Source organism: Cryptomeria japonica, chromosome 1 (genome assembly GCF_030272615.1).
Source record: "Cryptomeria japonica chromosome 1, Sugi_1.0, whole genome shotgun sequence".
Lineage (NCBI taxonomy): Eukaryota > Viridiplantae > Streptophyta > Pinopsida > Cupressales > Cupressaceae > Cryptomeria > Cryptomeria japonica.
In genome coordinates this window covers 453,578,730-453,650,818 of record NC_081405.1, presented here as the reverse complement: position 1 = coordinate 453,650,818, position 72,089 = coordinate 453,578,730, and positions in this window count along the sequence as shown.

The following is a 72,089-nucleotide window of genomic DNA, read 5'->3' as shown; positions in this document are numbered from 1 at the left end:
ATAAGGTTATTCTTTTAAGTATATAGATATTAATTCAGACCTTATAAAATATTATTTTAAGATTATCATTGGAAGAAATGTGAGTTATCTAATAAAACTAACAATTTAATGTTATATAATGAAATCATTTATGCAAGGTTGATTGATAGGAAGCTTGTCTTTAGTGACCTTAAGGAGTTGAGCAATAGAAAGTGATTTGGCACTTTTCTTATAAAGGTATTGTAATATTATAAAGGTGATATTTATAGGTACATCGGACGAATCTAGCTAATAACGATATTCTTATATTAAACCATTTTAGAGAAATATAAACACTATATACAACAATTTATTTTATCTCTTACTCTAATATGTGAAGAAATATACCTCTACATGAACTTTAGAGTACTTATTAAATTCATAATTTTAGCCTTAGTGTAGCTATGTGAGTAGTATAATCCTAATACCCTTATATTCCACGTGTTCTTATAAGGTTTAATTGATAATAACCTTGGATAAATTAATGATATTTGAATAAAATAAGATTATTCTTTCAACTATAGAGATATTAATTCAGATGTTTATCATTGGAAGAGATGTGAGTTATCTAAAATAATAACAATTTAATATTATACAATGAAATTATTTAAACAAGGTTGACATATAGGAAGATTGCCTATAGCGATCTTAAAGAGTTGAGCTATAATGGTTTGATTTTTATGCCTAGTCAAATTAGTTATAATATACACATACACACACATATGTATGTATATGTATATATATACATATATACGCACACACACACACATGTATGTATATATATGTATATATGTATTTATGTGTGTATGTGTATATGTTTATGTATATGTATATGTAAATGTAATTTATATGTATACATATATATGTATATTTATATATATACATATGCATGTATATATACCTATATACATATAGAAAGATTGTTTATAGTGATCTTAAGGATTTAAGCTATAATGGATTGATTTTTATGCCTTGTCAAATTAGTTATAATATATACATGCACACACATATGTATGTCTATGTATATATACATATACATATATACATACACACACATGTGTGTGTATGTATGTATTTGTGTATGTGTATATGTATGTGTATGTATGTGTATGTATATGTATATGTATATGTATATGTATATGTATATGTATATGTATATGTATATGTATATATGTATTGTTGAGACATGGACCAGCTAGGACTCGAACCTAGGACCTTCCATACACTACTGGAGTGCTCTACCACTAAGCTATTGGCCCTTGGACCAGTCCATCGTCGGTTCGAGTGTGGCTTTTTTAGAGATAGGTCCAGGCTAGGAGCTCCAAGAACATGAGAGGTATGGCTTAAGGGGGGGTGTTGGTGTTGGAAATAAGCCACACCCGGACCGACGATGGACTGGTCCAAGAGGGGCTAGTAGCTTAGTGGTAAAGCACTCCAGTAGTGTATGGAAGGTCCTAGGTTTGAGTCCTAGCTAGTCCATGTCTCAACATGTATGTGTATACATATATATGTATATACATGTATATACATATATATACATATATACATATACATAGATACACATACATACATACATACATATTGTTGCCAACAACAATGAAGGAAAACTGAGAAGGGGGGTGAATCAGTGTTCACCAGATCTAAAAACTTAATCACACATATAGATCTGATAAACTATAGTAACAAAAAAGATAACAAAATAGATAGCACAACACACAATACCAATATTTTGACGTGGAAAACCCGGTTAAAGGAAAAACCATGGTGGGAACCTACCCACAATAAGATGATACTTTGTAGTAGTATGTGAAAATGATTACACTGGGGAATGCACACGCATTCAGGCACACTACCTAGAGCTCACTACTCATTAGATAATTACCCGGAAGGCAACAACCCTTAGAGAAGTCTCACTAACTTACAACAAGATTCAGACTACAACTTGGAGGAAATGAACTGCAATAATAGCATATGCTAATGCCTGATGACAGTTCCGGTTAAGTACATTTGTCTGGTTTGCAATACCAAGCTCTATTCAATACACCACACCAAAAGATAAATCCTTGTTCACACATACACCACTCTCTGATAATGCAGACACAACCTCGATACCTAAATTACATGACAATGTCACCTATTTATACAATTCATCAACCTTGACAGCAAGGTCAACTAAACTATCAACTCACAATACAAAGATCAACTACTAGACCAATATAATGATATACATGGCATAACATGGACCTAAACCGAATTTCCAAATGTGCAACACCACTAGAAATCTCGCCAAGATTAACCGCAATATGCTACACCACCAAGATAACTGCATAACATGAAGAACATCACTGGTTCAGCAAAATCATCAACAATTAGCACAATAATCAATGCAGATTGACAAAAAAAATAGGACACAATTAGGAAACACCAACAAGCATGTTAGAATCATCGTAACAACTGCACCAACACCACTTATCAAATCTTTATCTGTCAACATTTGAAACTCAAGAACACTTAAACATCAACAATTGTTACGAAGAAAGATAACTTATGGAGCACCAAAACATGAACCATCTGCAATGAAGATACACAAGACCACCCAAATAATATCTCAAAAACTCATCTTAAGATTTGATCACATTGATCAAATCAGAATATATCGAAGGAAATACTGAACTCTATAAAGCACTGATTAGAAAAAAAAACTGCAAAATGGATCATATGATATGATCAATTAGGCTTTTTGGATCACCAAAACCAATATAGAAAGATGTAATGACACTATAAATACTCCATACACCAAACCATGATCACAATAAACCAATCTGCAAGCACCGGAATAGGAATATGTTGACATCAATGACAACAACATATCCTAGTAGCAACAATGTCCAACAATATCCCCCTTTGGCATTGATGGCAACATATGAATGTGAAAACCAATCAATGCAAAGAAAGAGAACATCTCCAACAGACTCCCACTAAGATCAAGCAGATAAAATAGTTTATCACATGCTTCTCTCCCCCTTTGACAATAATGCAAAAGATCTGAAAAATAGAAAACCAAACTTACCCTCCCCTTAGATAAACAAATCATGATTCTCTCCATCATAAACAGATAACCAATCCAACAGACTACTCCACTAGAGGAGCATCACCAACTCATCAATCTGGATAAAGAAATAAGATTGTGAATTCCACTGGATTGATGCAACTCAATGCATCTAGTTCTCATCAGGAGGGTTGGATACCCCTAACTTGTCTCTCAAATAGACAAATGTATCTCCAGGCAAAGGCTTAGTGAAAATATCAACAATATGTTCCTTTGTAGACACATACTCCAACTTTACTTCTTCTTCACTGACTTTTTCTCTTTGATCTCTTTGTATATGTTTGATATTTGATCATTATTTCCCACACTCTCTTCCATATCATGATATCAATTTACATTAGCATCTTGAAATGTAGATATATCATGTTGCACCATATTCCATCACCCTCCTAGTTTTGAGTTGCTATGATTTCTCATGTAAGTCCAGGTATTCTTCATGTTAGGAAAAATTATATGGAAGCATGATTTTCACAATTTCTCAAGTGAAGATTATGATTTAGATGTTCCTATCAAGATTGTCATTGACTTGTACATATAACCATGTGGTCTCTTGTAAAGGAAAAATTTTCCTTATGTTTTACCTAATCGTGACTTTTGGTATCCAAATTTTATGTCAATATGAAATTTCATGTCTCTATTCTTATATACTTGAGCAAGTTTCTTTAAATGCATGTATAATTATATGTAATTTGTGGATCATTTTAATATAATAATAGAGTAGACCATACATCTTGATGCTTATACTTGTTTATAAGTTTCATAACCCATTGTTCTAAATCTAAGATTCATGTAAGAAGAATTTATTGACTCATGGTGTTTAATGCTTTGATTAGTGTTGGTTTTGAGCCTAAGTTGCATATTGACTTATTCCCATCAAGAAAATCATGAGATAAATCATCAATTAATCCAACACACACCTTGCCTTAGAGAGGGTTTTGTTAGTCTTTAGTTATATATAAGTATACATCCTAGTTGAAATGAAAATTTTTATGGGTCAAATAATATTATCTATCTTATTTATAGATATGAGTATTAAATAAGAGAATAATGACATGACAAAACAAGACAATATTGAGCCTTTTTCTTAAAGATTATTATTTTTGTAAATAACACTTATAATTATGTATAATTAAGGATGAGTAATTTTATGTTATTTTCCTATTCTTAGACATGTGGATGTTAACCAACGATTGCTTTTGCTAATCTTTCATAGCTAAGTTTTTAATGTATCAATAAAGAGATACACTATCATATCTCATTACATGATGCCATGTTCCATTTTTATTCTTGATTAGTTGATATAGAAATGTTTTTGCATTACTATGAGTAAAGTAATGTTCAAATCCTAACAAGTAGACATGTGGATATACATAAATGAATGCACTTGTATTCCCTTATGTGCTCACGTATGCTTTTATGTACTCTTGTATGCACTTACGTACTCTTGTATGAATTTGTATGCTCATGTATTCTTTTGAAATCTTTTATGTGCATTTTTGTGTCCAATATGTATTTTTTGTGCATCACATGGGCATCATATATGAAGTAAAGAGATGGGTAAGTTTCTAGAAATGAGCAATTCTCTATTTCAATTTATCTATTGATAGTCATCTCAAAAAGGTGTTTTGGCCAAAAATTATTTGATCTCTTTGTAAATTATTTCTATTTTATCATTATGTTTCACACTCTCTTCCATATCATGATATCATTACATCAGCATATTGGAAAGTAGATATATCATGTTGCACCAGATTCCATCTAGTGTAGGAGCACCTAGTGGACTTTATGTCTCCATGAGGCCATTTTGTAAATAATTTATTTACATGGTGTTTGAGTCATGTCATAACATAATTTATACCATATTTAACATGTTTGAGTCACTCAATAGGTTACTAGGTGATTATGAGTTCATTTTGTCAAAAATTGTCAATTCTTGCAAAATTGTCTTGTTGTAAAAATTAAAAAATTGGGAATATGAAAGGTCATCATTTGAAAACTCGTGTGGGAGTTTTGTAAAGTTATAAATGGTTGGGAATTAGTTTAAATATTCTAAAATACTTCATATAAGGTTGAGAGGAGAAGGGTAGAAGTGGAACGTAAAGTTTTGAGAAGTTATTGAAGAAAATACATTGTGTTTTTCTGCATTTTCCAACATTATGCTCTGCTCCATATCATTGTATGGCCTATGGGTGTTTTTTAATGAATTGGGATTGATTAATATCTAAATCCTCTTTCATTTTATTTTTGTTAAGTATTTCAAAAGTTATGATCATTTTAATGACTGCAACTTCTAGATTTTTGAGTAACAGTCATGTTGTAGCGAATAGTATGGATTTGTACAGATGTTATATGATCTAAAATTGGTATGGTTGGATAGAGGATTGAATAAAATTTCCATTTTTACCAATCTCATCCATTTTTGTTGAGTTTTTATTATTTTAGAGGCATTTTACAAAGACAAGGTTTGAAAGAACCTTGGTGGATGAGCCTAATGCAGATTACCAGTCAATTTTAGGTCCTTTTGTTACAAAAAATCCTACCCTGATTTTGATATGTTTTGTATAAATCATCAATGGGTATCCAAAAATTATCTTGGATCCTCTAGGTTGGGTCTGCATCAAAAGTTATGACCAAAAAACTCAATTTGTTGTACTAATTATGCCTAAGATCATAATTACCAGTCAATATTTGACCCAAGTGTTCTTAAACAAACTATACTAATTTTGACATATGTTTAATAAATCTAAAAAGTTTACTCAAAATATGTTTTTCTTTTGTGAAGATCTCACTTGGACTGAAAGTTATGCCCTGATTTGCAGTTTAGGAATACTACTAGCCTATAGGTCTATTCGATGGGTAAGAATGTCAAATATGTACAACATGACTTCTTGGAAGAACAAATGAGTTTATTCATGTCATTTAAACATAATTTATAGTTTTCCATGATTTTTTTGAAGGGGTTGGAGAGTTTGAGCCATTTGGTGATATGAAATCTTGAGTAGACCTTGTCAAGTTAAGGTGCGAGTTGAAGTGATCTCTAATCGTACTGCATCACCATCACTTACCAATTTCGAGTTTCTATGGTTTCTTATGTAGTGTTGGGTATTATTCATATTAGGAAGAATTCTCTAGAAGCATAGTTTTTTATGATTGGGCAGTAAAGAGCTCCAACCATTTTCTCGCATGTGGTGTGCTCAAGTGGAGTTTATGAGTCATATGTTCTTATTAGGATTGTCATCAACCTGTACATTTAACAATGGGGTCTCTTTTAAAAGAAATTTTTTTCCTATGTTTTGCCTAATCTTGACTTCTGGTATTTTGACTTTATGTCAAAATGATATTCCATGCCTCTATTCTTGTATACTTAAGCAAGTTTCTTTAAATGTATGTATAACTACGTATATTTTGTGGATTAGGTTAATATAATAATAGGGTGGACCTTACATTTTGAATCTTATACTTGTTTATTAGTTTCATAAACTATTGTTCTAAATTTTAGATTCATGTAAGAAGAATTTATTGACTCGTGACTTACCATTATTTGATTAGTGTTGGTGTTGAGCCTAAGTTGCATGTTGATCTATTCCCATCAAGAAAATTGGGAGAGAAATCATCAACTAGTCCAACACACACCTTGCCTACTATACCTGAAATCAATTCCCCTCATGATTATCATGATGAGGATGACCTTGTAATTAAAGTGTCTAACAAACAATTTTAATGCAATCAAGGATAGGGGGTCTAAAATGGGTTGTCCAGCCACATGGTTGAATTCAACACAAGATTGACACATAATGAAATGAAAAATAGAAATATGAAACCTTACTTGTCAAAATATAAATCTTACATTCCTATGGGCTCCTACATGCTACATACATTCATCCCATTGGCCCGACATGTTGGTTCATAGGCTTCCATTGACTTATTACAATGAAAATACAAAAAAGAAGTCTTTTAGATCGTAATCTCCTAATCCCTAACTACCTAAATACAATTCATTTTTTTAGAGATATTTGAAGGTGTTTATATATTATCTCCAATCGCTAGGAGTGATTTGCATTAGCCTCCATTGGATTCCAAGCCCTGCTTCTAGTGTAACGTGTGGATCTACTACAAATAGTCGAAGAGGGCACAAAAAAATTTGATGCGGATGGGTGCAAACCAATTTGAAGATTACCTTTCCTCTTATCAATTATGTGATTATTTGTGCCCATTATGCAAGGCTTGGATAATTTCCCTACACTAAATCTTTAAGGTCCATTCCTAGACTATCTAATATGATAATTTTTTGGTGAATTGATCTCTTGATCAATGTGTTCTTAGTTGTTGCCTCCTTAGTACATTGTAATAGACTTGTCATGATATGTCCAATCCATTTTGTAAAGGAAATTAGCTTGATGTGGTATGTTACAATCCGGTTCTCTAGGATGTTCTTGCATCAAAACCTTGAGGTTATTTGAGAAGTATGCTCCACACGTTGCTAGTTTTGGATGTGATCTAAATTATTAGAATTTATCCTATAAGATCCATGTTGCATCCTCAATAGGCTTTCCCTTCCACTTGGCCAAATATTCCTCATACTCCTTTTTTTGTGTGTTGCGCTTAGTCAGCTATCCAAATTTTGTTCTATTTTCTCTAGCTCTTGTTGTGTTAGTTGATACTCAAGTGGTGCTCCCACATTTTCCACCTTAGTCTGTACTCTATAAAATTGGTACAGATCTATGGTGTTGAAAATTGGTGAGATGTCAGTGACTTTCGATAGTTCCACCTCATAATCATTTCCACAATCAAATTTTCAAAGGATCTTGGAAGGTCCTAAATTCTTCATCTTCAACTTGTTATATGTACCTACCAAAAACCTCTCCTTTTGAAGATGCATCTGAATTCATCTCCAATCAAAAAATCATTATGATTCCTTTTAGTATCTGCCCGCTTTTTGTACTTACAATTCATGACCTCTAGATTATGCTTGACTTCCTTATGCATAGCCTCAATGTGTTTTGCAAACTCTTCTACTTCTACACTTTTCTTGTCTTTTGAGTTGATGTTCCTAAGTTCTATCACTCCCTTAAGATTTATTTTAAGAATGACCTCAAATGGTGTCTTTTTGATACTTTGGTTAATCAAATTATTGTATACAAATTTTGCTTGCCGTATGATTATATCTCAAATTCCAATTTTCTCTCCTACCAAACATTTGAGTAGGTTTCCTAGACTCCTATTCATCACCTTAGCTTGTCCATCGATATGAGATGGAATGAGGAGCTGAACTTTAGATTTGTTTGCATGTTCTTCTATAATTTTCTCCAAAAGTACTCAATCAATTTTGTAAGTTTGAAATAATGCTCTTCAATAACCCATGAAGTCTTACTACTTCTTGGAAGAAAATGTTAATGATATGCATTTCATCGTGAGTCTTTTTTATAGTGAATGAAATGCTTCATCTTAGTAATTAGTCCACCACCATAACTATGGAGTAATGTCCCCTCCAAGTTATTAGAAAACCCAACACAAAATTCATACTAATATCTTCCTAAGTTCTTTCCAAAATTGGAAGAGGTTGATATAACCTAGTATTTTAAATGATTCCCTTAGCCAATTGGTAGGTCCTACACTCTTCAACATACTTCCAAACATCCTTGTAATTTTTAGGCTAAAAGAAACTCTCACTCACCAAGGCTATAGATTTTTCAATGCCAAAAAGTCTTGCTAACCCTCCAAAATGTTTCTCATTGATCCAGTTATCTTGTATTGAACTCCAAGGAATATACAATTGGCTCCCCTTGAACAATATGTTATCTTGGATTATGTATTCCAACCACTTGCCTTCCAAGCCTCTACAAAATCAGTTTCAACTTCATATGAATTCTTCAACTCATCAAATTTCATCATAATCATCCTCATCTGCATCATCAAGTTTCTTCTTCTTATTAGTGCATTCACAACCTAATTTGACTTCCCACTTTTGTGCTTCAAGATAAAATTGTAGCTCTACATGAAATCCATCCACCTTATATGCCCTTGATTTAGTTTGCCTTAACTATTCAGATATCATAGGGCTTGATGCTCAATAAACAACACAAAATCCTCTATTAGCAGGTAGTGCCTCCACTTATTTAGGGATTGAATTATAGCATATAATATACATTGAATACCTTATTTGGGAATCATTAAATTTCTCCTTGAAATAAGCAATTTCTCTTCTCTCTTGACTAAGAATTACAACTTTGACACTACCACTAGTGTCACAATCCACCTAAAAAACTTCACCAAAATTTAATAAGGTCAATACTAGGGTGTGCCATCACCTTTTTCTTTAGAAACTCAAAGGTTATTTGATCATCCACTTAAACTCCTTCTAGTTTCCTCTCATGGTATCCATCATTGGTGTACAAATGGTGCTAAAATTCCCAATTAACTTTTCATAAAAACTTGCCAAACCATGAAAATATCTTACCTCCCCAATGTTTACCAATGTTGGTCATTTCACAATTGTTCTCACTTTCTCTAAATCTATATTCAATCCTTTTGAAGAGATAAAAAAGCCTAAATAAACCAACTCTATCTTCATGAAATTTCAATTCTTGATGTTGATCAACAACTTCTCTTCTCTCAATTGTTGGAGTACTTGTGTAATGTGTCATATATGTTCTTATCTTGTCTTGTCGAAAATCAATATGTCATCTAGATAAACAATAAGGAACTTACCTAAGAAATCCTTCAATATTTTTTTTATCAACTACATGGATGTGCTTGGTGTGTGAGTGAGTCCAAAGGATATTATTAGTCTCTCATACAATTCCGCATTTTTCTTGAAAGTAGTCTTCCATACATCACCTTCTCAAATTCTGATCTAATGGTATTCACTCTTGAGGTCAATCTTGGCGAAGTATCTAGAACCACTCAAAAAGTCCATAATGTCATCCATCCTCGACAAAGGAATATGGTACTTAATTGTTATCTTGTTGATGGCCCTTGAATCCATACATATTCTCCATTCTCCATCTTTCTTTGACACCAAGACAACTGGTACCACACATGGGCTCAGTCTCTCCTAGATCAATCCTTTCTCTACCAACTCTTGCACTTGTTTTCTTAGCCTTGTATTCCATGATGGTGTCATCTAATGTGCTACTTTTTTAGGTAAACTTACTCATAGTATGAGGTCTATGTGATGGTTGATACTTTAGATTGTTTGTAATCCTTCTGGGACATTCTTGAACACAATATCTTGATATTATTTAAGAAATTTTGTAGCCTCCTTATGTGGAGATTCATCTCTTTTCATGGTAGTAGCTATAAAAAATTTATTGTCACATCTTATTAGAATGTGTACAAAAAAATTGTTCTCGTGCTTCAATCCATCTAGGAATTTCCTCCCATCAATGAAACTTATTCTCACATTACCACATATTACCTTCCATTGTTCTTCCTCTAGGGGTATCAAGATGTTCTTCTTCCCATTCATAGTCATCATATGAGTATTCTTTCTTTCATCATGTATGGTTCTTCCATCATATTACCAAGGTCTTCCCAACATAGTATTATAAGCATCCATTAGCATAATATCACACAACACTTCATCTCTATAAGATCCAATATAAAAATCAATAAGGTAATGTTCACTTACTAGGATTTTGTGGTCATCTTGAATCCAAGAAATCCGATATGGTTTTGGTTGTCACACCCTCTTCAAATTCAGCTTCCGAACCATCTCCTCTAAGATCAAATTGTACATACTGCTAATATCAATGATGACATTACAACACTTTCTAGTAGCTTGCATCTTGTCCAGAATAGGCTCTTTCTCTATGATTTTTCATCTTTGACCTTTGTTTGTAGCAGTTCCATCCTCGTGATCATTGATCCTCCTCTCTCTGGTTGACCCCTGGACCCAAATGATATGTTATGTTCATCTTTAACATAGGTAGTTTTGGCTTTGGACTCTCTCTTATTTCTTTCACTTTCTTGGAAACATTAAAAGGTACAATATTATACCTCTCCAAATTTAAAATAGGTTCCCCAAAATGACTCTTGGTTAAATCTTCTCTCATTCCTCCTTTTTTATCCTCACAGTGGTAGTCAACTCTTTCCCTCCAATCATAGTATGAGTCTTCCCTCATTTCTATTTCTTCATTCCAATAAGGGCCCTTTCCTTTGTTTTGCTCAATATACAATTTCTTCTCATTATTTTGTGATCATCCCTCTATAATATTTTAGCTTCTTGCTTCCCACTATTCATTTTTCTCTCTCGTTTATCTTTTCTTCTATTTTCAATGCAAACTAGTAGGATTCTATCATGGTGGTCATCCAAGTTAGTTGTAACTCCTCTTGAATGTTGGTCCTAAGACCATTGATGTACCACATCACCTTCTCACTTTCAACTTCACTGTTTCTAGTCTCAATGATTGTATTATGGAACTCCTTTGTGTACACCTTCAATGTATTCTCTCTTTTTCTCTAGTTTTTAAGTTTCTTTAGTAATTCTAACTCATGGTCAGCAGGTATGAATTGACTCTTCACTTTCACCATCCTCTCATACTTTGTGATTCACTCCTTTTCTCTCCATTTTCTATCTAATCGCACTTTCTTACACCATAAAACAACATGTCCTTTTATCTTGGTTTTGGAAAACCTGACTTGATTTAGATCTTCAACCTCCACATACTTAAATAATTCCTCCATCTTATATATCGAATCAATCAGTTCATCTAGATTCAAACTTATAGTATGACTAAGAATTTTTATCATTGGCCTCTTCCCAATCCCAGCGATAGCCTTCATCATCTCGATCTGATCCAAATCTTCTTTCTCTTGGGTCTCCTTATTCTTTTCCCATATTATCAATTTCTCATCATCACTCTCCTCTCTTAGTCTAGGGTTTATGCTCTTTCTCCTCTCCTCCTCCATTATATCCAATCGGTTCTTCATGTCTCTTAGCATGTCCATCATCTTCTCTAGCATTTCAGTGACAATGGACATTACTAGCATCCTCCTTGATGGAATCTTTCCTAGAAACTAGGTACAAATTCCTCAATTCAATAATCTGGTTTATGGTTACAACAACCTCAATTCGACACACAATTGACAACAACTGCAACCTGCCTTAGGTCAATGATCTTCTCACATTGTGGTCTTCTAAAATGCACTCTCCTAAAGAACTCAAACCTTTCTCTAATGCCAGACAATGTTGTCAAGAATGGAGGGTCTAGAATGAACAACATGACCTTGTAGTCAAATTCAACACAAGCTTGACACATTATGGAATGCAAAATAGAAACAAGAAAATTTATTAAATGGAACAGAATCTTTACATGCCCATAGATTTCTACATGCCATATACATTCAACTTGTTAGCCCTACATGCTAGTGCATAGGATTCCATGGGTTTATAACAATGAAAATATAGACATGACTCCTCAAAACCAAATGAAAGTGCATGGATACACGAATCCTCAAAAACAAATGGAAATATAGGTATCAATACCCATGACAATACATTCACTTCTCCTATTAATCAATATGCTTATGTTACACCATCCTCTACTATCCCCTTTGTTCCTCAAAATGCTTGCATACCATTAACCGAGCCTTTCGATCTATCACCTATCATAATGTCCCACCACTTACCTTTAATATCGCAATGCCTACCATTAATTCCAATCCACCTTCACACTCCAACTTATCACAAACTAATTCACCTGCTGATTCTATCATTAACCAACTATTATAAAATTGTTTTCATTACAACAAAAATTATCCAGCTTAAGCCAAACCAAATCTCAACCAACCCTTCTATCATAATGCACAAGTAGCCCACTTTCATATATACCATTATAAATAGTACCATTCCACAACACATTTAGACACCACATCTTGAGAAATACAAGGGAACGAAGACCCTAAAACTAATGTGACAACTTTTACTACTTGTTGCAATGATTTAATTCTTGAAGATGCTCTTCTTGTAAAATTTGTTCCTAGGTCATTGAAAGAAACAAATGTGGATTGGTTTGTTTTCTTTACTTATCAATTTAATTCACACTTTCTTACAACTTGTTAGTCATTTTTCATAAAATTTTCAAAATAATATTGGACCTCAAGTAACATTCATTGATTTGGTGCATTGTAAACAAGGTGTAAAGGAAAAAATAACTGATTTTACGGGTAGATATCAAACTTTTTATTCTCAATTTTATTACTTTTCCTAGTTTTTATTTGCAAAGAGTTTTTATTAGAAATTTACAATCACAAATTAGAGATAATATTATTTATGAAACTCCCTTCATTTAAATACTTGTGCATAACCCTTCATATTTATCAACTTTCAGTTAGTCAATATGAGGGTTCTTCATCTTCTTCATCCTACCAAGAATTTAAGAAACAAAATAAAATATTAATTAAGATAAGCTCTCTTTATTCTAATAAAATTCAAACACAAGTTGTGGTTGCAACACCTACTATTGCAACCAATCATTCCTCTAGACCAAAGAATCAATAATTTTCCTAGCTTTTTGAGTTCTTACATTCCATTATGGTTCAATTGTTAAATAGCAACTTAATTAGAATTCTTCACATCCATCACATAGACACTTGAAAACACTTACCTCCTTTGTTTAACCTGAAGGCCATTTGTCAATGTCATTGTACTCTTGCGTATTAGGTTTAGAATCCACCCTAAAATTGAAATTGAAATATAATGGACTAGAATTGAAATGTAAAGCATGTGTTTTGAGGGCAGAGACTAGATTTGAATTAGAATCCTAAAATGATACCTTGATGAATCTTGTCTTTAAGTCTTCATGAAAAGGTTGTTGTTTTCTTGTAGGATGTAGGATTTCTTCACAATGTCTTGATCATGGATGTCATATTGAATGCTTGAAATCTAAATTCTCGACCTCTCCTTCAATATCTTGAAAATTCTTGATTTCTTGCTAAATTGAATTGAATTGAATTAAAAATTGAATCATGTGGAGAGCTAATTGAGAGATATTGAAATGAGGGGGACAGTCTTTCTTTTATACCTCATCTCATCAAATGTGAGAAATTTTGAGACAGACCAACATGGGAAGGGAATTCTAACTCAAACCTTTTGACCATTTTTGTGTCCAAAATCGAGCCCCTTTAATTGGGAAAATGGTGCCTAGGACATTTCTATCCAAGGGAAAGGGCATCTGGGATGTCCTTGTTGAGCATATCAGGGTTGAGATTAGGACCACTAAGCCAAATGTACATAAAAATTGATAATTGAAGCCAGTGTGAGCATAATCAAACATGTTCAAAACACAAAAGGGTAGACTTACAAGGTGAGGTCTAAGTAAGGATGAAAATTGTATAGGGATACAATTTAAACCACTACAAAATATATAATGAATGACAAGGGCTTATCGAGTTTATCATCATGTACACATTTTGAGTCTTGACTAATGTTTGTACACAACAATATACTAATTAAGGTTCTCATTATTGTGTACACTCAAATTCAAGCTAGGTTAGTTCCTCTTCTACCCAAAATGGTTGTTTCTATATATTCTTTATGGCTCAAGTACCTCTATCCTTGGATTGAGAGAGACTTTCTAGTACAATCTATTGAGATAGGTGTTACATTCCATGAGATTTATGATTTGTTCCAAGATTATTTTAAATCCTTTTGATATTGACTAGAATCTTACAATTATTAAATATAGTGCTAGATATGTTAGATCTCCAAGAATATGTATCTATTTCCTTCTAGAGGCATTGACAATGAGAATTTTATTTAAGGACCATGCATCATTTTGCTTACTTCACCCATGGTTGTAACAATGAAGATAAAATTATGTCTAACATAGAACATATTTTAGATTATAACTAATATGATATACTTTAAAGATTTTATAATAATGATTCCATTCAATCCTATGACATATTTCAAGGATAATCCATAACCTATCTAAATAATAAAAATAACATAAACAATAATACAATTATATGGTAGCCTAGACGAGTAGCAGAGTTGGCTTGGACCATGGGTTTTCTCCCCATTGGTTTCGGGTTCAACTCTAAGGCTTGGAATCAGGCAATGGATCTGGCTTACGAGTGGCTTGGTTTAATATTCCCCTTAATTTTTATTTTATTTTTCAATAGTAAGATTACAATCACACCAATCACCCATTAGGGTTAGAATAATGAAATCCAAACAATTGAAGGGAACCCTAAGATTTTTTATCACTGAGAGCCTAGATTGGGAGGGTGAGAGCATACGGAACTAGGGGATCGTTAGTAATAATCTGTTGAAGTGTTGAATACAATAACGGGTGGCAAGCCAGCCCCTTCCGCTTATCCAATGGGTGAATCAAGAAGCTTGGCGGTAAACCAACCAAGAGAACAACACTCCCAAAACATGAATCACTCAACCACAATGTTTCAGCGGGAGGACTAAACACACCAAACAAGCTCAACTCAACCGCTTATGCAGTGGGAAGATCATTACAATAAACCATCACTCAACTACTTATGCAATAGGAGGACCATTACAAACAGATATCACTCAACCGCTTATGCATCAAAATGACTAAGTAACAACTATCAAAGTATAGGCGGCAAGCCAACCTCTTCCACTTTCAAGTGGGAATGCTTACAATCTAGAAATGGTTATTAGTACTACTACTTAACCTGGAAATATAAAATAGAGAGATAGAATAGAGAAGTAATGTTGTCCAATGCTGATAAATTTCTTCAAACAGTTACTAACTCCCAAAAGGTCCTTCAACATGAATTTATGAAATCTGAGGATCAATAACACTCAAACCAACAGCTTCAAGAAACTAAGAAATGTTGAAATCTCTCTCCAAAGCCACCCCAAAACACCCCAAATCACTCTCAAATCAACTAACCAACTCACACTACGAAAGGCACACCCAAACACCAATTTCTGAAAAATCTGTAATTTTATGACAACAAGCTGAAATGCACAACCAACAACACCCAGACACACTAAAATGCATAAAACTCACTCACAACTCACACTAACATCCCCAAACAACTCCCAAACTACTAATATATCATTAATGACTAAGTACAACCAACAAAATGACCTCCAAATATCCCATTCAAGTCAACTCACTTCCAAAATGCCCACACAGAGAAAAATGCCAAAGCTGGAAAGTTCGATTTGCAAAATAAAAATGAATACTCAAAGATTAGTGCTGAAAAATTACAAATTCTATTGCCTGGGACATAGAAAAACAAAGAGACAATACCTAGAAGACGCAGGAGGTCACACGAAGACTTATGAATGAAAATATGCTTCAGCCATGTCTTTCCCACTAGCCTGGAAACACACCAAAACTCTAACTACAGTTGAACCAGCAATCCCACACCTCACCAAACTCACAAAGATCACTGAGAGAACATGGAAAATAACTAGGTATTGTCTTGCAAGTATGAAACTACACTTAACTAGGAAGGCTCACTTTGAAGCTCAGATTTCTATTGCCAAACCGACATCATAACGATGCAATTTTTCAAGATATCCAAATGGGAGGCCAAGCACCTGTATTTATAGTTTTTCCTCTAAAATTCAAATGTAAATGCCCCCAAATTCACCTCCAATTTGCATTTCATTTCACTCACACATGGCATCCAAATGACATTTTGTTTCATTTCCCAAGGTGGGTGCCCAGGTTGTATTTTTACCAATAATTTAAACAAGTTCGAACTTGCCTAAGTTTTCAATAATAACATAATACATTCTTCAAATTTCAATGCCTAGCTTAGGAAAATATAACATTGATATTAGATATAAATGTCTTTTCCTAAGTCACCCAATATATCATTAATCAATAATTAAATAATTAAATATTAAACCTTAGGATAAGGAAATAATATTTAATTAAATCACTTATGACTCCAATACTGATTATCAACAAAATCTAGGATGAAGCTGAGCAATGAAGACCACTTAACTGCTACGGGATCAAACCATGTCCAAACTGCTAAAAATAGAATTGCTCAATACTATCATTTACTAAAAAAAGTAAGTCATGAAATACTCCTCTGAAAAACATGATCTTCGCACCTAGAGAAAGAACTTGGAAAGCTCAATAAGACAACATCATCTAAACAACCAAACCCTAACTTACTAAAAATAGTAATTTCTCGCTTCACCAAAGAATCAAAAGCATGTTATGCCACCCTAGAGCTCATAAGAAACCCAGAAGGAAACCATAGATAGAACTGAAGAATTCCCTCCTAGTAAACCCTAAAAAGCTCGAGCAGAACTCCACAAAAGTTGGAAACCCTAATTATCCTTTCCACATAGCCTACAAGTCTCTAGAATAGGCCAATGGACCATCGAATGCACATCACTGAGAAGGAGGTATTACACTTGGTCCATCCCTAGGGACTAGTATCGCCTCAAGCTCACCCCTTCTTGAACCCCAACTTGGTAGTAAGTAAGCCCAAGGTAAGGCGGGTCGGGCGTTGGGCTTGGGTCATGGGGATAATCTAAATTACCAATATATATATATATATATATATATGGTGCATGTAAAAAAATGCAAGACAAGATACGTAAAACATAACATCCATATCACATTTATATTGTGTGACATTAGTATGAATATTGCTTCTATTCAATACGATAATTAGGTGTAATATAAAAATTTATATACCGTGCATATTTTAACACTACATTTATTGTATCTATTGTATCATCCACTCTTGTATAATATTGTTGAACTCTTCTTAGCCCATCTTGTGACATTTTATCTCGTATAAGCACCAAAATTTATGTTTTTTGTGTACTTTTTATTTTTAATATTTTTACATTACTTTTTTCTAATTACATAAAACAAGATAGGACCCAATACCTTTTACATAATAGATATAAGTTAGAAAAGTGGGATCTCACAAGTAGTGAGACTACCAAAAATTAACGACCACAAAGAACAAAAAGACCAACAACTGGACAGAAAAGAAATAGAGACTAGGAGAAGACCATAAAACACAAAGAAATCAACTATTGGTTTCCCAAAACACTTAGACCCTTCATATCCTACCACTCCTTGTTGAGTATATCAAGATTGTCCATAAAAGACAACTCCCTATTTGCAGAGACCTCTTTGGAGGGAATAGAATTTAGAGTAATGTATTAACATTCACTTTTTTGGAAGACCTGGCCAACGAACTAGTAGAAAACTCCACCTTCTCAACTCTCTTGTTCTTAGCATTCTTCCTCTCCAATACCAGCTACAAAACCTTCATAGAGACCACCATTTGGTTTACCATCTCCTTTTTGAACCTTAGAATGTCCTCCATATTTTTCACTATTTAATTTTTCTTTTCCTGGAGGTTATCAATGGTTTTCTCTAGATTATTTATTTTCTCCTTAGAAACTACATTGGCCTGAATGGAATTCACTTATTGCTCCATGATATCTCACTTGTAAAACTTGTCAAACAACTCCTTCACAAAGGCCTAAATTATATTGTCAATAGCCTCCAAAGGCCAATTTGTTGTCTTGGCCTCATCCTCATCCATATAATCAAATTTAGTGATTTTACCCTTCATCTTTGGAGTTCATGTGATTACCATTTTAAGATTCCATTTTGGAGGTTATAGGTAGTGAATAATTTATTTACTTTAGATTTATTTACTTTAGAGCTAAGGTACTCATAAATCTTGTTGGAAGGGGTTTAAATAGGTGAGTGAGTGGATAAATTGTGGAGCTTTGACTTAGGGGATGACCCTGTTGGAATCAAGGAACACTGAGAGGGGGGGTGAGTTAGTGTTCTGCAATCTTTAACTCTATTAAACTTTACTTTCAACCACTTAATGCATATGAACAAAAGAAAGATGTAGGAACATAAAGAAAATAAGCACAACACCAAGGTTTTTGTACATGGAAACTTGGTTAAGGAAAAAACCATGGTGGGTATGAATCCACAATATAAGTATACTCTGCAGAAGTATAGAAATATTACAATTAGGGAATCCACATGCATTCAGGCACATTGCTTAGAGATCACTACTCAAAATATGTGTTGTCTTCAAAATTTGACTCACTTCAACACCCTTATAATAACATGATCAAACTCTATGCAAGAGGGATGTTAAGGGGAAGGAAACTCTTAGGACAACATATGACAAGGTTTGATTCAACCTTCTACACTTTGGAATTATTCAGAGTCCAGGTGGGTATACCTTTGTGAACCGGATTCACACTTTCAAAAGATAAATCCACAGCAAACCAGTCCAGAAAACTAGTGGATCTATTCACCTTGAAACTAACTAAAACAAAGGAATGAAAATTATACTCAAATTCAATATTTCGATCAACAAAACATGCAATAAACAACTTCAATCAATACCAGTACCTTATCCAAGGTCACAGAGTCATCTAAAACTCAGATAATACTCCTCAAACAGAATATCTTTACGATCCCATTGGCTTGGTTTCAATTAATCCTTATACATGCCTAACACTTATAAGAATTTATGCATCCCAAATTAAACTATGATCATCAAGATTCAAAGTTTCTCCCAAAGAATTTACTGGTATGAGTGATCCTCGCATCTTTAATTTCCCTCCTAAAGAGAAAAGCCAGCGAACACATCTATTGAAAATAGCCTTGCTACCCCATTCAAACAAAATAACCTTTGATTATTCAGAATGAAAACAGTAAACAAATTGTAAGCACACTTGAAGATGACACAAAGATTTACTCAAAACTGATCGTCTGTATATTGATATCATATTCAGAAAAATATTACAAGAAGTTTTTGAACATTCCCCATTAGACTCAGAAAAGCTCAGATAAATTTCTGCAGCGTTTTCTTACAATTCCTTTTGTGATCCCTTTTCCTCTAGTCCTAGTATCCATTTATAACAACATGGATGTACAAAGCTTCGGACTTCTCAAGGAGAGTTTGTTACAATCATTTCTTTCAAAACAAAGAAGTTACAAGCTCTTTTCGGCCTCTGCAGTTTCTTCAACAGGCTGTTCGGTTGTAACTTCTTCTACCTTTTCAAAGGCACTCTCCAACTGTTCCGGATCATGGGTGGCATACTTTTTTGTCCACTCATTATACACATCATCGGTCGGCCATGAGAAATTAATCACTTTAGTCTTAGCTTTGGTCAACCTTTTCCAAGAGTTTCTCATTTTGTTGACTTCTGAATTGAGAAAACTATAATGTGCCTTAATTTTCTCTATCTCCTGTATTGTTACAACAAAGAAAGAAGCGTCATCTAGATCAACAATTCCCTTAATTCTTGCTAACAGTTTGGCTTCTATCTCCTTAAACCACATTTGTTTGTCCTTCAGTTGATCTGGGCTAGCAAAAACTCCTAGGAGCAACTCAAAAACTTGATCAGCATATTCCTTTTTGCACAAATTAACTTTCCTATCAACATTATCCACCCCTGCTGCTAATTGTACTAAATCTTTAGTGATGTCAAAAGTGGATCTAATGATAGGATTGGCCTTTGCTTCATCACAAGATACACACATAAACTCCAAATCTTGCTCCCTAGGCCTCCATTTGTCAAAAATAGGTGTCAATATGGCCTTGTCTCCCCTGAGCTCATTCCATATATCCAAAATTTTACCTACATTATTGTATAGAAATGAGGCATTCACGGTATCTACAAAACTAGTAACAGTGGCCTTCACTCTATCCTCATATTTCTTTGCATACATGGCTTGGGCCTGTTTTAGATTTTCTAATTCTTGAGGAGTAATCTCAATCATCTGGGAACTAGAAGGTGCTAGAGATGGTGGGAACTCAATAATAGGGCTGGTAGGTGGAGGTCTAATAGGAGAAGAGGAAATCATCAGTGTTGAGGATTCACCATGATGATGTTGTCCTGCTAGTTGCTTCTGCAATTTAGCAATGATGCTATCTCTGTTCCTTACCTCTCTTCTTGAGCATTAGTGTAAGCCTTTACAACTGTCTCCAATTTAACCTGGAGATCTGCCTTTTCCTTAGCTTCCTTTTCTGCTACTGCAACACTAAACTTAGCAGTTTCTAATACAGTGCTAGTAGCTTCCACTACTCTAGTAGTCTGCACCCTCTTCACCATCATCCCCCCAAGGTAACTTGACATTGAGGTGTCCTTTTTCTTCTTATTTTCATCTCTTTTCAGAGACCACATAACTAATGCGGCATTGTCCTTATTGAAAGTGACTCCCTCCATAGGTTTAGTCTCCTTTCTTACTGCTTCCAGGACTAGAGCATCTGCTATATCCCATTCAGGGAGGATAAGTACCCCAGCCTTTGCCACCATGTCTCTTCCTTGCTGAGGAGTGATGGTCTTAAATTCTTCAACCATTTCTTGCTTTATTTCTTCCTCAACTGTAGCTGGGTCTTTATGAGGCTTCTCACCCTTCCTTTTCTTGCACCTTGCATTGTATTTATCAATGCTCTACTTCCACACAAATTGCATGAATGCTTCTGATGTGATGAACTTGTCATCAGCCAAGAAATCTTCACTAGCTCGCTTGATCTCAGGGTCCCATTCTTGGCCTTTGAATTCACTAGTGGTGATATTCATTTCAGCAGCTAAAGGCTCTTCTGGCATTCCTTCCTCTACTTCATCATAGGTGTAGGCAATTTCCCCTAGACTGCCTAATTGCAATAGTTGCTCAGCTGCTACCTGTTCATCTCTGTTGGATTTTGCCAAGATCAAGAGCTCAATGAAATGTACAAAATAGAGACACAATATGGGACAAGAATAAACTGTATTCTCATCAATAGAAATGATCAACAATAATGATTCAATAGTTCAATACAATGAATAGAGGCCTGCTTATATAGGCAAGGCCATATTGATGTATGAGCACACAAATATGACATGTGGCTCAATGAGAAACAAGGGTAGGTAGGAAATAGGTGTGGGTAGGTAGGAGAAATAATATAATATTCCACATGAGGTGGATCACCCACCGAAGGTGGAATTATCACTCCACTATAAGTGGATATGATAGTGTAATAACAAGATCAACACCATAAAAGGTGGAATTTCTCCTACACACACTATCCCAATGTGGCACAAACACCCAAGTGTCTCATATCCAAACTACTATGAAATGCATTATCCTAAGTAAACTTAAGTAAGTGTAATAATATCCATGATGAATAATTATTTACACCAACAATCTCCTATATGGATAGGTGATTGTGATGGGGAATACATAGGTTTTTCAGGTTGTATCTCTTTTCCCACTCTTTGTTTCTTTGGGCTACTAGGGATGTCAATGACATCGTGTATCTTCCTTTTACCTTTAGAGGCAGAGGGCTCGTCTGAAGCAGGCATAAGTACACTATAATTAGACTTCTTATGTAGCATATAATTACCCGGAGGGATCGGCCTAGCAGATGTAGACCTATTCAAAATCAATCTTGCTTTCTCAGGGTTATTCTTGATTACAACCTCTCTCTTTTCCTTTAGTGTTTGCATCACCTCCTCAAAACTAAGAATCAAAAACTTCATCTTCTCTGCAAAGGGGTAAAAGCTAGACAAAGAGTCATAGCTTATGTCAAGTTGGTGCACCAAGTCTAAGGCCTTCTTATAGGCTATCCACTTTTCCTTTCTTAGCTCTTGTTCATCCAAATCAAATTCATTCCTGATGAGGTCCTCAAGGAACTGAAATTGATGGGGTTTGGCCTTGCATACAACCCTCTTCCTAAACATACAATTGAAGAAATCTTCGGGGTCAGCACACCGAGAGACTGTAGTTGATAAATGATATGGTTGGAGGAATTCTCCAAAACATTTCCAACCTCCTTTGGTTATTACAAATTGGTGTGCCATGGTAATTGTAGGGAAAATTGTCCCTTTGCCTCTACCTGTCAACTCTGCCTCTTGCATAGCACCAATTTGCCTGAGTATCTCTACAATTCCCACTTTAAGAGGGACCTGATAAGGTAACAAAAATGGGGTACCTGTGAAACCATATATTCTGAAAACTGTCGAAACAGGGTATAGGTAGATATCACCCCAATTGTGAACAATTTTTATGTCCTTTGCAAACTCTTGTGGCCTAATGAATTCCAAAAGCACCTTAGGGACTCTTGGGTTTTCCAAATAGATAAGGGTCCTAATTTTTGATGCAAAATATTTATCAAACCTTAAGAAGCTTGCATCCTCTCTGTCCCATGACAGAACAGTGCTCCATAATTGCACTGGCATCTTTTCCCCATCCTTTTCTTTTACAAGGTCCATCCCATGTGCAAAATAGTCACCACCCTTGAATAAAAACAAATGCATAATAAGGGAGTACCACCCGAAGGGCCTATCTACTTCCTCATTCCTAATCCCTATTAATCCATTATGGATAGCATCAGTTATGAAAGAAGCATAATCAAAAGTTATTGCCATAGAAGGATTCAAAATCTGAGCAACCATCAACATGTAATGAGTGGGCATACTTGCTTCGACATCTTCCCCTAGGATTTGGCAGAGTGACCAGTATAATCCTTTAGCCCTAAGGGTAAACAAATTTAGAGAGAAGGGCTCTTCGGTATTAGGTCCCACAACAGCTAACCCACCTATCTTCAAAAAGAATTCTTTGAGAGGCCCATTTCTCAGGTGATTTCTTTGCACATTATACACCTGAGCTAGTGATTTAAAATCAATAGGCTCCAGAAAATTAGTGTATTCACTTAACCCAAAGGCATTCCTGAATTCTTCATTAGTAATTTCAATGAGGGTCTTCCCGCTGATATCCTTTACACTTCTTGAAGTTGGGTCGTAGCTATGTGCAATCTGAGTCAAAAGATCTGCATCAAAGAAAACCCCTGGAACCACCAGCTTTCCAACATCTAATTCCCATATACTGTTCTGAGGGGCTGGAGAATTTCTCATACTAAACCCAACCTTGAATAATCCTAACCCAGACATCCCTACTTGAGGGTCTCTTAACCAATTCCCTTTATCATATAAACCCTCTCCTATTTTCAGGCGAGAAGCTCTTCGTACCAATTCTTTCATTTTGGAAGCCACATTAGTTGACAACATCAATTGCTCAAGGAAATCATCACAAATTACCCTCTCGTGATAATTGACTTTTCCTGAGAACTCCCTTTTAGGTTCCATCTCTTTTAGAGAATTAAGCAAGTGATTCAACAATTTCTTTCAATTGTTCTATGACAAATTAAAATCTTAGTAAAACATACACAATTAAAAGAAAGATGGCTGAACAAGAGTATAGAGAAACCTACTTGTACTCGAAGGAATTAACTCTACAATTAAAGAAGTCCACTCTGCAACTGTTTCTTTACAAGTGCTCTTCAGAATGATATCTCAATTCAATTGATCTGAGATCATATATGGCGACTGGGCTCTTAATTCCGGCATTGATTCGGCATGCTTGGCCATCCTTTCAGAATTGAATTCATGAAAGAATTCAAAGTTTTCGCTCCAACGGGTCACAACGCCCATGCATTTTTTCTTTTCGCTATTTTGCAGGAATTAATTTCTTGGCAACTTTACTTCGCGAAGTAACACGGGCCATCCGATCAAATGAGAGTTGATCGGCCTTTACACTAGCTTAATACTTCCATCCTTTTCACTGAGCCTTATTTCGTTTCACCATTTCGCAAGTGTTATTCAGTGAGCACCTTTACCTTTGCAAAACTATGCCAGGCGTTGGATGGGACCTGAACTGCATGGCCTTTAACCTTTACCTAGACAGGTAACTTTTTCACTAACTGCGCCTTCACCTAACAGCTGACGGGTTTTCGCTATTTTGCAGAGCTTAATTTGCATTCAACTTTAGGCTGCGAAACAGCGCCAACCGTCGGATCAAATCACACTTGATTTTCCTTTAAGTGAAGACTCTTATACTGATGTACTTACTCCACTCCTCCTCTGGTTACCGGATACCACATGGCACCTAACCATTTGCCCCGGGAAACTCATTAAGTTTAAATCTGAGTCAGTCGCAAGTTGTACCCCCTTTTAAAACTGTTGGTTCCACCCTGGCACCTTCAATCTCTGTGGAAGACACATGCTCATGTACACGTCACTGTTTAGCCTGGCATCAAAATGAATCTCCTTTACTTTCACCATTTCACTGAGCATATCCTTCAGGCATCTTACAAGCGCGAAACAACACCAGCCATTAGACCAAACCATACTTGATCATCCTTTACACTTCATGTTCACTTTTCCTTTAAGAACGAAAAACCTTTTCGCCATTTCATGGGGGTTAACATGCGAGCACTTCAACTTTGCGAAATAACATGGGCCGTCTGATCAAATGAGAATTGACCAATCTTTACACTCTAAATGTTTACCTGCAAACGTGGGCCCTCTGACTCAACTTTGAAAACCTGGCATCCAGTCATCCTTCAAGCTGATGTGTCAATCTTTGATTTGCCGAGAAAAATATCAAGTTCCTCTCTATTTTCACCACTTGTATCTGTCAGAATGCCTTTATCTCACGGTATCTTTCTTCTCTGGGACCCACCTTCTTTGAAACTATCGGACCCACTTCACTGACTGTTGCACTTTCTGCCACATGCCATCAGCTTACTCGCCCTCAGGACTAGCCAAACCATCTGATTGGAATGCCACATCATTTCGCCATTTCGCGAGTCTTAAACCATGAACCATTTTGTCTTGCGAAATAGCGCAAACCGTTCGATCAAATGAGAATTGATTGGCCGTTACACTAACAGCCTTGGCCCCGCACTGGGTCCCGCTTCTTTATTGACTACGTGCTACCACATGGCACTCGACCACTGGCTTTGAAAGGCTTTTTGCATTCAACTCAACACCGGCCGTGTGTCTTTCTTTTATACCGCCGGTTCCACCTTGGTGGGCCCACGACTTTCTTCTAAGACCACGTGTCAATGGACACGTTACCATCTATCAAGACACATGGATGGTCCTCGTTTACTTTTGCTATTTTGCAGGGTATAAAACACGAGCATCTTACCCTTGTGAAATAGCATGGGCCATTGGATCACTTTTTAGTTGCTCGATGCTTAACCATCTAAATAGACTCCAGGAGGGGTGGGCCCTCTGACTCAACTCTGAACACCTGGCATCCAATCACCTCCAGAGCTGACATGTTGTTTTTTCATTTGCTGAGAGAAAGCACTGGACTTCGATTAATTCTTGACACCTGTATCTGCTAGGTCACCTCCCCTCCTGCGATCTGACTCAGCTCTGGGACCCGCATTTTAACCTTTAATCCTGACTTGTTGATTATTGTAGGTAGTGTCACGTGCCGCCATTTTACTCGCCTTCTTAACCAGCTAGACCGCCTAGGTGGCATGCCATGTCAGTTTCGCAACTTCGCCGGTTTTAAACCATGCACAACTTTGCTTAGCAAAATAGCGAGAACCGTAGATCGATCTGCGAGATGCACACTACTTACTGGGCCCGACAACTTTAGGAGGGATACACATAAGGCATAAATTTTTGCGATTAATTCACATGACCGCCTAGGCAGAAAAACAAGGGGGGACACTTCCTACAATCCCATGACCCATTACTTAAGTGGATAAAGTAACGAAAGAATAGAAACCAGAGGGTTTTTTTTATCAGACATTAGGCGATTTAAAATCAAAAACCCTAAACCCTTAAGACCTAACACAGAGCTGAAGCAATTGAAAATGCGCCTTACTCAATATTTCAAAAAATCATAGCCAATTATGGGAAAAGAAAAACCCATTTTTAATCAGTGATAACAATATGAAGGCTCACTGCCTACAAATCAAACACAATATTACAGATTATTTGAAATGATGAACAACATCTATAAATGCCAAAGTATAGTTTCGGTTAAGAAGAATACATGAATTTCATACACTTCATCTCTCACTGCTCTGTTACATTATTCTGCTATAATCTGGAGCATCAATCTCTAAGTTGTACACATAAAACCATGCACAATTTATCACTAACGTCTTCTACATATCCAAAATTATCAAAACCATCACTCTTATATATCCGCAATAATAAATCATATCAATTACATGTCGGCTCAAGAACATTTCATTATTTTATGAATCGTGTACAAACTGGTGGCAAAATCCAAAACTCAAATGCTAATGCAAACCAAAAAAAATGAACACACGCTACCACATATGTCAGATAAACATCCTCGATCACAAACAATTGTCAAAGTCACTCCACATAATCTACATAAGGATCAACTACACAAGTCGTTTGTTCTGCATTGTCAAATAAAAACCCGATACATCGGACATTCTAACTCGCACACCAATCATCACAGAAGGCTAAAATTCTAGATCAAGGTACTCTAGACATCAATCAATATTCCTCGAGATCCACAACACAAGTTATTAACTTAAAACAAAATACCAACCAAAATACCAAACATTGTTCTAGACTTGCCAGACATAAACCAAACTCCAATTTGACTTTCGGTATGAGAAAATCATTCACTACAAATGGGTACATTGACTTGGGTTTCCATCAATGACAATACAGATAGCTTGTGCAGTGTCTCTTGCCAACAGACCCAAATTGTGAGGCAAAGAGTCTTTAGGGGACCAATTAGAAGAAGCAGACCAAATGAAGGTGGAATCATCAAATATTTCTTATGGGGGTTCAATAAAGCTAACATTTTTCATTTTCTAGGACTCAAAGGAGCTTACTATATTCTTCATTTTGGTTGTCCACTATAGGTTACAATGGAAGGGGTTCTCCTTGGAGGGAGTAGGGGATTTTAGTATAGTGGAGAAGATGACCTCTGGTTGTTAGACATAGGGGACTAGTTCAAATAAACCACCAAGGAGATATTTTTGATGTGGCCAAGCTAGATCTAGGTTAGGGTGAGGCTTAAATTGTAATTATAAATCCTAAGGATCAAACTCTAATGGACATGGATACCATTGGGCTTAGAATTCACCACAAACATCGATTGAACTAGGGAGAATGAATCCAACTAACTTTTGAGATAAGGGCTAAATCCAAAGTTTTTGAATTTCTAATATAAAGTCCCACTAACTCCTTATAAAGTATATGGTTTCCCAATCCACTAGAGAAATTCAGTTATTTTCCTCCATACTAGAATACAAGAATCTTATTTTAATCTTCTCAATTTTTTTCATCTACACATAAGGCATATGGAAAAGGGAAGGTAGGTAGACCAAAGAAGTTTGAAAAGAATCTTTTAAAAGTTGGAGTTTCCCCATAGTACTAAGAAGAGCTTCTTTTGGATAAATTCTAGTATGTTACACCACACAAAGTTATCAACTTTACCAATAGTAAGGGGAATTTACAAATAGGAACTTTGAAGGTTGTAAATCCAACACTTCAATAATTTAGCAGTTCATGCATGTAATGAAGGATGGACATGCATAAGATATATATTTTTTCCAGATTAATTTTTCACCTAAGACCATATCATAATCCAACAAGATGGAGACCTAGCCCTTTGCCTTAGCCAAAGAAGTTTACCCTTCAAACACTTTTCACCAAATTGCATTTGGAAGAGGAGAGGATAATTCACTAGATTCAACCCTCAAAGATGAAGATTGGATTCTGAATGAAATAGGAATGATAAGTTGATCCCCTCTTCCTTATTTGAAATGGAAAGGAATTGATTGAATTATGTAGTGCAAAAGTGACAAAGAACTGATTATAACTTGAGATCAGAATATGGGATGAAGTTGTGCACCTGGATATGGTAGTAATATGTCGAGATAAAGTTGCCCTGCAAATTTGAGGAAAAGTTATCTGGACCGTGGCGGGAACATACAGGATCCTCCAAAAAATCTGTGAAACAAAAATAGTTTTTCCACCTCTACAAATGGAGCCTGAATCTGAAAGTACAACTGTGCACCTGCAGCCTACACACAAAAAAGAGAGGAAAATGGGTTGGGATTGGGGGTTTGCCTTTAGGTCAAACCCCATTTTTGGAATTAACCAAGTAATGAAAGAAAGTACTTGCAAGTAGCTGTAAATAAAAGATTGAATTGTAAATCACCTCAAGGGAGGTTGTGGTAGCAATGTTGATAGAAATTCTTGTGTGGAATTGAATGTTGGAATCAATCTCCTCTTTAATGGTTGAATCCTTGACTTGAATGCAACACCTAGCCTTGAAGGAAGACTTGAGAATGCTCAATAATGGAAAAGAATGTTTGAATTCTCTTGAATGCTTGATCGCTTATGCAACATGACCTTATTGAAATTCCACCTTATTGAGCTTATGCAAATGAGAGGATGAATTCCCCTTAAATACATGTTAGTGGATTTGATTTTCATCATAGGTTGACATCGGGGGAGTTTCCCGCCCAATGCACAACCAACAATGCAACCCTAGGAAGGGTCCTGCCCAAAATAGGGTAGGGATAGGGGTGCCATGCCCCTGTCCAAGGGGGGACAGTGGAAACACACCCCTATCCTACCCCTTTCTCCAGGACAGAGTGCGGACGGGGTGATGTAGAGGCCAAGAAAGAAGTTGTTTTTTAGGGTTGAGCAATCTTCGGTCTCCAATCAAGCTAGAGGATTCGATCTCATGTGCGTGAGGACCCTAATGCAATTAAAAATTTCTAGGGTCACAATTTTATGACACTACATTTAGCCCCCACTTTAGCAGGAGTATAAGCATACGTCAATACTGTTAGTAAAGTACAAGGAAACAAGGTTGAAAGACTTTTACCACATCAAGGACGAAAGATGCACCAAGCCCCCAGTGGAGTTAGGATCTTACAACTTTGATTGACAAAGTAAAAGGGAAGATCGAGAAGGGGAGAACCATGACTACAAGTAGCAAAGTTCCCTTCACTATGAGTCATGAAAGCAAGGATACCAAATATTACAAAGCAAAACAAAGTTCACTAAGTAATTCTAAGTATCAAAGAAGGAAAATATGAATGGAGTGTATGCCCCCATGTTAAAGCGATTGCACGTGCCTTATCGGGAGTGATTTCTTTAAGGTAGGATACACCCAAGAGAAAGAGAAGGAGGGAGTACGTCATCGCAAGGATTTAGCCCCCAATTGAGGAATAAACCCAAGGATAATGAACACAAAACATGAGGTAGTGTCACTTTCCTCGGGGTCAGTATGTTGCATGATAACTTATGTATATCATGTATCTATATGTGTATAACAATCATCATTCCCCAAATAAGGACACTACCTTAGAATTAAGGGAAGAGAGGATGTCTTTTGAGTCAACATGAAAGAGACCAAGAAAAGATCTCAATGCTTTGCATTGTCCCCAAGTAGACATTAAGGGAACATTAGAAGAACAGGGATACACATAGAAGAATGGTCACAAAAGAGAAAGAAAGGAGATAGAGAAAGATCTGCAATGCTAATATTGCTAATCTAGCACGACATCTACCTCCCAATCTTGTTGATCACTATTTCGAGAAGGCGAGCAACATGCCAGAGGAGCGACATCGAGAACAGAAGATGGAGCTATCACAAGATCCAAACAAGGACTATTCTCATGTTGTAAGTCACTTTGTTTGATTTTAGGAGCTAGGATTAGGGTTTGTGAAAACTCATCTGATAAATGTTTGTCCACGTCAACATACTCATACTCACTATGAGAAGCATTAGAAGTTTTATTACCATTATGAATAATATTTTCACCCATTTTTTCATCAAAGTTTAAAGAAAGAGGAGAAAGAACACGAATAGGAGTAAAACCATCACATATTTTGTGCAACTTATGATTTGGAGATGTAGGTTGAACATCTTGCTTAGGAGAAAAGGGAATCATGTCAACTGTCAGAGTATGAGGAGATTGAGTATTTTGAGGGATAACTTCGTGAGATCGAACATGGCATCTTCGTCGATGTTATCTCGCACAATGATTTCATCAAGTCTTGGTGGAAGGCTGAGAAGGAGGAGGAACACTTGAAAAAGTAGGAATGTTTCTCTCCTTGATAGTGGAAGGTTTAGGTTGAGGTATTTTTGGTTGAACAAGAGGAGAAGCAGGCCTCTTCTCTCGATAAGAGGAAGGAGGTGGAACTACACCATAGAAAGGAGGAATATTAGGTGTAGGAAGGAGACCAGGTCCATCATGAGGAGGAGATATAGGTTTAACCTTAGGAGGAATATTTTTGTTCTCCTTAAGAGAAGGTAAAGTCACATCCATAGGTATAGGTTGACGATCTTCCTTAGGAGGGAGATTAGTTATATTTGTGAGGGGAAGAACCTCATCTTGAAGAATAATAGGAATGACAAGTGTTGGAGATCTAGGTTGACTTAAGGATAAGATCATATTGGTCTTCCATTTTTTATAAGATTGAAAAAGTGCATCACTTTTTGATGGAAGAGATTGAAATTGTTTAGGCCAAAAGAGATCAATAGGAACACCGAGGCTTCTTTCGGATGGACAAAATAAGCTATGGTTCATGGTTATGATTTATCCATTATGAGGAAATTTCAGACACTTGTTGATTGGAGAAGCAATAGCCTTCATGGAAGATAGCCAAGGATAGCCCAATTTCACATGGAATTGCTCAGAAGAGGGTATGATAACAAAGTCAACATCCATGGATTTAGTATGAACTTAAACAGGAAGGGTGATAGAACCAATGGCAGGACAAGAGAATGCATCAAATAACTTCACAACCACATTAGAAGCATCATATATTGGTTTATGCAATCGTAAAATGAAAAGATACTCTTCAGTTATGACATCAACCATGCAAGAGGGATCAATAAGGGCACCACGGCAAGGGATATCCTTAACCTTCACAACTATGTATAAAGGGTCATCATGTGTTCTAACGATCTCACTAGGGTCAAATGTAATACAAGAATCCTTAGGCACATCCTGTGTTTCTACCATATTAACCAAGTTCGGAGCCATAGAGGTGAATTCTTCAGAAGAGAAAGAATTAGGCACAATCTCAATAATGTTAGAGGTATGAGAAGGCAAGGGATCGGTGAAAATATTAATATTTTGATTAGGAGGAGCTACTGATTTATTCCCTTTATCATTCACACCTACCATGGATATAGTATTATTATCAATCAAGTCTTGAATCTTATTTTTCAGTGCAAAACATTTATCAGTATCATGACCAGGTTGACAATGAAATTGGCAAAATGAATTGTTATCAAAATAAGGGGATGCAAGTTTAGAAGGATCAATTTGTTTTATAGGAGGGAGTATGATAAAATTTGTGTCCAACAACTGAGACATAATACTATGTAGAGATTCATTCAAGGAAGTAAACTATCTTTCTCTTTGGAAAAGTTTAGAAATAGAAGGCACACCTGTTGTAGCATTCACATTGTTGTTGTTGATTGTATCATTGAACTTGATGAAGTTTTTTTTTTATTTGAACTTCACAAACGGTTGTTGAACACTCTCCTCCTTATCACTTGAAGCCATAGGAGTGGATTGCTCCATTTGACTCACAACCAGTTGATAATTGTGGAGTGTTGCGCACAACTGCGGGAAGGAAGTAAACTCAAACAAAAGAAGTTTTTCCCTGATATCTTTTTGTAAATTAGAAATGAAAATTATTTGAATATCATTATCAGGTACATGAAAAGAAATTTGAGCACACAAATTCTTATATCTACCAATGAAATCAGTCACTTTTCTTTAACACCTTGTTTACAATGCATTAAATCAGTCAAAGTGATTTTAGGACCAATGTTGTTTTGAAATTGTTGGATGAAAGCATTAGCCAATTGTTGAAAGGAAGTGATAGAATAAGAAGGCAAAGATCAATACCATTGTAAAGCCTTATCTCTTAGTGTTCTTGTAAACAATTTTCCAAGCAATTTTTTATCATAAGCAAAATCAGTACACAAAGTTTGAAATGTTTTGACATGCATGAGAGGATCACCTTTTCCATTATAGAGTTCCAATTGTGGGATCTCAACATGTTTAGGTGGCATAGATTTAACAATATCAAAATAAAGTGGGCTCCCAACATCAAAGGTGGGCACACTAAACTTGGATTGACTCATAGAAGAAATTTGTTGTTGTAAGGAAGACATAGTTTGAGCAAGATTGTTAATTGTTGCTTCAATAGAAGAATTGATGTTAGACATAGGTGATTGAGAAGGTGGTGTGATGTTATTGAAAGAAGGCATGGACTAAGAATAAGGTGGTGGGACATTATGATAAGTAGGCATAGGTGATGATTGGGTAGGAAAAGGGACACTTAAAGGAGGAATACATTTGTTGAAGGAATTGCCCCCTTGTGTCACATTGATTGGTTGAGGAATAATAGAAACACTCATGGAAGACATAGGAAAAGATGGAAGATTAAATGAAGAAGAGGGTTTGCCCCCATGACCAATGGTTGTAGGAATGACATTTTGAGTTGAAGTAGCCATGATGTTGGAGGTAAAAGTAGGAATACTAGTCATAAGAGTAGTCAAAGGAATTGAAGGATTAACTTGTGTTGGAGGTTGTGAATACCCTAGGGTTTCAGCACAACTCTTGATAGGCATGACATTAGAATCAAAAATATGTGCAATGCCACATGATATATCAATTCCATTCTTATCACTTTGAATCATGCATTTAAGGCCTTCAATTAATGGAAGAGATTCGCTATTAGGGTATTCTTGGGACATCCATTGTTGAAAGTTATCAAATTGATTGTCCAATGTGGAAAGTTGATCTATAGAGACCCTAGTTAAAGCTTCTTCTTCATCATGGGATTGATCAATAGGCACCTGATTAGGATGGGAAGAATTAGCATGATACTCATAAAAGAAGTCACAAAAATTAGGCTCCATCTCCTCGGTAATACAACCTTGGGAAGCCTTAATTCTAATGCTTTGTCTAACGAGGATAGGATAGGTAGGACTGATAGTGTTAAAACTCATGCACTAGAGGGAATGTTTGAATTTTGAATTTTTGGAACAAAGCTTACAAAATTGATTAATGCAAAATTTAAGAAAATAATGATTACACAATTTGAACTTTTGTTGGGGGAAGAGGATCACACAATTTCCAAAAATGAAAGAAAATTGGAATTTTAAAATTAGGGCCAAGAGAATACCACTTAATTTTAAAATCAAAATTTTTAAAATAAGGGCAAATTATAATTAACCTCTTAACTTTTAAAAAAAATTGAAAATTTGAAATGTTAAATTTTAAAGGTATTTCCGATTCTAGAGGGATCAAAAATTGACAAAATCAGCCAATCTTCTAAATTTAGGCTATTATAAACAGTCATAATAGTCTCCCGAAATTTCTGAAAAAAAGTTAATGACCGTGGCGGGAATGCACATCGTCTGACCAACTTTTTAAAAAAAATTCAGGGATGGATATTACGATGATTTTAAAGCTAACCCCAAAAAATTGATGAATTTTATGACATCTAGATGGGTGAAATGAAGGCGCAAATGTGAAAATAGGACCCTATTTGGGTTTTGAAGAAAAAGAGGAATTGAATTGCAATTTTGAAAAAGGTCAAACCTAATGGATAGGGACACCTTGGAAAATGTGTAGAAATCTGAATTGGAATGAAATTGATTTGAAATTTGCACAAAATCTAATTAAATTTGAAAATTAGGGTTATATGACCTAACCACTTAATTTTAAAATTTGAATTTTGGGAAAAAGCAGGGAAATTAAAAATTTGAATTGTAGGATTGAAGACAAATCTGAGAACAATCAAAAATCTGAAAATTAAATGGAAATCCATTATTTGCACAAGATCAAGATTATTTTTGAAAATTAGGGTTTTAACAAGTAACCTCTTAATTTTGTAAATTTTAATTGCAAATTGAACAAGACAATGAGGAAATTGAATTTGACAATCAAAACAATTTTTGGATCTAAGATATTTTTTACAAATTACAAGTTCAATTTTAAATTTAAAAACTAGGGTTTTTTAATGATTTAACCACTAAGTATGTAGAAATTTGAAACTTGTAAATGAAAAATATGTAATTTTGTTCAAACAAAAGCATGCAAGACGTCAGGTTCACCAAAATGTAATGTAGAAAAATGGTGAATGATGGATCAAGAGGAAAACTACCCTTTCCCTCAAGGAGAGATGAGAGTTTCACTATTGATTACCCTTCAAACACTTTTCACCAAATTACATTTGAAAGAGGAGAGGAGAATTCACTAGATTCAACCTTCAAAGATGAAGATTGAATTCTGAATGAAATGGGAATGATAATTTAATCCCCTCTTCCTTATTTGAAATGGAAAGGAATTGATTGAATTATGTAGTGCAAAAGTGACAAAGAACTGATTATAACTTGAGATTGGAATAAGGGATGAAGTTATGCACTTGGATCTGATAGTAATATGTCGAGACGAAGTTGCCCAGCGAATTTGAGGAAAAGTTGCTCGGACCGTGGTGGGAACGTACAGGGTCCTCCAAAAAATCTACAAAATGAAAAGGGTTTTTTCACCTCTGCAAATGGAGCCCGAATGTTGGAATCAATCTCCTCTTCAATGGTTGAATACTTGACTTGAATGCAGCACCTAGCCTTAAAGGGAGACTTGAGAATGCTTAATGCTGGAAAATAATGCTTGAATGCTTGATCGTTTATGCAACATGACCTTATCAAAATTCCACCTTATTGAGCTTATTAAAATGAGAGGATGAATGCCCCTTAAATACATGTTAGTGGATTTGATTTTTTTCACAAGCCGACATCGGGGGAGTTTCTCGCCCAATGGATAACCAACAATGCAACCCTAGGAAGGGTCCTGTCCCAAAATAGGGTAGCCCCTATCCTAGGAGGAAAAGGGTACCACGCCCCTGTCCAAGGGGGGACAGTGGCACCACGCCCCTATCCTACCCCTTTCTCTAGGGCAGAGTGCGGACGGGGTGATGCAGAGGCCAAGAAAGAAGCTATTTTTTAGGGTAGAGCAATCTTCGATCTCCGATCAGGCTAGAGGATTCAATATCATGTGCGTGAGGACCCTAATGCAGTTGAAAATTGCTAGGGTCACAATTTTATGACACTATAGAAGAATTAACAATTAAAAGATTATCATCAACAAATTGTTGTTTTAAGACAATTTGAGGAGAAGTGGATGACTTAAACATTGAATAAATCCTCTTCTAACATTGTTCTTAATAGTCCTATCTAGCACATCAACCAAAAAGTTGAAGTAGGGTGAGAGGGGGCCCCCTTACCTGATTCCCCCAAAATTGAGAAGAAGCCTCAAGGAGAACCATTGAAAAGAACATATAAAACATATGAAAATGAATACAAACTTCAATAATGTTTACAATTTTGCCACAAAACTTGAATCTTTGCAAGACCTTAGAAAGCAAAGACTAGGAAACCATGTCATAAGCTTTTGAGATACTCAATTTGAAGAGAATACTCTCATCATTGCCATTTTTCATAGAATGAAGGGTTTCATGAACACGAAGAAGAACATCAAAAATTTGTTTGCTAGGAAAAAACCCTTTCTAATGGTCATGAATCATATCAACTAAGAAAGGTTTAATCTGATTGACTAGGAGTTTGAAAAAAATCATAAACATGGTGTTAAAAAGATTGATAGGCCTAAAATCAGTCATCGTGTTATACCCAAACCTTTTGGGGATGAGGGAAATACAAGTGTTATTGATTTATCTTAGAAGGCTCCCTCCCTGGCCACTAAGATAACATCTTGACCCACAATATTCCAATAATTATTAAAGAAAGCTAGGAGAACTTATTTGGACTAGGGGCTTATAGGAGTCATGATAAAAGGCTACAATTTTCACTTCATCATCAAAGAAATGGTTTTTGAGTGCCACTAAATCCAACTGAGACAACAAATTAAGAATTACATGCTAAATTTTATCATTGACTTAATCATAAAGAGGACCCAAAGTTGGAGGAGGATTGAGCTGATTATTGAAGAAGTTGGCACCCTCCATGTAGATCTAAAACACTTGAGAAAGGACCAAGCCATCATTCCCAATAAGTTCAAATATCATGTTTTGTTTCTTATGCCTTAGGGCATATTGGTGAAAGAATTTAGTGTTCTTATCTCCTTAATTGATCCATTGAATTGTAAATCTTTCCTTCCAAAAAGCTTCCTCTTTTCCACTAGATCATAAAAATCACTTATGAGAAATCCTCCATGAGATCCATTTCATCTTGGATAGACATAATTTGTTCCTTTATGTCTCTTTCCAAGGAATAAATATTACCAACGGGAATTCTTGTTCCACTCAATTAATAATCTATTGATTCTAATTAGTTTGAGAACTATTCTAAATATGGCAGTCCCCTATATCTCAAAAACCCATCAACGAGCCAACAAATGGGCTCAAGATCAAGATGATGAGTCCATATGAGTTCCAATCTCAAGCAATATTTGACATAGGGCCAAAATTGAATCCAATTGGATAATGATCAAAGCCAAAAAAATCAAAGAGGAAAGGTAATTGTTAATATTTTTTGCATCTATGGAGTCTAAAATGTTAGTTCACATGGTTACTTTTGTCTCTTTGTCGAATCATAAATTGTATCCACATATAATTTTGTCCTCACCTACAGCTCACCTCATGGCGTTCTGTCTTCCAGTGCCTAGTGTCTCCTTTGATTCTACTAGCACCTTCTTGAAACTTGCATTGTCAAGTCCCCTTCTATCCCCTCTTCAAATTTGAGGTCCTGATTAATAGGACTAGGGCACCCCACTACCATAGTCATCCTAACTAGGACCCAAATTCAGTCCTAACAATGGCCACTTCAAGTGGGAAGGAATTTAGGTACTGTGTTGGCCTACTCTAGAAATTCAAATAATCATTGCCCTTTCATTTGAGGTTGATGTCTATGAAGTCTAAGTTGGATCTCTCTCTCAATTACACTTTAGCAAATTCAATTCAAGTGAGCAAGCAATTCAAGGGAGCATCAAGCATTGAAGAAGAGGTCAAGTCAAGTGCAAGCATTCAAGATAGTATCCATGCTCAAACTTCCATGAAGAAATTGTACATGACATCATAAACCCTTGTGTGAGGATTCAAGCAAGCTTCATTAAGGTATCAACTTTAATTACAAGCATTCAATTTCAGATCTAGCCTTTCCCTCAAAAGGAAATCATCTTGTTGCAGTTCAATTTTATTTCATTTTAATTATCATTTCAATTTCAAGGTTAATTCCTAAGTTGGGGTTTGACCCAAGGCAAACCCCTATCCATAACCATTTTTCTCTCTCTTTGTGAGCAAGAAATTGATTCAGAAGCTAAAATAGAAGATTCTGACAAAATAAATGATAATGAATAGGTTTATCTTTTACAAGTTTTGAAAAGTGGAGCACTAGGGTGACCTAACACCTTGGTCTCAAGAATTTTGCCCAATCTTCTAATAGTGGATCTTGTGCATCTCCCTAATTTGAAAAACATCCCACTGTCCCATCTAGAAGTTGCAAGACCAGGGTGACATACCACCTTGGTCCAGACAATTTAGGCCAAAATTTCAGCTACAAGTTCTAATTCACTTCCTCTTTTATGGATCTATATGGAATATGGAACACTCTATTATTATTTTTTTAGTCCATTTCTCTATTTTCCTACCTTAGAACTTTACAATTTAAATCAAATTTTGACTCTATAAAAGGGGAAACAACAAATAATTAAATATAATAAGTATCTTAGCCCTTTTCCTAATTGAGTTGTGACAAAATCTATAAGATTTACACCCCCTTTTAAATGCAAGGTTTATTTGGTGAGATTAGTAGTTTTACTATTATAATTGGTGAAACCCTTATTTTACCTACCTTACACTCTTAAACTTGAGAGACAAAGTCATGTCCACACTTGAATTTTTTTCACACATTGGCTTTAGGTGCCACAACAAAGTAAAAGGAAATGAAGAGAAGAAACAACTAAAAGAGGCTTTCTTTTCATTAATGATGCAACCATAACAGGTAAAAACCCTAAGAAGAGTCAATCAGCTTATGCAGTGAGAGACACAATGCAAATAGAAATAAAACATAACAAATTCATATAAACTGATCATATTCAATCCATAGAACTTTCGGCAATCATTCAGAAATCATCAGATTATGAACAAAGAACATCCAGTAGTTAATCGGTTACATGCAAACTTCAAGCCAAATACAATCCAACCGGGACTCTAAGAATCAACTAAATCACAACATGCGAATCTAAATCCTCATTCTCAGTTCTACCTCCTCTTCCCTTACAAATGATTACATAACATCATATTTATACCCACTAGAACATATTCGGGTTGGCCTCAAAAGATTACATTCACCAATGCAAGAAAATGAAACATGTAATTAGGTCGGTCCTAAGATTTAAGACCATATTTAAGCCAAAGAAAGAACTTCTGGCAATCATCCAGTAATCATCAGATTATCATCAAAGAACATCTAATAGTTAACTAGTTACATATAGGCTTCAAGCCAGATACAATTCAACCAAGGCTCTATATCAACTAGATCACAACATTCAAATCTCAATCCTTATTCTCGGTTCTACCTCCTCTGCCCTTACAAATGATTACTTAACATCATATTTATACCCATCGGAACGTATTTGGGTCAGCCTCAAAAGATTACATTCACCAATGCAGGAAAATGAAATGTGTAATTAGGTTGGCCCTAAGATTTAAGAAACCTTTCCGAAAAATAACAACCAAGTGATGCGGATAAGCAGGAAGGTCAGCCACATGCCAAGGAACTTTGGACAAGACCCAAGATGGACCCACACACCAAGAATCACGCCGATAATGAAGGAAAACCAACCAGTAAGCACAAGAACTATCCAAGGAACCCAGAAACAGCCAACCAGAAGCAATAACTGACCGGAGAAGAACCCAAATGAACTAGAAATATGGAATCAACCATATGAAACTGCCAACAAGGTCTGCTATGAAGAACAAGCAACTACCGGTACATAGTGGTAAGAATACTAAAACTGCACAAAGAACTAAACAAGAAAGGAAATGTTTTTGGTTGATGCAAGATTTCTCATCGATCGGGGATGCTCCTGTATCAGACAACACAAGTAGAAAAATATGTTCCATGAGAGGCAACTCATGAACATCTAAAAGGATTCAGAATGAAGATCCCATGCTCATTTCTAATCCAAACATCTTCTTTATCTGCCAATCTCTGCTTTGGCTCCTTTGGTGCCTCAACCAGCTTCTCTAACCTTTGACTCTCATTGTTTCTCTTTCTTTGCTTCAAATCTACACATTGCCTTTGTTTCTACAATTCTAATTTATTTTTGCCACAAGGTCTTATCTGGTTGGTTACCATCAGCTCCCTATCATTTGGTTCCATCTGTCCATCAAAGTCATTTGTCAAATCCTTTTGCTAACTCATGTCACCCTCCGATATAATCTTTGTAACTAGTTCTATCATATCTTTCTTCAAAACCTCCAGTATAACCTCTATGGCCAGTTCTATCAAACCTTCTGGTATAACCTTTACCACTGATTCCTTCAAACCTTTCGGTATAACCTCTACCACCAGTTTCCTACAGCTTATCTCAGGACTCAGATTCTTCACCTCCTTCTCTTTCTCCTTCAAAGAAATCAATGTGAACTTTTGCCCATCCTTTTAAATTATAACTAGGTTTCTTCTACAATCATAAATAGCTTCTCTATCATACTACTGAGGTTTTCCCAACAAGACATGATAAACATTCATTCACACAGTATCACGTAAAACTTCATCTTTGAAAGGCCCAATATTGAAACCCACCCAACACTGCTCCTTTATCTCTACCTTCTAATCATCTTGTAACCAACTTACCTTGTAAGGACAAGGATACTCAATCATCTTCAACCTAAGCTTCTCAACCATCTCCTCAAATACTAAATTATCAGTACTTCCACTATCTATATTGATCTTGCAACACTTACCACCTGACTTGATTACCGTCCGGAAAAGACTCCTCCTCTAGGTAGATCCGGTATCCTTTCTTCTAAACATAAGGGATTCTCCTTGCTCCGGTGCACATTCAAATCTAGTACCCTTTGGTTCTTCACTTTCTATACAACTTCTTGATATTCCTTGCTTACATTCATAGAATCTATGTCTGGTTTCTCCACACTTGAAGCATTTGCCAGGGAACTCTCAACCAGTACTGTTGCTACCCTTCCTTGTTGTCTTCTATTTTAGTTCTTTACTCCACTTAGGTTTTGACTCCTCTTCTTCAATTGATTTCTTCATACTATCATTCATCTTAAATTTATCCTTTCCCTTATTCGATTGTCTTCTTTTCACCTTCTCCTTAGCCTTCAAAGCATACTAGTAAGCTTCTTCAATTGTTGAAACCTTCACATACTCATCTCATCTTGAATGTTAAAAGCAAGTCCATTGATGTACCTCACCACCTTTTCTCTATCCATCTCTCTATGTCTAGATCTGATTACCACCTTGTAGAATTCCTCAATATATTCCTTCACAGTCATGTTTCTCTATTTTAGGTTCTACAACTTCTTGAACAACTCCAGTTCATAATCTCCTGGTATGAACTTGGCCTTCAACCTTGCAACCATCTGTCTCCACCGAGTGATATTCAATTCACCATTCTCCCTTATGTCTTTCTACAACTCTTTCCACCACAAGGAATCATGCTCTTTCAACTTGGTATGTGCCAACCGACCTCTCTACGGGTCCTTGACATCCTCAAACTCAAAGTAGTCCTCCAATTCTTTGATCCAATTGATCAGACCCTCTAGGTTCAGAGTTCTAAAAAAGTTAGAAACCTCAACTTTATGCACTTTACTTGCTTTCACCACTACTCTTAGGAATGTTTCCTCTCTCTCATCTTCTAGTCCTTTAGCTTCCTCAAGCTCTTCACTAACTTCCTCATACTCATCTTCAGAGTTAGGGTTTCTTCACAAACTACCCAAATCATTCTGGATTTCATTCCTCACTTCATTCTTGAGGTCTTCATCATCTGTTCTACCCTCCAGGGGATTGTTCTCCTTGGTGACATCTCTTCTTCCACTTTGGTGAACTACCTCAACTCAGGGATCTGAATACCGGTTTCAATTGCCTCCCCTCAGTGATCTATTGAACACATGCGCAACTTGCCTCCAATCGATGATCTTTCCTCCTCAAGGAATTCCTCAATGTTTGCAAACAACTCTTCCACCAGTCAGTCCATAACCAGCTCTGATACTAATTGATGAATTTGTTAGGATAATTGGTGAACAACTGAGAGGGGGGGTGAATCAATTGTTATAACATTTAATCCAGTTAATAACCTTAAATCGAAGCACATAAATATTTAAATACCGGTAAAGCGGAAACAGATGTCGATAGACACAGATACCGGTAAACAATGCAACTCAACAATTAAGAAGATAATCAATGCAAAGCAACCATACCACATAACACCATGATTTGTATGTGGAAAACCCAGAAAGGGAAAAAACATGGTGGGAAGCCTACCCGCAGTCAGATGATACTTCTACAGAAAGTATGTGATACAATGAGGGGCCTGCACATGCAGGAAGGCACACTGTCTAGAGCGTACTGCTCATTACAAAAGAGTCTCACTGACTATAGAGAGGAAACAACCATCTCAAGATAAATGGACAACAATCTAGAGTAATGTATTGCCAGAGATAGCATCTACCATACCTGATTACAATCTCAGTTAAGCTCAACACCGATGGTCATTGACCACTTTTGTAATCCCAATTTGATCACCTATGATCGACCAAATCTCCTTCGCATATGATATTAAATTCCATGACCACAACAAACATTCTACAATGAGATCTTACATTCATTTATACCAACCCTAAGACCTAATCCAATTAGGTCAGCCACCTAAAAGATATTACAATAAGATCATTACATAAATCCATATTATAATGGTATGCCATGTCAGCTTAAGACCAAAACAACAATTAAAAATTCATAAATCATCCCAAAACATCCTGGTAATGTGTAGAGTATACGTTAACATGATACCATTTCATAACCTAGATAGGCACTAGACCTATACTGGGTCCACCACTTCAAAGCAATGTCTTCAAGCAGTTGAAGCAGAAATAAAGAACATCTTCAGCATCCTGAAATCTATTTAGAAGTCGTACCAACACCACTTATGCATCCTATCAAGATTCCTCAATGAAAATCTCTACTAGTAAAACCTTAAACTAATGTCAGTAAGGTTTTACAAGAATGTATGATAGCATCCAATTATCAAGCCAATACCAACTGACCAAAACATGTCCCAAGAGCATGTAAAACATACTCCATTGATCCAAACATGTCGAAGTGTCCAACAGGTAGTCTCTTCTGTTGGTAACACTAGATTTTCTACCAGTAACCAAAACCTATCTGTCGGTAACCATCCATAATAGCTAGTGTTGACATTAATGATAAAACATCAATGCAACACATAATCAATTCATTCATAATGCCAACAATCTCCTCCTTTGGCATTGATGGCAACACTAGATGTGAAAAACACCTAAGTACCAAGAAATGCCAAACAAGTCTCCCCCTATGGAAGACAACCAACAATCTCCTAAATATCAGTAACTCTCCCTGTGTGAATGATATCTCTGTAAAATTTCTGAATAAATTTCTCCCCCTAATGTATACAACTCTTTTTTTATTTTTCACATCAATATCTCTCCCCCTTTGACATCAATGTCAGAAATATGACAAAAATATCAAATTAATAATGTAATCCACAAAGATGACTACTCCCCCTAAGTAGTAGCACCACTCATCAGTGCTGGAATGAATAATATCTCTGATAATGCATGTTGGGCTGATGACAATTTGCATCAATCGAGTCTCTGTCGGAGGGGCAGAAACCCCTAACCTATCTCTTAAATACTCAAATGATTCCTTAGATAGTGGTTTAGTGAATATATCTACAATTTGTTCTTTAGTGTTCACATAAACCAGTTTGACTTCCTTTTCTTCTACCTTGCCCTTCAAAAAGTTATACTTTATTGATATATGCTTAGTCTTAGAGTGAAATACTGGATTCTTAGACATGTCAATAGCTACAAAGTTATCACAGTAGATAACTACCAATTCACTACAATTTACCTTGATATCCTTCAACATTTGCTTCATCCATAAGACTTGAGTGCAATTAGTTGCAGCTGCAACATACTCAGCTTCTACAGTAGATAAAGAAATGTATGACTGTTTTTTGTTGATTCATGAAACAAATTTCTTTCTCAGTATCTCCTGCCCAATCTAAGTCAGTATATGCACATAAAGTGAAATCATCATTTTTAGAATACCATAAGCCATATTCTATTGTTCCTTGCAAATACTAAAATATCCTCTTTACTGCACATTCATGATTTTCTTTAGGATTACTTTGATATCTGGAAACAATACTTACTGCATTCATAATATCTGGTATAGTCTGAGTTAGATATAACAGCCCACCAATCATAGACTTATACCTTGTCGGATTTACCGGTGTAGAAGTATCCTTGATAGATAATTTCTCACATGTCACCATAGGAGTACTTACTGGTTTGGAATTATCCATACCAAACTTCTTCAACAATTCCCTCAGATACTTAGTTTGATAGATAAAAATGCCTTTGTCGGTTTGAGTAATCTGCAAACCTACGAAAAAAATCATCTCACCAATCATGGACATTTCAAATTTATTCTTCATATTGTTAGTGAATTCCATGAACAATTTATTTTCTCCTCCAAAAATGATATCATCAACAAATAATTCAATAATTAGAATATCATCATCAGTGATCTTATAATATAAATTACTATCAACACTGCCTTTAGTAAAACCAAGCTTCAAAAGATATTTATCCAACCTTGCAAACCAAGCTCTAGGAGCTTGTTTCAATCCATATAAAGCTTTCTTCAATCTGCAAACCATATCTTTATCATCTGTCAGTGAAAATCCATCAGGGTGCTCAATGTATACTTCTTCCTCAAGTTCACCATTCAAAAATGCACATTTAACATCCATTTGATAAACCTTATAGTTCTTATAAGCTGCATAGGCAAGAAATCATCTAACAACTTCAATTCTAGCTACAGGCGCAAATGTCTCACCATAATCAATTCCTTCCATTTGAGAATATCCTTTACAAACCAATCTAGCCTTGTTTCTTACAAATTTACCATCCTCATTCATTTTATTCCTAAACACCAATTTAGTTCCAATAACATTCTTATTTTTAGGTCGGGGTACTGAAGTCCAAGTTTCATTCTTCTCTATCTGATCTAATTCATCTTCCATAGCCTTTAACCAATGTTTATCCTTACAAGCTTTAATAACAGTTACCGGTTCAATTTGAGAAATAAGACATACCTCTTCATTAGCCAGTCTCCTTCTAGTCATAGCTCCCTTGTTCCTATCTCCGATGATTTGATCTTCAGAATGATTTAATCTTACATACTTTGGTTTCTTTTGAACTTTAGGTTCACTACTCTGATCATCAGTCATAGTTGAATTTTCTGATTGTGTTGGTGTAACTGTCTCAGCTTCTTGTACCGATTGAGGAATTATCGGTTCAGTTATGATCATTTCGATTTTCGGTTCCCTGTCATATGATATAGAATGATTTATATACTGCTCATCTACTTTCACATTAGCACTCTCCATAATTTTCTACAATCTTTTGTTATAACATCTATATGTTTTGCTTTGAATTTAGTAACCAAGAAATATCTCTTCATCACATCTAGGATCAAACTTTCCAATTGAATCATCTCTTTTGATATATAGCATTTACTTCCAAAAATTCTGAAATACTTAACAATAGGTGTATGTCCAAACCATAGTTAATAAGGGGACTTACTGGTTTCACCTTTCATGTGAACTCTATTGAATGTGTAGACTGATGTACTCACTGCTTCTCTCCATTAGATATGAGGCAATTTGGCTTCCATCATCATGTATCTTTCTGCATCCAAAATGGTTATGTTCTTTCTTTCAACAACTCCATTCTACTGATGAGTCTTAGGTGCAGATAGTTGTCTCCTAATTCCATTTGTCTCACAATAACTGTTAAATTCATGAGAAGTGAACTCACCTTCTTGATTTGATCTTATAAATTTGATTTTCAATCCAGTTCCAGTTTAAACCTTTTCTTTAGAGATCTTGAATTTCTCAAAAGCTTTAGACTTCTCCCTTAGAAAAGTTACCCACATCATTCTAGAATAGTCATCAATAATCAACATGAAATACCTATCACCTTGAAAGCTTCTAGTCCTTGCTGGACCACATAAGTCAGTGTGAATCAAATCAAGTACATCATTAGATTTATCATGTATGCTCTTAAAAGAACTTCTAACTTGCTTTCCCAATTGACATTCTTGACATACTGGATTATGAGGCTTCATAATCTTAGGTATATCTCTAACTGCCTTAGTTGAATTGATCTTAACAATACAATCAAAATTAACATGACACAACCTCTAATGCCATAACCAAATCTCATCAATATGAGCAAACATGTCTTATTACTAGTGTTCATGTGAAAGATATTACCTCCAGTCTGAATACCAGTTGCAATCTCCAAACTAGTCTTGCTAATGATTTTGCATTTTCTATCTTTAAACTGAAGTTGGAAACCCTTGTCCACCAATTGACCAACACTCAAAATATTATGCTTTAAACCTTCTACATAATAGACATTATCAATATTATGCTTTCCATCCAAAGAAATAATACCTCTACCTTTGATCATACATGCTTTGTCATCTCCAAATCTGACTTGACCGCCATTGTATTCTTGCAGGGACAGAAATTTCCCTTTATCTCCAGTCATATGATGTGAGCATCCACTATCAATTACCCATTCATCCTTATCTTCAACTTTTGTCGCCATGGCCTTTTCTTCATTCTTGATAGCTAGTTCTGGTTCATCTTCTTTTAAAGCATAGAACACCCATTCCTTTCCATTGTCGGATCCACTAGCAGAATCTTTTGTTTGTTCATCCCCAGAGTCATCAGTTACTCCTTCCTCATTTGCTATGTAGCTTTAGTGCCCCTACCCTAGTTAGCTTTGTAAAACCAGTTTGACCTTGATTGACTTTTTTATGTGGCAATCTTGAATGGTTGATTTACTGTGATGTAATGTTGTAGTCAGATATTATGATTATTATGCGTACCTGTTAATGTGCTTTCGTATCGATTCTTATGTAAGTTTAATTATTTCCCTGATTCTCGTTATTGATCTCGAGCTAACACCTTCATTAAATATATATATATATATGTATGCTAGTGTGACTCTTGGTTGCAAGAGATTGCAGGTACAGTACTGTCGTAGTGCGAGGTTTGTCTTCACCTGGATTTGCAGGTTGGAGTGTTCCTCTATGGCCCTTAGGAATTGGATTGGGTGGTCGGGAGACCCTCTTGTGACCCTAGTCGTGCCCTAGTGAGCGTCGTTAGTCGTCTGTCATAATTCCTTTGGTTGGGGATGTAGGTCGACTGTTTGTTTGTCTTTCTTGGTTTGCATGTTTTGTATGTGTGGTTAAATTGAGTAATTATCCTTTTTATTTAATTTGATTAAATGTGTGTTTATGCATAAAAAAAAAATTAAGGGACTAAATTAAATAGGTTCCCTTTATGCGATTAGTCATTATTTAGAATTGCTCAATTTAAATTTGTAGCTAGTTTAATTAAACGATTAACTTTAATTGATTAATTTATTTAGTTATGCTTTTGGAAAGGAGAGATTTAAATTAATTTGAAATAAAATTAATTTAATACCCTTGCCTTTTAAAAATAGAAAGGTTGTTTTTAATTAATTAAGAAAATCAACTTAATTAAAAAAAAATGAGATTTAAAACGTTGGATATAGTTGTTTTTAAAATTTAAAAAAAATTGGGATTTTATTTTAGTTAAAAAAATAATAATAAATAAATAAAAAATAATAATATATTTTACCCTCATATAATTTTGAAATAGAAATGCTAAGTTGTGTTAATTTTAAAAAAATTAGAAATTACATGAGGGAGAGAAAAGCATTTTTGATTTTTCTAATTGGAAAAAGATAGATGCTCTTATTATTAAATATTATTATTGGGGGGAAATAATTTTGGGGGAAAACCTAAAAAATTTTAGGTTGCATATATTTTTCAAAATTGGTAATACTTGGGGGTTCACGGGAAGGAGGCGGCAGTCTGTGAAAAGAAGAAAATCCTTCATTTTTTTATGCAGGTTGGAGGAATAAGAATTTGGAAGGAAGGTTGGGCGTGGATATCTGGTTGCATGAGCTCTTCCTCAAGATCTTCCAGGAAAGCTTCCAAGGTTGGATAGCTTCTGCCTAATTTTAATTTTTGTTATTTATTAGCTTAATAAATTTATTCCTCTCTGTAGTTCTGTGTCTTTGAAAAAGAATAAATGGAAATTGGTTGTGTCTTCCATTTCTAGTTGTGCTTTGCTTTTTGTAGGAATAAATGTTTTGAATTCACAAGGGTTATGCTGGCAAAATTTTGCTAGGATTTCCCTCTTGTGCTTACAGCCTTTGCATTCCTTCTGGTAGATTTGTTTGAATGAAATAAGAAAAAAAATAAAAATTATATTTCCTCTTTCCCATTCTTGTGTTGCCTAATTTGTTTGAGATGTTCAACCAATATGGATTTGTAAAAGAATTTGTCTAGGTTGGTGTTTTTCCCAATCTCTGGCTTTTGAAGTATCTGGGTATATTATTTTGCTAGTATTTATTTTATGAGTTATTGTTTTGATTTTATTAAAAAAAAAAAAAAAAAAGGGGTGTAAATTTAAGAAAACTTATAGTTTTCTGGAAAAAGAATTATTTTCCTTAATCTCTATGGGACTGGTTTTCTTTTTGGTTGTGTATGTCACAATAAAATAATAAAGGAAATTATTCTGTTAATGTTAATGGAAATAAGTATGCATGAAAAGACCTCATTATTATGATGAAATTATAGTGCGTTTTGGAACAAGATGTATGACATGTGTTTAAGGTAAAATTGAACGTAATGAATGGTTAAAAATTATTGGATGAACTCGTCATATTACCTAAATTGTAATTCTAATGGATGAACTTCATTTGGTTACCTACATTTTAACCTTGATAAATAAACTCCATCATAATAGCTATATTTTAACTAAAATGGATGAACTCATTTAGTTATTTACATTTTAATCTTAATAAATGAACTGCATCATGTTAGCTTTATTTTAACTATAATGGATGTACTCATCAAGTTATCTATATTTTAACTCTAATGGATGAACCTCATTATGTTATTTACATTTTAACCTTAATATATGAACTTCGTCATATTAGTTATATTTTAACTCTAATGGAAGATCCCATCGTGTTATCTAATTGTAACTCTAATGGATGAACTTCATTAAGTTATCTAACTTTTTTTACTCAAATGGATGAACCTTCACATGTATCTATGTTTTAACTTTAATGGGTAAATTTCCTCATGTTAGCCTCATCCTCAAACTTAATGGATAAATGTGTCCTATTATCTACAAATTTAAATTACCAAACAAATTATATCCGTGTTTTAAGTAATAACATGTAATTAAGTTAACTTTCTTAATTGGATCAAATGTCGTGAGTTGAGTTAGATGTTAAGTTATGTAATCACGTTGGGAAACTCCTTAGGTTTTGTTTAGTCTTCTGCTGTGATATCTGAACTTCTGATAACTCATTGCATCATCATGTTGTGTCTTATAAAAAAAAAAAGATATTTGCACTCCATTTGTGCATTTTAGCTTTATCCCTTCAGGGTTTCCTGGCGGGGCATTATAGTAGCATTGTTTACTTTTCTTGAATCTATATATGTTCTGGTTAGGCTTAAAATATTTCTTAACTCTTTCCTCAAACCTTGCATTCCTTTTGGAATGTCTAGATGCAAAATGACCAATCTTATTACATGCAAAACACTTAAAAGGTGTTTTTCCTTCATACTTACTTCATGTCGGTCCTTTAGGTACTCTTGTAGCAAATAAGGCTTCAAGTTGCTCAAATTCTTCATCCTCTTTCCTCATGTCTTCCAATTCTTTTGCATATAGGACTTTCCAATCACTTATGTCGGTAGATGATGATGATGCATGAAAAGCAGGTTCAGACTTTACAGCTCCAGAAGATCCAAATTCTTCAAGCTCAAAAGAAGATAATTTCCCAATCAGAATGTCTCTGTTAACTGAAGTGTTTGCCATTGTTCTTAACTCATTAATTGCAGTTGCCTTCATCTTGTAAGCCAGTGGAAGGGATCTCAAGACTTTGGAAACTATTTCATCTTCACTCAAAATTCCTCCACAACATTGAATTCACATAACAATCTCATTTATTCTTTCCATAAACATAGCATTTCTTTCATTATCTTCCATCTTCAATTTTTCATATCTTACCCGGTAACCATCAATTTTAGAAATTTTGACAGTAGAGTCATCTTCATTCAGAGTTTTCAATTTGTCCAACATAACCTTTGCCTATGATTTATCAGTCAATCCCATGATCTGTTGATTAGTAAGTGCACACAAGAGGGCTTCTCTAGCTCTGCAATCATTTTCAATATTCTTATCCAAGTCTGCAGGAGCAGGATTGCCAGATGTTGGATCACAAGGTGTGTATCCTTTCTCAATGATCTCCCAAATATCCTTGCCAAGACATCTAAGATGAGTCTCCATTCAAATTTTCCATATCCCATAATTTGTTCCATCAAGCTTAGGGATTTTTCTTCTGATAATAGTTGTCAGTGGATTAGAAGTGTTAGCTGTCATAGGATCTACCTCAAGTGGTTAAGCTTTTGCAAAAGAGGACCAAAGCTCTGATACCAATTGTTAGGATAACCGGTTAACAACTAAGAGGGGGGGGGGGGGGAGAATCAATTGTTAACATATTATAACATTTAATCCACTTAATAACCTTAAACCAGAGCACATAAATATTTAAATACCGGTAAAACAGAAACAGATGCTGATAGACACAGATATTGGTAAACAATGCAACTCAACAATTAAGAAGATAATCAATGCAAAGCAACCATACCACATAACACCATGATTTGTACATGGAAAACCTAGAAAGGGAAAAACCATAGTGGGAAGCCTGCTCACAGTTAGATGATACTTCTACAAAAGGTATGTGATACAATGAGGGGCCTGCACATGCAAGAAGGCACACTACCTAGAGCGTATTGCTCATTACAAAAGAGTCTCACTGACTACAAAGAGGCAACAACCATCTCAAGATAAATGGACAACAATCCAGAGTAATGAACTGCCAGAGATAGCATATACCATGCCTGATTACAGTCCCGGTTAAGCTCAACACCGGTGGTCTTTGACCACTTAATCCCATTTCGATCACCTATGATCGACCAAATGTCCTTCGCATATGATATTACATTCCATGACCATGACACGCAATCTACAATGAGATCTTACACTCATTTATACCAACCCTAAGATCTAATCCAATTAGATCGGCTACCTAAAAGATATTACAATAAGATCATTACATAAATTCATATTACAATGATATGCCATGTCGGCTTAAGACCAAAACAACAATTACAAATCCATAAATCATCTCAAAACATCCCGATAACATGTAGAGTACATGTTAAAATGATATCTATCCATAACCTAGATAAGCACTTGACCTATTATGGGTCCACCACTTCAAAGCAAAGTCTTCAAGTAGTTGAAGCATGAACAAAGAACATCTTTAGCATCCTGAAATCCATTTAGAAGCCGCACCAACACCACTTATTCATCCTATCAAGATTCCTCGGTGAAAAGATTTGTCAGTAAGGGTTTACAAGAATGCATGGTAGCATCCAATTACCAAGCCAATACCAACTAACCAAAACATGTCCCAAGAGCATGTAAAACATACTCCATTGATCCAAACATGTCAGAAGTGTCCAACAGATAGTCTCTTCTGCCAGTAACACTAGATCTTCTATCGGTAACCAAAACTTGTCTGTCGGTAATCATCCATAACAGCTAGTGTTGACATCAATGCAACACATAATCAATTCATTCATAATGCCAACAACAACCATAATTGGTAAAAACCCTAAGAAGAGTCAACTGGTTTATGCAGCGAGAGAGACATAATGAAAACAACAAGAAAATATAACAAATTCATATAAACAGATCATATTTAAGCCAAAGAACTTCTGGCAATCATCCGGTAATCATCAGATTATCATCAAAGAACATCTAATAGTTAACTAGTTACATACAGGCTTCAAGCCATATACAATTCAACCAAGGCTCTAAGAATCAACTAGATCACAACATGCGAATCTCAATCCTTATTCTCAGTTCTACCTCCTCTGCCCTTACAATGATTACTTAACATCATATTTATACCCACCGGAACATATCTGGGTTGGCCACACGCCAAGGAATATTGGACAAGACCCAAGATGGATCCACACGCCAAGAATCACACTGGTAATGAAGAAAAACCAATCAGTAAGCGCAAGAATTGTCCCAGGAACCCAAAAACAACCAACTAGAAGCGATAACTGATCGGAGAAGAACCCAAATGAACTAGAAATCTGGAATCAACCACATGAAATTGCCAAGAAACTACCAACAAGATCTACCACAAAGAACACCGCTACCGATACATACTGGTAAGAATACTGAAACTGCGCAAAGAACTAAACAAGAAAGGAAATGTTTTTGGTTGATGCAAGATTGCTCATCGATTGGGGATGCTCCTACATCAATTAAGCTCAACATTGAGTTTCTTTTCTTAAGGATTTAGGGCACACAATGTGAGAGGAGTAAATATATCTTGTTGTTTAGTATTGGAGAAATTTGAAGAAACCCATGGCATGGCACAAAACGAGTAGTTATTTGTTCCAATTTTTGCATACATTATATAAGGTATCAAAATGTGTATAAGATTCATGAATTTTCAAACCCACGTTCTAGATTTTTAGGGAGAATATGAAGAAGTCACAAAGATGAAGGGCATGGTGTTGAAAGTTTATATATGACAGTCTATGTGGGAGTTTATGAAAAATAGTAGTATAAGGACTATCATAATAGGTATTGTTTGAAGGTTTAAATTGACATGAATGGAAGTGAAGGTACATTGGTCCAAATATTAGATTATAGGAATGCCATAATAAAGTAAGTGAAGGTTACATTGAAACCACATCATTAAATAGCTAGCAAATATGGTAGAATAACAAAAAATTAATAGTAGTCTATGATGGAGGGAGCCTAAAAGAGAGCAAGTAGGTTTCATGAAGAGCGAAAGCACAAAGTTGTGTCACACTTGAGGCCAACCAAATAGTTTCGGCTGAAAAGGTTTTGATCGAAAGAGGTTCGATTTGAAACTATTTGGTGGCCACATGGCACCCAAAGGCATATGCATGTTGCCTAATGGCACATAGGTTTTGACTGAAATAGGTTCGGCTGAAACCGTTTCAAATTGATATGAATCACGTATAAGTATTCACACCTTATTTCAAATGATTTCAATCAAACCAGGTTCGAGTAAAATTGTCTATGTGTCATGTGATGTGGCAACCAAATCACCATTTTCTCTAAAATTCTTAAACTTTCCACTTCTATTGTATTTTTCTTCAAGTAGAATGTTTTTTTACAAAAATCGAAAAATAGTCTTTTGTAGAGCTCAAAGTCAAGAATTTGGACATATAAATTTTTTTAATGTTTTGATTAAATTTAATATGTTTTGTTTTTTAAATATTACAAATAGGTTTTTAAAGTTCGAGAAGAGGCTGATTTGAAATAAATAAAAAAATTAAGAATAATAGACATAGACTTCATTAATATTTCTATATTTCATCAATTTACATCATTTTTATTTTCAATTTAAAAATGTCACTTTTATGTGGTCCAAGTTAAACAGTTTTAGTTGTGTTAACCACTTCCTTTATAAAAGTGGGACAAAGGTTTGTGTTTTTACCCTGAAACTCAAAAGTTATAACCATGAGTAGTCAGATGAATAAGGTTATACTTTCTTAGGAACCTTTTGAGGTTAGTAGATGCATGACCAAGGGTTGTTGCGATAGATTTGTCTTTGCCAAATGTGAAGCCTCCCCTTTCATTTGCAAACTATATAGAACCAAAAAATATAAATAATTTTGTGGCAATTATACGACTGCAAATGTCAATTTCACTGATTGATCCTATTTCTTAATTAAATAATTTTAATTATTTAATTAATTTGACTTTATCCTTCTGAATTAATTATCCCCCTTCATTTCATGTTAATTATTTAAATTTCCCTCTTAATCATTTATTTATTTAACCCTTTTAACCTCTAAATTAATTAATTAATCTTAGTATTTAATTAATCTCAATTTTCTAATTAATTAAATGATCTTTATTGTTTTTGGTTAAGATAAGTGGGTTTTACAAGGACGTGAAACCCAAAGTCAACATCAAAACATAAAACCAATAGTGAACTAGAGTCTAAACAACTACCAATTGACCACAAAAACAGGGGAAACACCCCACCACTTTTAAACCAAAAAACAAAACAAACAGATCAAAACAGAAACTAGAAAAACCAGAGCTAGTCAAGAGCTTTCATGAGCTCCGTGTTTTTATAGATCATATTCCTATTAATATTTTCAAGTTCGTCCATGGTAAATCTCAAGCTACTCCTCTCCGGGTTCTTGCTCCTCATCTTTGTTGAAGGTCCAGTAGAGATCAATATATCAACATCTTGTGTGATTATTCCTGAACTCTTCTTTCTTGTCTTGGTTGATGATGGCTAGGCTCTTTGAGACACAATTCTCTCATTAACCCTTTTTAGGCCTTTCGCACTACTATTCATAGCCTCTTTTCTAATTTCCACCAATCCCCTGAGGTTGCCCTTTAATTCCTCCATGATTTTTTTCAGATGGGCTAATCTTGACTCATGTTTAGTTTTCATAACCTGACTATCTTTCGTTAATTTTTTAGTCATCCTTAGAAGCTTTTCGATTTTGTCTAGCATAGGATTATTCATAAAGGTATTGATAATATCATTAAATCCCTATTTTAAGAAATCAATTTCACAGTTCATCCAACGAAAACACTTCGCCTAGTTACTGGTAGAGTTAGCAAGGAGAACTTCAAAGTCGTTCTCATCCTTTTTATATTCTCCCAGGTCCACATTAAGAGGGACATCTAGTTTAATTTCTTCGACCCTTTACCCTTTGTCTCCACCCCTTTCCCCATTCTAAACTTTTTCAAATTTTGAGGGCCCATGTCATGCCCAAACTTTTGGGCACAAACGAATTTTTTTTATTTTTACTTTTTGTTTAAATACTTTACTTAGGACGACTTAATTAAAATATTTCAAATCCTAGTTTGGTCTTAACTACATTTTGTGCGAGTCAAATATTTAATTTAATTTGGTGATGAAATTAACTAAGTCATCAGCGAGCTAATATCTCCCAAAATTAGTTATCACTAATCTGCCATTAATAAATAAATAACTCTCTTAGCAATTAATCTCCAACTTAATATACGATCTTTAAATTTAAAAGAACATTATTTATCTCATAGATTCTTTAATACCTAGGATCTAATAAATTGTCCTAGCCCTTAAATTAAACAACCTATTAAATAAAACATCCATTAATAAAAAGGTGCCTAATAAATTTCCACTATAAAGAGGGGCCAACTTGACACACATGGGTCTTTTTTTCAAACCTCCTAGGTTAATCCTACCAGGAGTTCAAGACTTAAAACTTCTTATTAAAATTCTTCTACATTTGTGAAATAATTAATAAAAGAAATGCATTATTTAGTTTTTCAACTAACTAATTTTGATTTCAAATATTTATAGAAGTTAAATTATATATATATATATATATATATATATATATATATATTTATTTATTTATTTATTTATCTATAATTATCTATATATGTGCTTATGAATATATTCTAAGGAGAAGGGGGGGGTGTTTTTATTTTATTTTATTAATTAACCCCTTTTCTTTTCTTTTTTTAAGAAAAACTTACAAAGTCACATACTAATCCCCAATCCCTTTCTTATATGCCCCTCCCCCCCACACACACATACCTTGATTAAAAACCAAGTGTCCTTGCCCTAACCCGAAACTAGGGTTAGGGCAAATATGTTTTAGCATCTATTATTATTATTATTATTTTGTTGCTTTGAGTGCTGTATGTGTGAATGCCTCTTTTATTTTTGTGTGTGTGTGGTGCAGGTGTGGGGATGCGGCAGCCATAGAAAGCGGTGCTCTTTTTATTTTATCCCCGGCGGGCGCACAGGGCCGAACTGGGGGTTCATTTTATTTCATGGCGGATTGAGGGAGAGAGAGAGCCGAATGGGGAGGGTTTTTCTTTTTTTTGTTTGCTCGCGGCGTGGAAGGGAATAGTGCGGGAGCGCCGCGGGCTGCGGACAGCACCACCCACGGCTACGGCTCCCGCAGTCTGTGGGCGTGTGGACGGCGCCGCCCACAGCTGCGGCTTCCCGCAGACTGTGGGCGTCGCCGCCCAAGGCTGCAGCCCGCCCCAATATGCCATCCGTTATTTCTTTGAACCCCTTTTTTTTGCTAAAAAATAAAATGCGAAAATACTTTTGTTTTTTTAATTTTATTTCTCTATTTTTATATATATATATATATTTATATTTATTTATTTACATATATATATAAATATAAAGGTAAGAAGTATATATAGTTTTATTTTGAAATATGCAGATTTTCACATATAAAGAATGACTTATATATATATTTTGAATGACTTATTTAACAAGATGATTAATTTTCTCCTCTTTTTTTGTATTATTAAATCTGTAAATACATCACTGTTTGTTTTATAAACAGGTTTTCAAAATAATGAAGAAAATATATAAATAGGTATATATATATATATAGGTATTTGCATATTACCCTTTTATAACTCATTTGGGCAAGCTTGGGAGATTATTATTCCTGTATATCTTTTAAATGCATGCAAAGAATTTTCTAATACTTATTGCAGGTTGAATAATGGGGGAAATTTATTTTATTTTTTTTCTAAAAAGGGTTGAAGTAATATATGTTGTATATTCTGTTTTTTTTTTTTTGTTTAAAAACAACTTTCTGCATCTAACACTTACAATGCATCCTAACAGCCACTTAATATATATATATATATATTTGTAGGCAAAATAAACTATGACTAAATGCTAATTTTTTTTTGAAAAGAAATAGACTACTATAATAAGATTTATTTCTGCTTTACATGGAAAAATAAATCACTGATTTATTTATTTGCAGCAGCATAACAACATAAAGAACATGTAGTAATAAATTACACTTATTTGCAGAATTCATAAAAATGCAGTTACTTCTTTTTTTTTGTAAAACATGAAGATTTAAATACAATCTAATACATTTCTTCTTTCTTTTGCAAAACTAACTAAAGTAGGAAAAATATATATATTTCTTTAGCAAATGTAGATACAAAGTAAATATGAATGCAAATGGGTTTGAAAGCCCAACAATATTTTCCTTTTCACGGTAATATGAATAAAATAAACACACTTCTTTTCTTAAAAATAAATACAACATAGCTCACATACCTTTTTTTTTTATACAAGCTACAATATGGAATAGATTTCTCTTTTTTTTTCCTTTAACACTTTTCTGCAACACAAAACAGCAACAAGCTCTTTATTCTTTCTTTTCCCATCCCAAGCAACCTGCAATAAAAACACAACTTGACCATGGAGAGCTCACCTCCCAGCCTAGGCTTACTAGAAGCCACCCCCGAGCTTGGAGAACCAAACACTAGATGGGTTACAAACAAGCAAACAACACAACAAATAGGGCAAACACTCAACATACATCTTCCCATCCCAAGCTACACTTTCACCACATTTGTGATGTTCCTTCCACGGGTGGAAGTGGACCAAGTACCATTGGGGAGATTGCAAGCCAAAAATTACAACTCAAGCCACCTCATGGCAATACAAAATACAACAAGGATACATCTCCATACCTTATGCCCCCCAAAGGCTCAAAGGCCATATTTTCTCCCCTTATGACCCCCAAATGCATACACAAGGCTTGCAGTAAGGGTCACAAAGGACACTCTTGAGATCACTCTCCATAAGGAGAGCCTCTCACCCAAGGTTGTCATACTCCTTCCACCCCAAGACCATCCTACTTCCCCAAGAGTAGGAGATCTTGGACACTCCCAAAAAAAAACAAGAACACATAAACAAAACATAGAAATGAAAACTACTCTTTTTTTTTTCCTACAACAATTTACATAAACACATCTCTTTTCAACAAGCATTTCTTTCCTTCAACAAAACAACATAAACAACATAAATAAGAGGAAATAAAACCAACCTTAATCTGCCAATAGGTATGTTAGATATAGTTGGGGATGAGCTGCCCAAATCCACACAAACTTTTTCCACCAATCTTTCCCAAAAATTCTATTCTACAACTAATTTTCAAAAACAAGTGCATAATCTCCAACAATGGAGAGTGGGTGATTACTCACTAAGTCTCTAATTCTTGCCTAAGAAGGCCTCTCACACACCTCCCAACCCCTTGGGTGAGGTGAGAGTTCCCATTGGTTGCTCTTCCCAAACTCTTACACATTACTAAAACTGGAAAGGGAAAAGGTGAAAGAAGATGGGGAAGAGAGTTTGACATCAAAAGGGAAGGTTGTCTATCCTAGGAGGAACCTTCTAAGTTGAATTTTCGCTCACCTTGAAAAACCCACTTTTTGAGGTGACTAAACAGTCACATGGGAGTAGTCACATGTTTCAAAATACCCCTAACCCATAGGTATACCCTTTGGACCTTTGGAAAAGCCCTAAAACTGACCCTAGGAGTCCATTTAACCCCTTAGAAACCCAACTGAAGCTAACCTACGGGTCAAACCTGAGTTGACCACTCCCAAGACTCCCTACTCAAGGCAAATTTTGGGACCACACTCATGTGTTTGAATGACTTTTGTAGAAACAAAACTCCCTCCAAGAGACAAGTCAAAATCAATGACACTAATCAGCACATGTGTCAAGTGACACAATAAAATACAATATAAAATTCACACATGGAATTTGTCTCTTGTAGGATTACACATATACATAAAAATTAATTTTAACACTCAAGCATCATACACTTCACAAATAAAATACATTACAAACGGGGTGTTGTCTCTCCAAATAGACAACCCTTGGCTTAACAAACGTACATTGGTCTAGGTTTGGTTCTCCATATAAATTCCATGGTCACATGGATAATTTTCCTGTGCATCTCAATTGACACATTAGTAATTCCAAATAATCACAATTATACATAATTAAATACATGAATTTCATTGCACATCAAACATTCATACATTTGGCAACAATAATTCAATATCTTATTCATTCAAATTCGATTCCATATAAGAAATTAACATAATTCTCAAAATTGAACCATTCATAAATAAAGCATCATTTTTCTATCATCCAAAAGAAGTCCTGCGATTTCAATAATGGCCTTCACCATTTCAAAATAATTCTATTCTAGCAACATATAAAGTTTCATAATCATCATGCATAAAATAAAGCATCAATTATGTCAATGTGATCCAAATCATGAAATCATATAGGTTCTAAATCCATAAAGTATAAAATAAAGCATCCATAATAGTCTCAATATGCAAATAACTGAAAATGTCAAACTGAGTCGGGGTAGGGCCTCACACCCTCCCCCTCTAGGCATGAACTTCCTCCTGGAGTTCATCAAAAAGGTGGGGGTATTGTGATCTCATACGTGTTTCATCCTCCCATGAGGCTATGACCTCATAATAGCAATCCCACTGGACCCTAACCTGGTCCAGCTCTCGACCTCGAAGGCCCAGCGTTCGGCGTGCCAAAATGCGAATGGGCTCCAAAGCTAGCTGCCCGTCCGACTCCACCTGCAAGGCATCCCAATCTAGAATATGAGACTCATCATAGATATACTTCCTCAAAACTGAAACATGAAACACATCATGGATGTGTGACAGGCTAGGTGGCAATGCTAGATGGTAGGCAACTGGTCCTATCCTCTCAAGGATCTCAAATGGCCCTACAAATCGAGGTGCGAGCTTAGAACCCTTTCCATATCGGATTGGACTCTTATGCGGTCGCACTCTCAAGAAGACTCTGTCTCCAACCAAGTAGCTACGATCTATCCTCTTTGCATCTGCATATTTCTTCTGTCTATCCTGTGCCCCTCTAAGATGCTGCCTAATCAAATCCACCTGCTGCTCCATATCCCGAACTATCTCTGGACCAATAGCAACTCTGTCCTCTATGCGGTCCCAACTCAATGGTGTCCTACAAGGTCTGCCATATAATGCCTGATAGGGTGGCATCCCCATGGACGTGTGATGCCCATTGTTATAGGCAAACTCCACTAAGGGAAGGTACTCTTCCCATCTGGTCTGATGATCCATGACATACATGCGAAGCATATCCTCCAACACCTGATTAACTCTCTCTGTCTGGCCATCCGTTTTTGGATGATAGGCTGTACTGAAATTGAGTTTGGTACCCATAGCTGCCTGTAATGCCTTCCAAAAGGAAGAATTGAAGAGGGAATCCCTATCGGAAATGATCTTACGTGGAACACCATGAAGTCTGACAATGTCTCGCAAAAACACCTGTGCTACTGCTGGTGCTGTGAAGGTGGTATGAACTGGTGAAAAGTGAGCCACTTTGGTCAACCGTCACCAAGATGGCATCATGGCGGCGAGATGACATAGGGAGACCAATGATGAAGTCCATAGATATAGTATCCCACTTCCACTCTGGTATAGCATGAGATTGGAGCAACCCACCTGGATGGCGGTGCTCCGCCTTGACTCTCTGACACTCAAGGCATCGGGCTACCAACTCAACAATAAGTTGTCGCATTCCTGGCCAAAGGTATAATTCCCTCAAGTTTGCATGCATCTTCTTGACCCCGGGATGTGCTGCATAAGGAGCTCTATGAGCCTCTGTGATAAAGAACTCTTGCAATCCCCTGGAAGAAGGTACATAGATGCGCCCTCTATGGCGTAATAAACCATCGGACTCTAAGGAATAATCCACATATTTCCCTTCTAAAGTTTCCTGAGATCGTATAGCCTGACAAACCTCTAAATACCATCTGTCCTCTGGTAACTGTTGCATGATCCGATCTCTCAAATCCGTGCTCATAGACATGGTGTATACCTCATGACGTCTCCTACTCAAAGCATCTGCTACTACGTTTTCCTTCCCTTTGATGTAGTGAACATCAAAATCATACTCGCACAAGAATTCCATCCATCTCCTCTAATGTGCATTAATATTCGGCTAAGTGAATATGTACTGAAGGCTCTGATGGTCTGAGTGCAACTCAAAATGATGACCCAAAAGGAAGTGTCTCCACCTCACAAGTGCATGCACTACTGCTGCAAGCTCAAGGTCATGAGTAGGATAATTAAGCTCGTGAGTCTTGAGTTTCCTAGACTCAAAAGCTATAGCTCTGCCACCCTGCATAAGGACTGCTCCTAAACCCTCTAGCGAAGCATCTATGCAAACCATGAAATCAGCCGAAGGATCTGGTACTACAAGGATAGGTGCGGTAGTAAGTGCCTTTTTAAGTTCCTGAAAGGCCTTCTCACACTTCTCCGTCCACTCAAATTTCTTCCCTTTGCGCTGAAGAGAAGTAATAGGATGAGCAACTCTAGAGAATCCCTCAACAAAACGTCGGTAATAACCTGCTAAGCCCATGAATCTCCTGACCTTTGTCACGCTGGTAGGTGCTGGCAAATCCATAATGGCTCTGATCTTTGATGGGTCTACTGAGATCCCATCATCGGATATAACATGACCAAGGTACTTGACCTCTATTCTAAAGAAAGCACACTTCGACAAATTGCCATACAACTGATTATCCCTCAAACACTACAAAACCTGTCTCAAGTGCTCCTCATGTTCCTCCTCATTTCGCGAATATATCAATATGTCATCGAGAAATACAATCACAAAATGGTCAAGGAATGTGCGGAATACTCCATTCATGAGACTCATGAAAACTGCTGGGGCATTCGTAAGATCGAATGGGACCACGGTGAACTCATAGTGGCCATATCTAGTGCAAAATGCGGTCTTGTGGATATCGCTATCCACTATCCTCAACTGATGGTACCCTGACTTTAGATCAATCTTAGAAAATACTTTGGCACCCTGAAGTTGGTCAAATAAATCATCGATCCTGGGCAATGGATATCGGTTCTTGATAGTTACTTTGTTCAACTGACGGTAATCCATGCATAATCGGAGAGATCCATCCTTCTTCTTCACGAAGATGACTGGTGCACCCCAAGGGGATACACTAGGGCGAATGTGGCCCTTCTCTAGGAGTTCCTCTAGCTGCATCTTGAGCTCATTAAGCTCATTTGTGGTCATTATATATGGTGCTCATGAAATTGTTTCGGCTCCTGGAACAAGGTCTATATGGAAATCAATCTCTCTACAGGGCGGCATACTGGGTAACTCTAAAGGAAATACATCTGAAAATTCCTTAAGGATAGGATGGTCATCAATAGATGGTTCCTTTTCCTCTTCTTCTTCTTTATCACTAATGGTGATGGCAAATAACTGACATCCCTTTCACATGCTCCGCTTAAGCTGCATGGTGGAGATCATACGAAGAGACACGGGTCTCTGAATTCCAGTGATCACTGTGGGAGAGCCATGATCATCCTCACACTCGATCCTTTTCAGGCGACAATCCATCTTGGCTCTGTGGACATAAAGCCAATCCATGCCAAGTACGATGCCATAAGATCCGAGTGGTGTAACTCTAAGGTCTACTAAGGTGGTGGTATTACCAATCTGAAGCTGACAACCCTTAACCTCTAATTCCACTGACACTCTAGCCCCCGAAGCTAATTCCACTTCCCAACTGACCTCTTGTCTAATTGCCACTAGCCTGCAACGCTCCACAACCAATGGAGATATAAAAGAGTCAGTAGCTCCTGAATCAAATAATATAGATACACTGCTACCTCTGATCATACCTGCTACCTCAATAACCGTGGCCTGATGCTCTGCCTAGCGGTTGTCAACCCCTGCGAAGACCCTATGGGACTTGCCCATATCCCCAACTGTCGGCTCTAATGCTACCATCCTCTGATTTCCTGCAATCTGACCCTGAGGACACTCTCTCACCATGTGTCCCATGGCTCCACATGTGAAGCAAGCGCCACGTGCCTGAAACTGCACTCCCTGTGGTCTGGAGAAAGACTGTCCCCCTGTCCTGCTAGAACCACTGTACCCACCTCTGGAGGACTGCTGAGTCCTCGCGGGAGGTGTGTAAGGAACCTGAGATCTCTGATCTCGCCTCTGACCCTGTGACTGCCACTGCTTGGGCTTCGCGCCCTGCTGACTCTGCGGAGGCCTTTGCCTCTGGTTTTGTTGTGACTGCTGCGGAGGAGGGGGTTTGGAGAACCCTAATGAGTGTCTGTTGTTACCTTTCCAATGGGGTTTCTGAAACCTGTAAGTCTGTGGTGTAGGGTTACGATTCTGGAACCGATCCCTCGAGTCCTGGGGTCTGACCTGAATCTCCTCGGCTATCAAAGCCTTCTCCATGGCAACCTGAAGGCTCCTTGGAGCAGCCATTCTCACTGGTCCTACTATGCCAGAATTCAATCCTCTGATAAATCGGTTGACGAGAAGCTTCTCATCTTTCAGGTAGTCTATATAAGGTAAGATTTCAAAGAACTTGTTCTCGTACTGGGTCACTGAAAGACCCTTTTGCTGGAGGTCATGAAACTCATCCACCCTACGCTGTCTGAAATGCTCTGATAAGTACCTCTCTCCGAATCTCTCTATGAAAATCTCCCAAGTGAGGGTTTCTATCTCTAAGCCACACTTATACTCTTCCTGTCTCCAGTTGTTCCTCGCAATAGGTGAACCGCTGCATGTGCTTTTAGATTGCTCTCATAAGAGCGCAATACAAAGCACCTATCTAGGCTTAAAAGCCATGCCTCTGCTTCTACCCCGTTGGTAGATCCCCCAAAAGATGGTGGCTGAAGACGCATAACCTCTCTGATTAGATCCCCTGGATCCCGACGTGCCCTCTCAATATACACTGGTGCTACGACTGGAGGTGGTGCTGGTAGGTGAATAGACTCGAGCTCATGCCCAGCCTGACTCTCTACGGGATTAGGAGGTGGACTCCTACTCCATTCCCGTTCTACTATTCTATGGCTCCCTGAGTTCTGGTTCTCAACATTATGATCTACTGTCGGAAGCCTATCCTGAACTATGCCAATCAGGTTCTGTAGAGCTACCAAGATGTCTCGGTTTGGGTCAACTGATCATTCGGAAGGAGCTGCTGGGTTCACTTCCTGAACTGATTCCTCCCTAATGACCTCTTCGCGTGCCATGCGTTCACGCCTAGGGCCTCTACCACGTTTGCGAGCTTGTCGCGTAGTCGGAGGCATCCTTTTTAAGAAAATAAAATAAAATGAAATAAATAACTATTTTTAGGAGAAATATTTTAGCTAGTTTTAAAAAAATATATATAAAAATAAATATAATTTAATTAATTAAATAATTATAGTGAAACGTAATGGAGTAAGGTTCCTAGTGTTGGTAACCTTGCTCTAATACCAAAATGTCATGCCCAAACTTTTGGGCACAAACGGAAATTTTTATTTTTATTTTTTTTAAAATACTTTACTTAGGACGACTTACTTAATTAAAATATTTCAAATCCTAGTTTGGTCTTAACTATATTTTGTGCGAGTCAAATATTTAATTTAATTTGGTGATGAAATTAACTAAGTCATCAGCGAGCTAATATCTCCCAAAATTAGTTATCACTAATCTGCCATTAATAAATAAATAACTCTCTTAGCAATTAATCTCCAGCTTAATATATGATCTTTAAATTTAAAAGAACATTATTTATCTCATAGATTCTTTAATACCTAGGATCTAATAAATTGTCCTAGCCCTTAGATTAAACAACCTATTAAATAAAACATCCATTAATAAAAAGGTGCCTAATAAATTTCCACTATAAAGAGGGGCCAACTTGACACACATGGGTCTTTTTTTCAAACCTCCTAGGTTAATCCTACCGGGAGTTCAAGACTTAAAACTTCTTATTAAAATTCTTCTACATTTGTGAAATAATTAATAAAAGAAATGCATTATTTAGTTTTTCAACTAACTAATTTTGATTTCAAATATTTATAGAAGTTAAATTATATATATATATATATATATATATATATATATATATATATATATATATATATATATATATATATATATATATATATATATATATATATATATATATATTATCTATAATTATCTATATATATGCTTATGAATATATTCTAAGGAGAAGGGGGGGGGTGTTTTTATTTTATTTTATTAATTAACCCCTTTTCTTTTCTTTTTTTAAGAAAAACTTACAAATTCACATACTAATCCCCAATCCCATTCTTATATGCCCCTCCCCCCCACACACACATACCTTGATTAAAAACCAAGTGTCCTTGCCCTAACCCGAAACTAGGGTTAGGGCAAATATGTTTTAGCATCTATTATTATTTTTATTTTTTTGTTGCTTTGAGTGTTGTGTGTGTGAATGCCTCTTTTATTTTTGTGTGTGTGTGCTGCAGGTGTGGGGATGTGGCAACCATAGAAAGTGGTACTCTTTTTATTTTATCCCCGGTGGGCGCACAGGGCCGAACCGGGGGTTCATTTTATTTCATGGCGGATTGAGGGAGAGAGAGAGCCGAACGGGGAGGGTTTTTCTTTTTTTTGTTTGCTCGTGGCGTGGAAGGGAATAGTGCAGGAGCGTCGTGGGCTGCGGACAGCACCGCCCATGGCTACGGCTCCCGCAGTCTGTGGGCGTCGCTGCCCACAGCTGCGGGTTTCACAGCCTGTGGACAGCGCCGCCCACAGCTGCGGCTTCCCGTAGACTATGGGCGTCGCCGCCCAAGGCTGCGGCCCGCCCCAATATGTCATCCGTTATTTCTTTGAACCCCTTTTTTTTGCTAAAAATTAAAATGCGAAAATACTTTTGTTTTTTTAATTTTATTTCTCGATATATATATATATATATATATATATATATATATATATATATATATAAAGGTAAGAAGTATATATAGTTTTATTTTGAAATATGCAGATTTTCACATATAAAGAATGACTTATATATATATTTATATTTATATATATATATATATTTTTTGAATGACTTATTTAAAAAGATGATTAATTTTCTCCTCTTTTTTTGTATTATCAAATATGTAAATACATCACTGTTTGTTTTATAAACAGGTTTTCAAAATAATGAAGAAAATATATAAATAGCTATATATATATAAATATTTATATATATATATATATAGGTATTTGTATATTACCCTTTTATAACTCATTTGGGCAAGCTTGGGAGATTATTATTCCTGTATATCTTTTAAATGCATGCAAAGAATTTTCTAATACTTATTGCAGGTTGAATAATGGGGGAAAAATTTTTATTTTTTTTCTAAAAAGGGTTGAAGTAATATATGTTCTATATTTTGTTTGTTCTTTTTTGTTTAAAAACAACTTTCTGCATCTAACACTTACAATGCATCCTAACAGCCACTTTATATATATATATATATATATATATATATATTTGTAGGCAAAATAAACTATGACTAAATGCTAATTTTTTTTTAAAAAGAAATAGACTACTATAATAAGATTTATTTCTGCTTTACATGGAAAAATAAATGACTGATTTATTTATTTGCAGCAGCATAATAACATAAAGAACATGTAGTAATAAATTACACTTATTTGCAGAATTCATAAAAATGCAGTTACTTCTTTTTTTTTTGTAAAACATGAAGATTTAAATACAATCTAATACATTTCTTCTTTCTTTTGCAAAACTAACTAAAGTACGAAAAATATATATATTTCTTTAGCAAATGTAGATACAAAGTAAATATGAATGCAAATGGGTTTGAAAACCCAACAATATTTTCCTTTTCATGGTAATATGAATAAAATAAACACACTTCTTTTCTTGAAAATAAATACAACATAGCTCACATCCCCTTTTTTTTATATACAAGCTACAATATGGAATACATTTCTCTTTTTTTTTCCTTTAACACTTTTCTGCAACACAAAACAGCAACAAGCTCTTTATTCTTTCTTTTCCCATCCCAAGCAACCTGCAATAAAAACACAACTTGACCATGGAGAGCTCACCTCCCAGCCTAGGCTTACTAGAAGCCACCCCCGAGCTTGGAGAACCAAGCACTAGATGGGTTACAAACAAGCAAACAATACAACAAATAGGGCAAACACTCAACATACATCTTCCCATCCCAAGCTACACTTTCACCACATTTGTGATGATCCTTCCACAGGTGGAAGTGGACCAAGTACCATTGGGGAGATTGCAAGCCAAAAATTACAACTCAAGCCACCTCATGGCAATACAAAATACAACAAGGATACATCTCCATACCTTATGCCCCCCAAAGGCTCAAAGGCCATATTTTCTCCCCTTATGACCCTCAAATGCATACACAAGGCTATGCAGCAAGGGTCACAAAGGACACCCTTGAGATCACTCTCCATAAGGAGAGCCTCTCACCCAAGGCTGTCATACTCCTTCCACCCCAAGACCATCCTACTTCCCCAAGAGTAGGAGATCTTGGACACTCCCAAAAAAAAACAAGAACAAATAAACAAAACATAGAAATGAAAACTACTCCTTTTTTTTTCCTACAACAATTTACATAAACACATCTCTTTTCAACAAGCATTTCTTTCCTTCAACAAAACAACATAAACAACATAAATAAGAGAAAATAAAACCAACCTTAATCTGCCAATAGGTATGTTAGATATAGTTGGGGATGAGTTGCCCAAATCCACACAAACTTTTTCCACCAATCTTTCCCAAAAATTCTATTCTACAACTAATTTTCAAAAACAAGTGCATAATCTCCAACAATGGAGAGTGGGTGATTACTCACTAAGTCTCTAATTCTTGCCTAAGAAGGCCTCTCACACACCTCCCAACCCCTTGGGTGAGGTGAGAGTTCCCATTGGTTGCTCTTCCCAAACTCTTACACATTACTAAAACTGGAAAGGGAAAAGGTGAAAGAAGATGGGGAAGAGAGTTTGACATCAAAAGGAAAGGTTGTCTATCCTAGGAGGAACCTTCTAAGTTGAATTTTAGCTCACCTTGGAAAAACCACTTTTTGAGGTGACTAAACAGTCACATGGGAGTAGTCACATGTTTCAAAATACCCCTAACCCATAGGTATACCCTTTGGACCTTTGGAAAAGCCCTAAAACTGACCCTAGGAGTCCATTTAACCCCTTAGAAACCCAACTGAAGCTAACCTACGGGTCAAACCTGAGTTGACCACTCCCAAGACTCCCTACCCAAGGCAAATTTTGGGACCACACTCATGTGTTTGAATGACTTTGGTAGAAACAAAACTCCCTCCAAGAGACAAGTCAAAATCAATGACACTAATCAGCACATGTGTCAAGTGACACAATAAAATACAATATAAAAATCACACATGGAATTTGTCTCTTGTAGGATTACACATATACATAAAAATTAATTTTAACACTCAAGCATCATACACTTCACAAATAAAATACATTACAAACGGGGTGTTGTCTCTCCAAATAGACAACCCCTGGCTTAACAAACGTACATTGGTCTAGGTTTGGTTCTCCATATAAATTCCATGGTCACATGGATAATTTTCCTGCGCATCTCAATTAACAAATTAGTAATTCCAAATAATCACAATTATACATAATTAAATACATGGATTTCATTGCACATCAAACATTCATACATTTGGCAACAATAATTCAATATCTTATTCATTCAAATTCGATTCCATATAAGCAATTAACATAATTCTCAAAATTGAACCATTCATAAATTAAGCATTATTTTTCTATCATCCAAAAGAAGTCCTGTGATTTCAATAATGACATTCACCATTTCAAATAATTCTATTCTAGCAACATATAAAGTTTCATAGTCATCATGCATAAAATAAAGCATCAATTATGTCAATGTGATCCAAATCATGAAATCATATAGGTTCTAAATCCATAAAGCATAAAATAAAGCATCCATAATAGTCTCAATATGCAAATAACTGAAAATGTCAAACTGAGTCGGGGTAGGGCCTCACAGCCCAAAACAAGGGATTGCTTTTTACCCGCTTGTCTATGAAGGAATTTGCTTTTCCTGCTATTGTTTGTACCGGGGGTCACTTTTTGCTGCAGGCCCTCATCCTCCAACAACCGATAATCAGAATCATCAGACACGTGGATGTCATTCCAGTCCATGGCCATACCCCCCACCTCCTCCTCATTAAAATTGGTATTACAAACCTCATGAACATCATGGATAGCTAAAGGATTAGGGTTATTTACAATAGGGGAGAGCTTAACCTCATGTGCTTTGGCATATTCTATAATAAGTAAGAATAACCCCTCATGCGACATTGGGTTTTCATTGTTTTTAGCATGATTTAAAAGACTATGCTCAAGAGAAGAAACTAAATAAAAAGGCAATGAAATATTTCTATCATGCCTAAAATGATTTAGAATTGTGAAATGATAAGAAAAGATGCTAGCAAAGTGGCCTTCCAAAGTTATGTACCTCATTATAAGCTCTACAACATCCACCCAAAGCTTCATGAGATCTTTCCTATTGTATCCCCGATCTGGAATTTTCCTCACTCTATTTCTTTCAGTTTGTTTGTCATAGAAGATTGACAAATCTTCCTCCGAGGTCTTTCTCTCTTTATAGAACTTTTTTCGTTCCATTTTTAAACCAGTATTCTTTGCTATGAAAGGCTCATCAATTCTCAATTCGGCACCATACACATAGAGAATTCCCTTTTGACATCCCTTCACAAAATCTTTCGTCAACCTGGGATCTGGATCGTGCAACTTTCTAAGGTAAGGTTCAAGGCCTCTATCCACAATCTCAGTCCACATCTCCTTGTTTTGTTCCTACTTCTAGCATGAGGTCGGCTCCAGTCTATTTTTATCTCCCCCCATAGCCAAAATACCCCTGCAATTTTTACTCTTCATAAAACTAAAACCAAACCCAAACTAGTAGATACAAAGCCAGACCACTAAGAATAATATGGAAATTTGTATCTGCAAATTTCTAGAAATGACTTTACTCATGTGAGTCAATGCCATAATAACAATTTGGTAGTTGGGCAAGATTATCAGCATCCTTACATGTCAACTCACACAAGTGAGTTGGGAAGGAATCTATAGTTGTCCACAATTTAATTTCATCATTTACCACTCCAAGATTTGCCATGTGATCAACAGGTATATTACCTTCCCTAAAGATATGGGAAATTTGAATTTTTGTCCAAGTTGGCAATCATAACAAGGCACTCCTGGATTAAATGCTTTATAGTCCAGCTGGGAGACATTTTTTAATCAGGCAATTAATGATATTTAGAGAATCACTTTCTAACCAAACCTTTTTGTACCCTCCACAAATAGCCAGTTGAAGCCCAATGTAGGCTACATTTGCCTCAGCAAAGTGGTTTGTTAAATGATCTTTATTGTTTAATTAAATTCAAATTCTATTTTCTCCATAATTAAATGATTTCTTTAAATTAATTAATTATCTAATGATGTCCTCTAATTAAATAAATTTTCTAAATTTATGTATGCCTCGCATTCTCCTTACTAATTTTCCCCATATAATTAATAGAACAAAATTTATTATTTTGAAAATGAAATAAATCTCAAGTATAATTAAATGACATTTATCTTTTTAATCCATGTATTCATACAAATTCAATTACTAGTACCTACACATAAGAGATTACAATGATTCATCTTACATGAGTATAAAGGAATCAATCTTTCCATTTCCAAGTACAAGTACAATAAGTAAATAGTACATAATATAAACGAATTATATAAAACGAAGAGCATTCAATCACCATTAGCCTCTTGGTTTTCTATTGATTGAGGAATGAGAACATAGTTGAGGCACTTTCTGCCCAACCATGAAGCCTCAGCTTCCTCGGAGTTCTTCGTGACATGAAGAATTGTCGACCCTCCTCAAAGTGCCTAGCAACCTAGAGATAAGTAGCAGGAGGGAATCTCAGTGCATGCCCGATCTATATGCAACTCCTAACTCAAATGTGTTATGTGAACAATAAGGATGTGGTAGAGGATTTTATTAATTAAGTTTTGCCAAGAAATGTTCATCTATCCCAATGAACCCCTGACTTTCGTCAAAGTACATTTAATATAAATGTGAACCCAATGAGAGGTTCACATCCTCTGTGAACCCACAATTGACACCCTATCCTAGAAGATAAGCTTTCCCAATACACATATGCATGGTAAAGTAAAGAGATGCATCCTATTCATTCCTCATACAATCATGGCTATAATGTATGCAATTTCCTTGTAACATTTTCATGAGATGATTCATGAAGAGATATAATAACTCATGCAATAATTATATATTTACCAACACACAATTGATTCTTCATGATATATGTATTCTAGTGTAATATGATTAGTTCAAATTCATACTTGCATTATTGACATCTAATAGCAAAGTCAATAATACAAACATAAGGACGATCATTATTCAATCTATGTGTATATAATTCTTTATAACCTTCTTACTGAAAGACAAGAAAATTATAAAGTCTAACTCGCTTATATCTGTCATGTTTTAATATTTTAATAATGATAAATTTTACCAATAATAATATAATGCAATGATAAGAATAGTAATATTGTATGTATTACTTAACAACGATATAGAATGCCATGCAAAACAAACCATAAGCAAGCGATGCATAATAATTTAATTTTAATTTATTTTTGTGATGCATGCACTCCATTGCAAATGATATGAAAACAATTAATTTGATACTGCGTAAAACTTTTAGAACTCATGAACTACTCTGGCTTCTCTAGAATTTAGAGATTAGAAATAATTAAAAATATTAACCCAATTTAATTTAGAGTTATGAGATGCATAAGAAAGAATTAAGAAGTAGGAATAATTTCCACCAATGTCTGGCTAGTTTCATCTATGAGCTTCTTCCTTGTTCTATT